The sequence below is a fragment of the Marmota flaviventris genome, chromosome 11 (assembly GCF_047511675.1).
Source record: "Marmota flaviventris isolate mMarFla1 chromosome 11, mMarFla1.hap1, whole genome shotgun sequence".
In the NCBI taxonomy this organism is placed as follows: domain Eukaryota; kingdom Metazoa; phylum Chordata; class Mammalia; order Rodentia; family Sciuridae; genus Marmota; species Marmota flaviventris.
This window is the reverse complement of record NC_092508.1, coordinates 5,728,422-5,789,369: the sequence shown is the minus strand read 5'-3', so window position 1 is coordinate 5,789,369 and position 60,948 is coordinate 5,728,422. Positions and strand designations below refer to the sequence as shown.

At 48.0% G+C, this 60,948-nt stretch overlaps 1 protein-coding gene across 1 annotated transcript; it reads left to right on the top strand.

The window, feature by feature from the left end:
* Positions 1–455: 455 nt before the first annotated feature.
* Spp2 (secreted phosphoprotein 2) lies at positions 456–19,860 on the top strand. The gene is made up of 10 exons (XM_071619420.1): positions 456–519; positions 601–725; positions 7,127–7,249; positions 9,478–9,585; positions 14,993–15,047; positions 16,321–16,371; positions 16,759–16,773; positions 16,875–16,926; positions 18,311–18,403; positions 19,749–19,860. Exons 1-10 carry the CDS (start codon positions 456–458, stop codon positions 19,858–19,860), a joined length of 798 nt encoding a protein of 265 aa, XP_071475521.1.
* Positions 19,861–60,948: the final 41,088 nt, after the last annotated feature.

Here is a 60,948-nt window from a genome sequence, read left to right as displayed (position 1 = left end):
GCACGCCTATAATCCTGGTGGCACGGGAGGCTGAGACAGGAGGATTGCAGGTTCAAAGCCAGCTCAGCAACACAGTGCCCCTGGGTCCAATCCCTAATACATCCCCCCAAATTAACCCAGAGAATGAAATTTTATTAATGATTTAAATTAATTAATTGATTGACTTTTAATGCACACATCGAGTCCTGAGCTGCTCCACGTCTTTGACTGTGGGCTAAAGTCCCCTGGTGAGGTCTCAACTTCAAAAGTGACCCCAAACTGGATCCTTTCCATAGGAAAAGTCAGCAGTAAACATTGACCCCAGGATCAATTGTTTCTGTTTAAGTTCCAGACGGTCCTGTGGGAGGGAGCAGTCGGGTCACATGTGACAAAGACAACAGCTCTCAGGAAGGGTTGTCACCCTGGAGCTGCAGAGGGAGAGTCTCCGGGCTCTGAATTAAAACCTTCTGCTCACGATGGCGCTGGCCATGAAGGTGCTGGTGATGCTGGCTCTGGGGATGGACCTCGGGCCTTGCTCAGGTAGGGAGCTCGACAGGCCACCTGCTCTTGGGGACACGCAGCCTTCCCCTCTCACGGTGGCCCGTGTGTTTGTGCGTCCAGGTTTCCCCGTGTACGACTATGATCCCTCCTCCCTGCGGGAAGCCCTCAGCGCCGCGGTGGCCAAAGTGAACGCTCAGTCCCTGAGCCCGTACCTGTTCCGCGCCTTCCGAAGCTCCGTAAAAAGAGTAAGTGCCCCTCGCCCGCCTCCTCGCTGTCCGTCCTGCCTTTGGCCAGTTGGCTGGTTGGACTCTGGTTTGTTTTCCTGGTTTAGGAAGGTCACCCCCTTCACACTGATTACTTGGGACAGGGAAAGGATCTCATTACAATTTGTCACAAGGCCCTGGAGTGGCTCTGGGGGCAGACCCTGCTGCGTCCTTCCCTCCGACCCTGCCCGGTCCTCGCTGCTCCTGGGTCCCCAGCGCTGCTCACTTATTAGCAGTGAGCCTCGTTTCCCCTTCAGCAGCTCTGCTCTGAATGCTTGCAGGAAAAAAAACCCAGCTTTGGAGCTGAAGAAATCCACCTTCCTTTGTCAATTGACAATGTCCTGTTTCTAACAGCCCGAGAACTTTAGTGAGAGAGGAGTTCTCACGGGTTTCCAATGACTGAGTCTGGAAAGGCAAGGAAAAACCCTAGATGCTCCTTCAGAGGAGACGAGAAGCCAGGCCTCGGGGGCCTCCCTCCTTCCTGTCCCCGGGCAGCTTCCCTGTCTGGCTGTCATCTTAATGGGGCTCTGGGGAGGCAGGGACAGAAAGGCCCTCAAGCTAATTTAGGGGGTTCTTTAAGGTTTCCTGTCACAGGTGACGTCTGCGCAGCCGGACTCGCATCAGCAAGAAGGGAGACGGGCGGCCTCCAGGCCTCAGCTGAGGCCTGAAGCCCTCGCTCTCCCGCTGCCTCTCGGTCCCCTGCTCTCCATTCTGGGGCCCTCCTCAGCTCACAGGAGGCCGTTCCCCCCACTCCACAGGGCACGCGGTTCGTGGATTCCTGGCCCCATCTTCAAATATAACAGCCATCTGGACCTCCTCCTTGGAAACTGCCTCAGTTTCTTTTTTTTTTCCAAATTAATCGATCTTCCCAGTTGGCTTTTCTAACTGGGTCGTAGGTCATGAAGAGTAGGGCTACGCTTTAGGTGGGTGCCTATCCCAGGCCTGGCTTTCATGGTCAGGCGGGGCTATGTACACCTGGAGGCTGTGCTGAGGCGGCCCTGCAAGGTAGGCGTGGTCAGCCTCTGAGACTAAGGCCCAGCTGCAGGAGGAGAGCTGGGTCAGACCCAGCCTCTTCCTAGTCCACTGCTGCTACGTTGGCCCCAAATGCCACATGGAATCCTCGTGTAGTGTTGTGGAATCCATGTCCCCTTCCAAGCTTGAAGATCAACATTTACATTTACTTGTGATTTAACTATTGCTCTCTACGGGACAAAGTTAGTGGTTAATTAAATGAGTCCGAGCACGAGGACACATACCAGGGGGACTGATGAGGAATATCTTGGAGATCTGGCCTGCGGAGATGAGCTAGTATGAAGTGCAGTCACCCAGGCACATTCCAACACATGCGCCATCTTGATGTGGCTACACAGACCTGAGCCCAGATACGTGCACCTGAAGATGCATTGTTAGATGACGTGTGTGGTCCCTGCAGGTACATAAGTAAGAGACACCTGTCTGCCACAGTACGCTGCTCTTCCACTGGGAAGTCTGCCTGTTCTTGCCTGCTCTCAGTCTTTAAGGATCACTCATAGTCATGGGTCAAGCTACATACACCACGTTCTATCTTGGAAAACTTATTTTTTCTCTCCCATTTTAAGAAAGAACCCTCTTCTTTGATCTCTCCTGGTGAGACTTGTCTCCTCTTGGAAGTGCCTCTCGTTTTGCTCTATGTTGTGTGTGTCAACCATGTCTTTCACAAACACCCTATAGATGACCCCAAATAGACCAATTCTCTGTCCCCATTGGGGGAGGGGCATGACTTTAGCAGTGACGTCTTCCTCGCTCCAACTCTGACATCAGATTCACCCAGACTATTCCCTAAGTGGACACAAGTGCAGAAGGGAAAGGTGGACACAGGCCCTGGGTTGGGGACATGGAATGAAGAGGACAGATTCTCCTGGGGAGGGAGGAGAGGCAGGTCCAGGGGCAGGGAGGGGCGGGTGCTGTGGAGAAGTCCAACAGGCAGCGCCCTCACGAATGCACGGGGCGTTTTGTTATAGCAACAGGCAATGGACTGAGCACAGACTGAGACCACTGCCTACCCGGGCCCACCCCAGCACCTCTCCAGTCTTGACTTCTTCCCTGCAGCCCGCTGTACACAGCAGCCGGACTGATGGGTGTGGCCAGGCTGGGGCAGCAGTCAGCGGCGAGGGTCTCCATGGAGACTGTCATGCCTGAGACTCACCTGAGTGATGAGAAGTTGAGGCCACAGGAAGACCTTTAGCGGGAGGTTTGGAGGGTGCTGGGCAGAGCCAGGGGGACAAAAGGCCCTGGAGAGACGGGAGCCCTGTGAGCCAGGGAGGGAAAGATGAGAAGGAAGCGAGGTCAGAGAGTGAACATGAGTTGGGAAATGAGGTCTGGGTTTTGAGGCGTTAGGGCCACAGGTGGCCACAGGGAGCTTTTAAGTGGAGAAGACATTTGCATTTGTAGATCTCACTCTTAGGCAGCAGGGGCTACTATACCAAAGTACCACGGACGGGGGGAAATATGAACAAAAGAAATTGGCCTCTCACGGTCCTGGAGCCCGGAAGTGCTAGATCAGAGCAGTGCCGGTTCTGGGAGGTCCATCTTGCAGGTTGCAGAAGGCCGGCTTCTCCTGGTGCAGAAAGAGAGCCAAGCTGCCTCTCTGGCCTCTTCTCGTAGAACACTCGCCGTTCCTGAGGGCTCCCCCCCAAGACCTTCTTACCTCAAACGCTCCCCCTCCAAAGGCCATCACAAGGGGCCAGGGTCTCCACATATAAATTGGGTGGGAGTGAAACATTGAGTCCACTGCCGTCTTGCTGGCTGCCATATGGGGTGGGGTGCAGGGGAAGAAGTGAAGACTGGGGAGACGTTAGGGTGGAACCTAGGTAGACGGGTGCCTTAGTCTGTGTCTCAGTTCATTTTCTGTTATTATAGCAAAATGTCTGAGTCTTAGTAATTTGTAAAGAAAATGGGTGTATTCAGCTCAAAATTCTGGAGGCTGAGAAGTCCGAAAATCTCCCCAGTGTTTGGTAAGGGCCTTCCTGCTGCGTTGTCACATTGGAGGCATCACATGGCCAGAGAGCAAACACGGAGATGGCACGTTTAAAACAAAGCCACTCCCAAAACACTACGTCAATTCGAAGGGACGAATCCACGCAGGAGGGTAGACCGCTGAGCACCCAGTCATCTCCCCAAGGGTCCCTGCTGCCAACACTGCTATATGGGGCACCAAGTTTCCAAACCATGAATTTTGGAGGACACATTCAAATTATAGCGGTCAGCTTCCTGTTTGACTGCAGCAGAATCCCTGAGACTGGGCAATTTACAAGAGAAGAAATGCATTTGGAGTCACATTTGGAGGTCACACTCAGGCAACAGCAGCGGTGATGGCAGCTCATCCGGGGATGGCATGGAGGAGGGGACAGGTGGGAGCGTCCGGGATACACTTAGACGCAAAGCCACAGGAAGCCCGTGAAGACCCTTAAAGTGTCTAGGCTCATTTTGGTCCATTTTTGCCTTTTATTTGCATTTTTTGTTTTCTAAATTATTCTCAGCCAGTTATTTCTGTTCATTACTCTTTGTCCATTAATAAGGGATTCACTTAATTCAGGATTCTCCAGAGAAACAGAACCAGGAAGGTTCAATGCTCTTGCTAGGGTTTAAACATGATCCCCAAAATTCATGTGTTACAAAAACGTCCTCAGGGGGCTGGAGGGTGTAGCTCAGTGGCAGAGCGTTTGCCTTGTGTGTGTGAGGCACTGGGTTTGATCCTCAGCACCACATTAAAAATAAAATAAAATAAAAGTATTGTGACTGTCTACAACTAAAATAAATAAATAATTAAAAGGGTGGATTTAAAAAAAAAGAGACCTCAGTGCTGCTGTTGGGACAGGGACCTTCACAAGGTGACAGGGTGGAGGGCTCTGTCCTCACGGAGGGATGGATGCCGTCATTATGGGACTGGCCAGCTGATGCAGGACTGGGCTCCTGATGAAAGGGTGACTTTGTCCCTTCCACCTCTCCTGTGGGTGCTCTTTTGCTGCGATGCCTCTGGCCACGTTATGATGCAGCAAGAAGGTCCTCACCAAGGGACACCCTTGATCTCGGACTTGGAAGCCTCCAAATCTGTGAGAAAGAAACCTCTATTCTTTGTAAATGACTCAGTTGTGGAGATTCTGTGATAATGGTATGAAATGAACTGGTGCTGAGATGGGGGCTGTTGCTGTATTAAATGCCTGACATTTTGGAAGCTGCTTTGGAGGTGGGGAACGGGCGGAGAATTTGGAGATGCAGTTAGAAAAGGCCGAGGTCTCCATGAGTGGAGGATTCGGGGCAATTCATGGGTGGCTGTCCTGCATGGAGAGCCTGGATCTCAGGTCACCCCAGGGGTTGTAACCAGAATGTTGGTAGACAGATGGACAGAGAAGGCCATTCTCACGAAGCCTCAGACAAATGACGATACTGAAGGTACTGGAAGTCAGAGGGAGGCCAAGCTGGTGATTTAGCTGCGAAGTGCTGGGCTGAATCATGACCCTTTCCTAGGACTGAGAGGGATGCAGAACGTAAGAGTGATGAGTGGGAATCTAAGAAGAAATGTCTCAGCAGCAAGGCATCCAAAACCCGGCACGGCTTCTTTTGTCCACTTGCGGTAGGAAGAAAAGACAGAGGTGACTTAGAGATGGAAATCTAGCTGGAAGCTGAACAGCTTGGTCCTGGAAAGAATAAAGAGGCTGCTCAGGAGAGAATCCCGAGGGGTGGCCAAGTAACCGTTGGATGAAGAGACCAACGTGGCAGCAAGCAGCCTGCGTCGGCTCTTCTACCTGAGCACCTTCCCAGGGGCTGCGGGACCTAAGCTGAGGGATCCCGGGGTCTCTCCAGCTCATGTGAATGCTTCTCCCCACGTTCGAGTTGCTCCAGCCTCGGGGTTGGCCCTGCCCTGCCCCAGGGAACTGGCTTTTCCTCCCATGATGGGCTCCTTCCCATCCCTCAAGTCCCGGCTTACCTTTTCCTTATTCTGGACTTTTCTTGCACTCTCTCTCTCACGTCGCTCTTCCTCCCCCAGCTCCGTTGCTGTGCGGCTGATCTCAGAGCGCTGCACCTCTCTGGAATGACCTGCTGGTTTCGTCCCAGGCATTCACTGGATGGCGCTCACTCTGGAAGCTAAGCTGCAGGGGGGGGGGGGCATTCTTGCTGGGCTGCCTCTGGTGCTGAGCACCCGGGCACATTCCGAGCCGCAGTGCTTCTGTGTCATGAGAACTTCTCAGATTTACCAGGAAGCTTGGAAGATTGCCTCAGGATCCTGTCAATGGTAGAAAGAAGTAGAAAATCGTGTGTGTGTTTTTTCATAATTGGGACCTCTCAAGCAGGAGCCAGGGTTGGACCACATTGTATACAGCAGAGATGCACTTGTTGCTTAATTACTTATTTTAGTAATTATTAAGAAATAATGGAGTGTCTCTTAGGAAAATGACACTTAAAAATCCATACGGTTGATTCACATCATTTGTGGTATTTTTGATAGCTCCACAGATCGCCATAAACACTGAATTTGCAGATCCTGAATCGTTGCCCCTGGGGGAGCACAGGGGTGAGTTCCTGCAAGACTCAGGTAGCATTTTAATCCCCCCATTAACAGGTTACCTTGATTTTGTGAGCTCCTGTTTGGAGCGGCTAGTTTAACATCCACTGCAGAAGCACTGACATTGAACCCACTGCCAAGAGAGCCAGGATGCCCACCAATGCGGAGCTCATCAAATGCATGTATCTTCCCCACGGGGCACATCCCTGTCTCTTACCCTTAGGAATCCTGAACGGCTTTCAGAACTAGGTTTGAGGGGCCAACATGATCCACAAAAATCACAAACAATGCAACAACAAAATGAAAAACCTGTGACACTGAAGAGACCACACAAAGCGCGTTTGCTTGCGGTATTAGCACTGGGAGAAGAGAGCAGAGCATCCCGGTCTGGGAACATGCACACTGGGACCCTTGGTTTTTGCTGCTCTGCATGGGTCCAGGAAGACTGCAAAAGCACAGCAAGAGTGAGTTTTGGAGTTATAAATAAAGTGCAGCTGGTGGGTGAATCCCAGCAGTGTGGTCCAGGAATATTGGGGATCATCTATCAGTGCAAATTTTCAGAAGCCACACTGTCTTGGAGAGGACACACCGTTTTTTGTTTTCTTAGTGGCAATAACATTTTATTGGTTTCGTGTTTGTCGGGAGTATCCTATGACTTTGGTGAATCACTTTTTCTCTCTGGTCATCAGGATGTGGGCGGGGCCTAGCTGATGCTAAGATCGTTCATAACTTTCATGGTGGGTGACTATAAGTGTTTTCTCACTGGGCAGAGAGCATCGTGTCTAGACCTGTGGTCTTCACAAACACATCTGTTGCAAACTGACACCTTGTTTTCATGAAGGTCAATGTTCTGGATGAGGACAACGTGATCATGGATTTAGAGTTCAACATTCGAGAAACTACGTGCCTGAGAGATTCCGGAGCAGATCCCTCTAGCTGTGCCTTCCAGAGGGGCCACTACATGGTAAGTGCCACCTGGCCCAGAAACCAGTGTAAAGAAGAGCCTCCTCCTTCTGTGATCTGGGGCTGATTTGTAGTCACAGAATGAGCCTGGCCACCCCTGCCTGGCACCTGGCTGTCCTGCTGTGTGGTCACAGAGTTGCCTGGAACAAGCGGTGTGTTCAGTGTTTGAGGATGTGAGCCCCTGAGCTGGGGAGTTAGTGGTCCTGAGTGATTTTGGAAAATTCTTTGGGCCTTGGTGCCTTCGTTTCCTTCTCTTTAAAATGGGGATGAGTTTTTATCATGTAAAGTGAACACAAAGAGGCCATCCCAGAAGTATGACCCAAGACGTGTTTCAAATTCTGCTACAAAACATGCAAACTGTGGCGTGTGCTCCTGGCACGTATTATGTCACCTCGTGTTAACCCTGGTGCACAGCGTCTCCCTACAAGGTCAAGCTTGTGAATCCAGGGACACGGTATGTGTCCCCTGTGATCAGAGCAGGTACGACAGGAATCCCCTCCAAACAGCGACACGTCAATTTAGAGGCTGCTTCCTGCACAGTTTGGGTTTAGACGCCCGACTCCTCCAGGTTGTGGTACTCACAGGGGACTGACTGTTTTATGGTTTATTTCATGAAACTTTCACTGTGACTGTGTGTTAGAAAGGACCCAAGCAAATTCTCCCAAGTATTCCTTTCTAACAAAATCTGTCTTCACCACGTGTGTGTGTGAGCGTGTGTGTATGTGTATGTGTGTGTGGGTGTGAGAGAGTGAGTGTATGTGAGTGTGTGTGAATGTGTGTGGGAGTGTATGTGAGAGTGTGTGTGAATGTGTGTGTGTGAGGGTGGGTGTATGTGAGTGTGTGTGTGTGAATGTGTGTTTGTGAATGTGTGGGGGGTGGGTGTATGTGAGTGTGTGTGAATGTGGGAATGTATGTGAGAGTGTGTGTGAATGTGTGTGTGTGTAAGGGTGGGTGTATGTGAGTGTGTGTGTGTGAATGTGTGTTTGTGGATGTGTGGGGGGGTGGGTGTATGTGAGTGTGTGTGAATGTGTGTTTGTGAGTGTGTGTGTGTGTGTGTGTGTGTGAGCGTGTGTGAATGTGTGTGGGAATGTATGTGAGAGTGTGTGTGAATGTGTGTGTGTGTGTGAGGGTGGGTGTATGTGAGTGTGTGTGTGTGAATGTGTGTTTGTGAATGTGTGGGGGGTGGGTGTATGTGAGTGTGTGTGAATGTGTGTGGGAGTGTATGTGAGAGTGTGTGTGAATGTGTGTGTGTGTGAGGGTGGGTGTATGTGAGTGTGTGTGTGTGAATGTGTGTTTGTGAATGTGTGGGGGGTGGGTGTATGTGAGTGTGTGTGAATGTGTGTGGGAGTGTATGTGAGAGTGTGTGTGAATGTGTGTGTGTGAGGGTGGGTGTATGTGAGTGTGTGTGTGTGAATGTGTGTTTGTGGATGTGTGGGGGGTGGGTGTATGTGAGTGTGTGTGAATGTGTGTTTGTGAGTGTGTGTGTGTGTGTGTGTGTGTGAGCGTGTGTGAATGTGTGTGGGAATGTATGTGAGAGTGTGTGTGAATGTGTGTGTGTGTGAGGGTGGGTGTATGTGAGTGTGTGTGTGTGAATGTGTGTTTGTGAATGTGTGGGGGGTGGGTGTATGTGAGTGTGTGTGAATGTGTGTGGGAGTGTATGTGAGAGTGTGTGTGAATGTGTGTGTGAGGGTGGGTGTATGTGAGTGTGTGTGTGTGAATGTGTGTTTGTGAATGTGTGGGGGGTGGGTGTATGTGAGTGTGTGTGAATGTGTGTGGGAGTGTATGTGAGAGTGTGTGTGAATGTGTGTGTGTGTGAGGGTGGGTGTATGTGAGTGTGTGTGTGTGAATGTGTGTTTGTGGATGTGTGGGGGGGTGGGTGTATGTGAGTGTGTGTGAATGTGTGTGGGAGTGTATGGTGTTTGTGTGTGTGTGCAGGTGAATGTGTGTGCGTGTATGATTGTTCAAATGGGGACGATGCCAGGCAGCCGCTCAGCGCTAGAGCCCAGAAGGCCTGAGTTCCCCTGAAATGTGCCACCTGTCAAACGCCGAGTCAGTGCAGTCTTTCATTGTTTCTCTTGGGCCTTGAGGAATTTTCGTTCTGGAGAATTGAAATGCCTCAGTGCCTCTCCTTCCTGCTCCCTTTGGGAAGGCCCCAGGTGTGCTGGGCGGGCAGCACCGAGGCCAGCCCTGGCAGGAGCCGCTGGTGTGACTCCTCGTCCTCTCTTCCAGCCGGTGGCTGCCTGCAGGAGCACAGTGCGGATGTCGGGCCTGCAGGCGCAGGAGGTGTGGGCTCACTGCCGCTGGCCCTCCACGTCCGAGTCTGACAGCAGTGAAGAGGTAGGCCCCTCCCCTGGTCTCCTTCCAGACAGGCCTCCGAGGGTCTGTGTGGCCTGTGACAGGCAGAGTGGCTTGACAGGGTGGCTGCGGTGTCACCAGGCCTGGGAGGGAGGAGCTCACCTGTGCAGCTAGATTGTTTCCGTGTCTCCTGCGTCTCCCAGACTCTGTCTTTATTCTCTCTCACTGTCCCTCCCTCTTGCTTTCCCCCCTCCTCCAGGGACTCCTCCACCTTGACATGTGGGGCCTGGTTTTAAAGTAAAGATCGGCAGCTCGTCAGTTTTAGACCTGGGAATGTAGTCGGGTGGGCTGTAGAGGGCCATTTTCTGCCCAGTGTTCACAGCTAGCTCCGCGGTCCAGGTCGGGACTCCTGACCTTCACGTCACCCTGGTCACCTGCAGCTTCTTGACCTGGTGAATCCCAGTGATCAAGTCCACTCTGTGGGCTGCTAAGAGGCACCGAAGAGCTGATGCCACACAATCTCAGCTCAGGGTCTGGAGTAGGGTAGATGGTCAGGGAGTGGCATTGGAAGTGACTTAAAATAACACTATAAAATTAATAACATAAAATTCTGTCTTGAAATTATATTACATGTTTATGTGTCTATTTATTTGTCAATAAATAAATACTAGACTGTACCTCTCCTGTGGGCAGGGAATGTTCGTTTTTATCAGCCTAGGACACTGTCTGATACCCAGTAGGTGCTCAGTAAATATTTGTTGAGTTAATGCAACTGGGGAGGAAGTGACCCAGAATCCAGTATGAAGAGGAGGCCACTTGACTCCAAACCAGGGTAAAGACATCACGTCTTTATAATATATAAATAATGTAACATCACGGTTACATTATTTGTTCATTCAAAATAGGGTAATATTCTTGATAGGTATTCAAAAATTCTTCCACTATTATACAACTGTATCCATCTAACATATTTCTCAGCACTTTCTATTTTTATTCAACTTTTGAAAATTTAATTCTGCAGTGCAAATTACATTAGAAGAGTGTAAAATCTCTCTAGTTCAGGAACTACACATAAAAGTTTATGTCCTCATGTTATTAACCTAGCCACACTGACTATTTTGCCTGGAAGTCCATTTTAGAATTAGGAAGCAATGAACCTCATATTGCATGGGAAGCTCTTCTTGGTGCAAAGGGGAAATAAAATTCAATTCATAAAATTGAGCATCACCTTATGGGCTGACTCCTGCATGCTGGCAGCCTCCAAGGGCCAATTCCCAGGTCATTTCTGAGCTGGCTTGTCCTGTCCCTTAAGGATCTTTTCTTGGTGTGGGGACAAGTGCCAAGTGGCTCCTGGTGTACACTGTTAAACTCATGTCAGTCTTCACAGTGTCACACACATGGCTCTGCTCACCCAGAAGCAACTAGGACCAAGCATGTCTCCCACAGTAGCTTACGTGGGGGAGGAGGCGGGGAGTGAAGCAGGCAGGTGCTGGTCCTGGTGGAGGTTTTACAGTGACCTGGGGAAGGCGTCCACCATATGGGGATTACTGACTACAGGCAAGCGTCTGGGACCATGTGGTGACAGGAAGGAAGACCATGCATGGTGGGCAGACAGGGCTACCGGAGGAACCATGTCCAAACCAAGAGCTAGTCTGTGGGTGGAAGCCAGAACAAAGGGGCAGGGTGAGCGGGGGGCTTCCCGGCACAAGAAATCATTGGGGGTACCCCAAAGTGCCCGGGAAGCTGATGAGTTAAAATGGACAGAAATCCATGAGGAATGGAATTAGCAAAATGTAGGGGGATGGGCACAGGTGGGGATGAAGAGGAACAGCCGCCAGTGGAGGGGACCTCAGGGTCCAGCCAGGTGGAGGAGGGGCTAGTGGTCATGTCCACCATTCCTGGCCTCCTCCTAATGAACAGGGGATGCCAAAGGATCAGATCAAGAATGGATTGGCACCAGGTGAGAGTAACTATGGAGTCCTGGGGGTGGGCACAGAGGGGAGAGGGAATGCTGGCAGAGGTTGGGCTCAGCAGTCAATGCAGGGAGAAATGGATTCTAGTTCATTCCATGGCCTTTAACACAAGTGAAGTTCCTTTAATAAGTGTCCACCTAGCTTAACCCCTCTTCCATCTTTGGTTGGGAAAGTCCATTCTGATTGTGCAATTCTCCACTCCATTCCAACTTTCTAGCCGTGCTGTGAGATCATTCTCTTCTCTTCCAATTCCAGGCTTTAAATTCTGATGTTAAACTATGTCAGCCTCTGAAACAAGATGAATTTGAAAATAAACTCTCGGTTTCTTGCTCTTAATATTAGAGGATCATAAAGAATCATAAGCAAATTAAAAAGAAAAGAATTTCCACACATTCAAGGAAGTAGTATAAAGGGAAACGAAGGAAATTGAGATTTAAAATAATACCTGAAAACCCTGAAATGGAGTTCTTTTAAAATTTTTATTTTAATTGACAAATAATAATCGCACATATTTATGGGGTGCAATGTGATGTTTTGATCTATGTATGTATTAAAGAAAGATTTCTTACACAAAACAGAGAAAAAAGTTAGGAAATAGCCGTCAGCCACTTTCAGTGAAAGTACCTGGTGATATTACAAACATGAAAGACCACCCACCAGGATGAATTCAGTCACAGAACAGCAAAAAAAATCACTGTTAAAGGTAAAAAATGGAAGAAATAAAACTCAATAAGAAGCCCCAGAATACGGAAAGTAAAGATCATTTGACAAACATGTGTAGAATACAGAAGAATTTCCAGAGTGGGGACTATAAAATCAGGAAAAAGGAAAGCCATGAAAAAGAGTCCCCAAGCCCCAAATGATGACTGATAAAGACTGAAACCAAGGGGAAACTGTCTGGTGAGAATACAATAAGAGAAACGGTCCTGAAAAGGAAAAGTCTGACCTTTCCCCTGGTTTTAAAAAGAATGGTAACCGGAAAGGAATTGAGAAAAGAAGCTTCTAAATTTGTAGACACTCTCCTCCTCTCCTTAACAAACAGGCTGTGAAATGAGGGTAGTTTCTGTCTTTTTTTTTTTTTTTTTTAGTGGAGTCTGTAGCGCAGGTGGGAGAGGAGCACCCACTCAGCCACACCCTGGTGGCTGCGCTGTGGGCCCTGCCAGGTGGGCGCTCCTTCTCCTCTCTGGCCTCCTGGAAGCCAGCCTGACCGTAGACACGCCTCTGACTTGGAAGGGGGGCGGGTGAGTTTGGCAGAGCTTCAGCCAAGAGACCCCCAACCATCCAGAAGAGAGGGGCCCCGAGGCAGAGTCACAGCAGCAGCCCTTGGCTCAGGGAAGGAGTGATTGATTTGCTGTTTTTCCATTTCAAAAGATAGAAATTCGAACACTAGTGCAAATCCAAGAAGACAGAAATAGGCTAAGCCAGGAAGGGATGATTCCCTGGATCCCATTCCCAGAAAGGGAGGGAGGAGTTGGCCTCACAACTGACTCACCTAGGTGCCGGCCCTCCTTCCCCTTTCCTTCCCCATCCCTCCTCCTCCTCCTCACAGAAGAGCTTTCTCCTTGAGTCCGGAGGCAAGCACACGGTGCCTCCAGGTTCCCCACCTGAGCATCTGTTATCTCAGGTTGGAGGACTCTCCTGGCCTCCCTCACACTGGCCTGGCGTGGGTCACGTGTCCCCTACTTTGTACACATAAATTTACTGTTTATTTATTGATTGAGTTTATTTCTGATGTGCAACGTGATGGTTCTTTTTTGGAAGGTGAGAATTGAACCCAGGGCCTTGCACAACCCGGGCAGGTGCTCCACGCCTGAGCCACATCTCCAGACCCTAATGTAGCCCTCAAATAACACCTTTCTCAAGAGGTGATTCCCATGCCACACTATTCATGTCTTTAATGTGCATAGTTTGGTGGTTTTCAGGAGATTCACAGGCTGTCGCACTGCCAGCACGGTCTAAATTCAGAACACTTCCATTTCTCTGAAAAGAGACTTCTGGACTGAGTCATTCTCTATTCCTCACTATCCCCCAGCCCTATCATCAGTCACTGATCTGATTTTTGTGGGTGAATCTTTCCATTCTGGCTGTTTTCTGTAGGTGGAAACATACATGACCCTTTGTGACTGACTGGTTTAACTTACCATGTTTTGAGGGTTCATACATGTTGTAGAATGTATGAACATGTTCATATGTAACCTTTACAAAGGGATAAAAGGTACTTTATTTCTTTTTATTGTTGAATAATTTCCCATTGTATGGATATGCTACACTTGATTTATTTGTTCATTGATTGATCAACATGTGGGTTGTTTCTACTTTTTAATTATTGTGTATAATGTTCTGAATAGTCAAGTCACATCTTTATGAGGGTATGTGACTTTAGCTCTACTGAGAATTGAACTGCTGGATCACATAGTAGCTCTTTAATTAACTTTTGAGGAACTGCCAAACTATTTCTGGTAGCAACTGCACCATTTTACATCCCTAAAAGTGGTCCATGAGGGTTCTAATTTCTACATATTCTTGCCAACACTTGTTATGGACTGTCTCTTACTTTAGCCATTCTGGTGGGTGTTAAGTAGAATCTCAATATGGTTTAATTTTCATTTTCCTAGTGACTAATGATCAGCCATTTGTATATCTTCTTTGGAGAAATGTCTATTCAAATCTTCTCCCCATGTTTTAATTGGGCTGTTTATCATTTTATTGTTAAGTTATTCACAAATATTTTATCTTACTTTGTGTGTCTTTTCACCTTCTTGATGATACTGTTTGTTAAGTCCATTGTTTCTCTTTTGTTGTCTGTGTGAGTCTTACATTTAAGTCTGATCTATTTTGACCTGTTTTTTGTATGTCATGTGAGGAGAGGGGTCCAATGACGTTGACTTTTTCTCGTTGTTTCCAGTTGTACCAGCATTAATGTTGAAAAGACCATTCTTCCTCCACCGAATTGTCCTGGCATGTGCCCCTGCCCAGGGCCACCCACCATGTGGGGCCAGGGCACTCCCCATGCTATGCAGGAAGGAGCAGGCAGCAGGCGGGCAGGAAGGTGGCTTCTTGACACCTGTGTGGACTTTCAGTGGTTTCATGAGAGCTACTTGTAGATGTTAACACCTTGTTCTACTGAAGAAATTGTGGGACTGTCACAGAGAGAAAACTCCAGAATCTGACTCATATTTAGTCTGTTTGCAAGTTGATAAAACGAAATTCCGTTTTTAGTCTGCAACGTTTGGAAGTATGTTCCAAGTCACTGACGGCTTTAGAGTCAGTGTAGACTTCACCCCGTTGCTCTTCCTTGCGTGCTTTCTGGAACAGGGGTTGGGCGTTGCATGGAATCACTTCATACAATATGCATTCTCATTGCATTAAAAAACATTATAGCTCAGAGTCCTCTGGATAATATTTAGGATTTTTTTTAACCATATATTTTCTTTTTCATGTGCCGACACCTACTGATATTGCTTACATTTCTTCAGATGATTTTTGGGGACCTGATGAGGTCTTATAGGTGGAGAAACAATGATCTACTTGGTAAGTTGAGAACTGTTCTTTTTTCCCCCTGAAACAATCGCATATCACCTTTCTTTGTGAGTCATTTGAAAGTAGAAACACCTAGGTACAGCCTTTGATCAATTGCACTAGCTGCAGAAAATAAGCATTTCTTTTCACTTTGCTCCTTTCTTGTCACTAAGTAGTAGTAGTAATAATAATAATAATAATAATAATAATAATAATAATAATAAAAAACAAATGCCAAATGTCTTCTTTGATATAAGGAGAGTAACTAAGAACAGAGTAGGGTCGAAGAGCATGAGAAGAAGATTAACATTAAACAGGGATGAGAGGTGGGAGGGAAAGGGAGAGAGAAGGGAAATTGCATGGAAATGGAAGGAGACCCTCAGAGTTATACAAAAGTACATACAAGAGGAAGTGAGGGGAAAGGGAAAAATAATACAAGGGGGACAAATGAATGTCAGTAGAGGGGGCAGAGAGAGAAGAGGGGAGGGGAGGGGAGGGGAGGGGGGATAGTAGAGGATAGGAAAGGCAGCAGAACACAACAGACACTAGTATGGCAATATGTAAATCAATGGATGTGTAACTGATGTGATTCTGCAATCTGTATATGGGGTAAAAATGGGAGCTCATAACCCACTTGAATCAAATTGTGAAATATGATATATCAAGAACTATGTAATGTTTTGAACAGCCAACAATAAAAAATTAAAAAAAAATATATAGAAGAATCACACACACACAAAAAAATAATAATACAATTATTCCTGTAGGTATTTCTCTATATTTTTTCATAGCTTTTCCATATCCAAGTCTATGTGGTGACCCCACATCTCTGCAAACAGATGAGGCCAAAGCTGATCGCCCCTCGTGAGGGTGCCGTCATTTGAACACCCTTGTTCCCCCTGGTGCACTCTCTGGGTTGCAGGGCCCCTGTGGGCACTGATGTGTAGCTGGGGGGATCAGGACTCACCCACATCTGACAGATGGGGGTTGACCTCTGTAGTCCCCACTGTGCAACTTGAGCTGACATCTCTGAGTCTCCTGGTTGGGGGAAGAAGGGTCTTCTCTTCTGGCCTCTAATTTGAAATGGGGTTGGCTAGTGTTCTGTGACTTAGGAGCCATCTTTATGTCTCTGATGCTTTTTCCTGTTGGTGCTAATGGTGCAAAATTCTTTGGTGACTGAAGCTTCTTTGTTTAAGAGGCATTTTTGTGATATCATTTACACAATACTAGAACATTCTGGAAGTGGGCAGAGGAGCCTCATCTTATGGCTCTTACTGTGTTACAGGTCTCATTCCTGAGGAACCCAGAAATGAGCAATATTATGATCCGTCGCCTGGTAAGTGGTTTATTTCCTTCTGTTCGACACCATCAGACTCTTTTCTGATCAACCCAGCCTGTGCTAAAGCCATTCCATAGGCGTCAGACACCAACATACAAAATATTTTAACTGAAAATGAAAAGAGTAGTGACGCAGGAGGCTGCTTGGCAAATCAGTGGAAAGGTAACATCGAGGCACCAGCTCATTTGAAAGTTATCAAGAATTGAAATGTTCCTGTGCCACCCCAGAGCAGTCTCTGAGCAGTCCACACTGATAATCTGTTCGCCAGACACAACCCACCTCCTCAAAAGTGGTGAAGCTAACTGGTCCCTTCCCATAGCACCTGCTTTCCCACTGAATCTTTGCAATAGCTCTGCAAACCAGCTATGCCCCCTGTTTGCACAGGTGAAGGCATGAGAGGTAACTCAGGGCATGGACTGGCAAATGCAGAAGCTTACCCTACAAATGGCTCACCCGCTTCCCCACCCCACGCGTGGCAGCTCTGTTAACACTTTTTGTAGGTGAACAGACTAAGGCGGTGCATCCTAACTTGCTCAAGGACACACCGCCAGAGTAGGACTTCCATCCAGGCTGCTCATGGCAAACAAGGCTTTGAACAGGTCTGTCTAAACCTGTGTCCTATTTATTTTCCAGAAGCCTGATGAAGTTCAGAGTCTCCTAAGTTCAGAGTCTCCCACTAAAGTGCTTAACACATGCTAATATTCTGATGAGCTCAGTGTCTGAAGATTAGGCTTATGATGATTTATTTGAGTGCTAGGACTTAAACCTGAAGCTTATTTTTGAAAAATGCCTGTCACTTTGGGAAAAGATGAAGTTACTTTAACTGTGACCACTGCTGAAAATGTTCTTTTAGCAGTCATTCGGGAATTATCTTCAGACTGTCTATTGCTGTGTGTCAAAATTTCCCCAAATTTAGCAGCTTAAAATAACAAACTCAATCTCCCAGCTTCTGGGGATCAAGAGCCCAGGGGCAACCTAGCTGGGGGGTTATGGCTTGGGGGTTACAACAAGGTTGAGACACGCTATCAACGGGGACTGTGATCTCAGCCGAAGCTTGACTGGGGGTGGGAGATCCACCTGCCAGTCATGCTCGAGCTTGTAGGAAGGTCTCAGTTCTCCACGGGCTTTGGCCTGAGAGCTACAGTTTCTCACCATACGGGCATTTCAGTGAGGCTGTGTGAATGTCCTGCAAAGATGGCGGCATTTCCCCAGGGACGATGGAGATAAGTATATAGAGAGGCCGGGGGTGGGGGGGGGGAACACGAGTATAAGCAAGGGAGGGAATGCTGAGAGGCGCGGTCTTCCATAACCTCACCTTGCCAGTGGCCAGTGATAGATCTTCACTACTCACGAAGACAACCCTGGCCCGGGGGAGGGTGCTGACAAGAAGCAAGACACCAGGAGGTGTTGGAGGAGGGACCCCTGTAGATGCCATTTGAAGATGAAAAATATTTTATGGATTAGATTAATGTGACCAATCCTGTTATATATCTCAGATGGGACCTCTACGCCAAATTCTAACCACTCTTGGGCCTTGGGAGCATCACGGATGCAGACTTTGAGCCATCTCAGAGGCAACTGTGAGCTGGACAATTCAATTCAGTTCAGTTCAACACATGTGTCTGACAGGACAGGGCAGATCCCACAGAGGACTGAAAGAGAAAGGTGACAGTCCCTGCCCTCGGGTGCTCACAGGGATGACTGAGACAGATCCCAGGAGGTGATGCAGGTCAAGGAGAATCACTCTGGGCTCCGCTCTATCCCCAGGCCACAGGGAGCCGGGGAACTTGATGAGGAAGACAGGTGACGGGGCCTCCGGGTCCTCTTGGCAGTGAGGTGGGGATGCTGGGCACGATCCTTGTCATTAATTTACAGTCACCTACTCTGTGTCATCATCACGTGACTGATGGGCCTGTGCTTTCTTTTCTATCTTTAGACCTGAGAAGGAGCTTTCCTCCTGGAAATGGAAGGAGCCCACGCTACCAGCACAGACCAAGAGCAAACACTGGCTTCGAGTAACGGCCCTGAGGTGAGGGGGACAGTGAAGTTTGCCTGTAGAAGCAGAGGGGACTCGGAGTGAACGCCTGAAGCTGGCCGCCTCCCGGCCCCTGCGGTGTGCGGCGCTCGCCACCTGCCCTTCCTCCTCCTTTTACCTCCTCTGGTTACTGCAGAGCAATGGTGTCCTGAGTCCCATGCACCCTCCCTCGCCTTCCAAGCTCCCCCACTCCAAGAGCAAACAGACAAGGAACAGAGAAGACAGCCCCCTCCTCTGACCTGTCTCACCCCCCACCTGCTGCCCTCCTCCCTGACCGCCCCAGGCTCCTCAGCACCATGTGGCCTGTGGCTGCCACCGCCCCAGTCTCCTCCCTTCTCTGCTTCTTTGCAACCCAGATTTTAATCCTTCAAATCTGAAATCTGATCAGGTTTCCCTTTCTCGATCTGTAATCAATACTGGCGACATTTGAATGAGCTCCTTACCCAGTGCTTCCCTGTTCTTTGGATTGTCATCTCTTCCTCTTGCTTGACTTTAACCGACACTGATGTGTTTTCAGACGTGTGTCTCTTACCTCACTCTGTACAGAAACCCAGGCCCGATGTCACCGAGGCCGATAGGTGCAGGTGCAGGGAATCTCCGTGGCCTCCTGAGACTCAGCTTCCTGCCAAGCTTCCTTTCTTGACTGATGGCCTCAGCAGCCACCTAAATTGGCTGAGAGCCTCACTGAGCTTCTTCATCCTGCGTCTCCTCCTCCCAGCATCCACAGGGTCCAGCACTGTCCATGTCACCCTGCGTTTTCTCTGCTGCTGGCCCTCACTTCTGCACACCACCCCTGAACCCCTGATTGCTTCTCGCCTGGGGTCCTGATCCCACGCCTTGTGTGCTGCCCCTGTCTTGAACACAGAGGAGACCCGGGCCCTTCTCCACCTACACTCTGATGCTAGCTTCTCTTGTGGAAGAAAGCAGAGGTGTGAGGAAGCCAGACGGGAGCCCAGCAGAGGACGGCCTCCACATTCCCCCGGAGCTGTGGGGAGCTGCAGACAGGGCCCTGCTGTGTCACACCAGAGTCTCACCGGGACCTAAGTTCCCAGTGTCTAGGGATCAGAGCCAACAGAGCTAGGTGCTTTTTAAAGATTTCCAAGTATTAAAGGGGCATCACGAATGGCACATTTGAAAGGAACCTCAAGATGCAATTACAGATGTTGATTCAGTGTGTAGTTATGCTTCCCAGCACTCTCTCTCTCTCTCTCTGAACACGTACTGGACAGTTTATATAACACTGCGTGCTTTCAGGCATGAGGTCCAGATGCCCTGGCATGGCCCTCAGTGGCCTGTAAACTCCAGCATTACTGAATCCCCGCACCTCCTGCTGCTGCAGTCCCCAGATCACCAGCTCTGCCCCTGTGTTCGGGCCTCGGCTCAGCTCCCACTTCATGATGCCACAAACCACCAAAGCCAAGAGGATGATGTCCTTCCTGGGGTTTCCATAGCCCTCATTGCAGGACATTGCAGTAGCTTGTCTCCTCTGCCCTTCAGGCTCTACCAGACTCCCCGAGAGCAGGGCTCGGGACCTTCCCCTGCCCTCATCCCTCAGGGCCCTGCACCCAGCCTGGGACACTCAGTACATCAGCGTCAGCAAATATTTTATAAGTGGATGTTGGCAAGCTTCACTTCGGGTTCTTGAGAGTTTTTTGAAAAAAAAAAAAAAAGTCTATGTCTTTGAGTCAAGCACAGCATAATTAATTTTTAACCACCAGAATTTAAAAGAAGTCAACTGACATTTTACAAAAATAGCAGGAATACTCACCAGCAAGGCCGTCTTAGATAAGGATGCAAGTGGTAGATTTTCTTTTTCATCTATGGCACATGCTAAAAATAAAAACCAGCTTCATACTGAGATCAAGAAACTATTCACTATGAAGAAAAAGTTTCATCATATTTCTTTTTTATAGATGCAAATTGCTGGGTTTTTTTTTTTTGCCTTGTGGAGCAAGGGGGGGGTAGGATTCTCAATGGACTGGCTGCGTGGTATATTAGTAACATGATTATGAGTTAGTAATGAAGGATATAATTATGCTGGTGGATATACACATACATGTATAGCAACATAAATGCACCATCCGATTTTGGCAAAGAAACATGTCTTTAGAGGTAACACAGACTGAAGACCAAATGTGGCAGTCCTGGCCTGGCCCTTGACCTTGGCTGGAGTCCCAGTTATGTCCCTGTACAGGAGGTCACGACTTTCTGCAGGGCAGGTGTCTACACTGCTCTGGGTCCCCTAGAATCCTAAAATGAGGCTAGTAAGGCCAGCACAGGGGATCCAGTGACGAGGCCAATCCAGAGGCAGGTGGAACCTGGGCCTGGTTCTGAGTCTCTCCTCCCACAGCCACCACCCAGCCGCTGACCCGTGACCTCTCAGGTTTCTTCAAATGTTTGTTACCATGCTTTGTTCATTTTTGTTTCCACTAGACCTTGAAACCCTTGAGGATGCATTACCTTGTTACCTTCATTAGTTATTTTAGTTTCAGAGCAAGTAGAAATACTACATGTCCACATAAAATTATTGACAGTAGCTGTGTCAGTGTCACGATGCTAAGAACAGAGTATCATAATTGGTCAGGGTGAGCGGAAGGAATGAAGGAACGCCTGACCGAAAACAAGATTGCTATTTTCAAATTGCCAGTAAAGTTTTTCCTCTGGGGAACTCTCTGGGGCCTGAGAAATGGCTCATTTATCATGAAATCCCCAGAGCCTGACCCAGTCCCTGGATTAAAACAGGAGCTGAGTGTTTCTGTAATTTAATAAACTATTCTAGTATTCTTTCAGGTAGCTAAAAATGATTTAATACATAAATAGATGGTGAAATGCAGTATTTAATAAAATAGTTCAGAAATTTTAAAATTTGAACTCAACAGTAGGAAATATGGAAAACCAGGCCCCAGCTCTCCTGTTGAAGGGATCTATTTGAGAGTGCTGCACTTTCTTGGGGTCTGTAGCTGGAACTGTTCTGATTTATCAGTAACGCTGTGGCCAGAGACCCTCAGTACCAGGTGGTGACATGTGGCTGGCACACCTTCCCCACCGGCTGTGGTGGGGACCAGCACAATGCCCAGGTGCTGCAAAGCAGCAGCTCTGTGAGGCCATGGTCAGAGTGCGTGGGGCACAGAATCAGCCCCGTTCATCCATTTACACAGTGAGTGCTCATCACATGCACGCCTGCGCCCAGTGCTGCGCCCTTGGGTGTACCAGGTCTGTGTGGGGTCCTCACACGCTGCCTGCTGTACACGCCGGGCAGCACTGCAGAGGAGGCTTATTTTGCCACCCCACGTTACAGATGAGGAAGCAGAGCACTTAGGCACCCTGCTCAGGTGCTGGGATGGGGATCCGGCTTCCCAGGCTGGTCTCCAAATCCGTTCTTCCTTCCTGTAATTATCTGCCTCCATGTTTAGAATGGCATACAAGGGCAGAACGTCAAGGACTGCTTGTTTAAGGGACATCTGTTTTGTGTTGGGTGGAACCAGATGTGTCTTTGCCAACTAGAAGGCAGAGCTGTGACGGGCAGAGTTGGCAACTTGCCTGCCCACCATCAGCCACATAGGGGGGCTGGCCCCTAAAGGCTGGGCCACCCGTGGCTTGATGAGTGATTTCAATATTCAGGGATCAGACTCATCAGTGAGCACGTCCTCCCATGATCTCACCTGGGAGCCCACCCACTGAAGGGAGCCAGGTGCCTCAAGAAGATGGGGAAGATCCAGCCCAGGATCCAGAGGCGGAAGCTGGACATGGGCCACTCCTCCTATGCTCTGCTCTGATAGTCGATGGCTGCACACTCCCACCAACCACTTCACCAGGTGCAGGCGATTCTCACCATCCACTGGAGTTACTGTCTACAGCTGTTGTGAACACTGAATTAGCAAACGCTGAGTTATTGCTCCTATGGGCAACATGGGTTTAGGTGCTGTTGAGCCTCTGGTCACCTGTTCCTCAGCAGTTGAGTATGTGACCTTGTATGTGTGTTTCTGCCTAGATGCCTCAGGTAGCGTATTTTCTTGACTCATTAACATTGAACTCATGGGCTGAAAGGAGGTTATCAACACGTGCGTTTCTCCATAAGGCACATTCTCCATAAGGCAACCTCCCTGCCTGGCAGCACTAGGCAGAACTACACTTGGGCCGTTTTAAACAGTAACAGCATCCACAAGGCCACAGACATGCCTAAACCAGCACTAAATAGACCAGGAAGAGGGCTCTGTTTATAGCATGAGGACTGGAACAAGAAAGCCCACTGCTGCCTTGGGTGACCTTAGCTGGGAACAGGTGGGTGGGACCACACTGTGTCCAAGGACGAAGGGAAAGCGGCATGAGCAGCTTCGGGAGACACAGTGAAGGCCAGTGAGTAGGAGCATTCCAAGGACAGAGTCCGGGAACTGTGGGCACTGCCCGGACAATGTCCCCCCCTGCATGAGCTTGTCCCTAGCGTTCCCTTAGTCTCTGTGTTCCCTTCTCATCCTGTCTTTTAAGAAAAGCTGTCCCCATTTGCTGCACCAGGCCCTCGTCACTCCTCTGCTACACACCAACCTCTCCCCGCGTGGTGACCTCCTCCTGGACGCCTCCCCCGCCTGCATCCCCCTTCCTCTGCTGAGCCTCCTGGCCCTGTGGGATGCTGGTGACCACTCCTTTCCTGACATCCTCTGGCCTCTGGGATTTTGTCCCCTCCACTAGCTCTCCTCTCTGGCCAAGCCTTCTTCCTGCTCTTCTCAGGTCCCTCACCTTCCTACTGTCCCCCAGTGGTGACAATCACCAAGGTCTGACCTTGCTCTTCTGCTCATTGACTTCTTATCCTGCCCCAGACACCCCCAGGTGACGCCCCTCACCTGGTGGCCTGGTTGCTCCACTGGAATCCCAGGCTACAGTGAACCACTGCTTGCTAGACACCCCCACCAGAATGTTCCTTATAAAGCTCAGAACGGGGTTTTCCCTTGGGAACACACCCCTCCTGTGTCCACTCATCCTCCAGGCACCCGGCCTGAAGCAGATCCATCTAGACCTCCTCCCTTCCTCCCGTGACCCAGTTCTTCTCGTCCTTCCTCTGACACGTTCCTGGCTCTGCCCTGTCTCTGCGTGGTCTGCTCAGCTCAGCCTGCTGGGCTTGGTGTCTCCCCACAGAGTCATCTTGTTCCCTCAAAGGCTCTGTCACGAGTTCTGACACAAGTCCTCGCCAGCTCGAGGGCCCTGCTCACCTGCAGGATGAAGTCTCAGCTCCTGGACGCTGTGGTGCCTGAGCACCTCCCTGAAGCCGCGTGGTCCCTGTCTGGGTCCCTGGCTCTGCCTCCGGTTTGCATGAAGAGTCTCGTCCAGCTCCTGGCCCAGCTGCTGGCCCTCAGTACTCCCGCCCCAGCTCACCCTAAGGGCAGCTTTCTTGTCTTTCCCTGTCCTTGGGATGACCTGCACGCGGGCCTCTCTGGAATTGCATCCACCACCCTGTGCTCTGACTGGGTCTTCTTCTCCACTAGCTCATGATGTATTTTTAGGTGTAGCTATGCCTTTTTGATCCTAGTAATGCCCAATAAACGCTTCGTGCTTGGGCGTTTACAGAATGGGTGAGAGGACGGACCAGCATTCCCTTCTGCAGCCCTGGGTCTGCAGATGCCCACAGCGCCAGCCAGCCGCTCCTTTATGGTTGGACCAGGGCCTTCCTTCCCAGACTCATGCCACAAGCACCTCCTTGAGACACGGGCCAGCAACTCGCTCCAGGTGTCTCTCTTTAGGAGAAGAGCTTCCTTTCTGGAGGGAAGTCTCTGTCCCCTGACTCCATTACCTCTTCTTCCCACAGTGTCTCTTGCTCCCTGTTGGTGGTCGGTCAAGGAGCTGGCTGCTTTGCACAGTGGCTCCCATCTCTCGGATCTGCTCCTGGGCGGTCCTGGGAGTCCTGGGTCCTGGGCACCCCGCACAGGAATGTGGCTGCTCACCATTTCTGTCTAACGCTCCCTTCCTCCTCTCTTCACAGCAAAACATGCACAGAGGGAAGAGAGGTTGCAGACAAGAAAGACGCTACAAATAGCATGACTTTCCTCCTGATCAGTGTGGTCTGTAATAAACACTTTCCTTTCCCCATGAGACTCTTTCTTTTATTGCTAGATATAAAAAATAATATTATAAACTATTAGACTTTTAGATGAACAACTAAATACATGAGAATATTATTATTAGCTAAGGATTTGAGGAGTTGAAGACTCACGAGGAGACTGTGTAAGCAGTCCCAGGTGGCTCTGTGTCAGAAGAGATGGTGCCTCCCTCCATGTCTAGCTTTAATATTGAAAAGATCATCCACATACCCCAATAATTCAAGATGTTAGTAATGGAGGAATTCAGGTGGGGCAGGGCATGGGGTGGGAGAGAGGGGAGATGCCAACTCTGCATCCTTTCTGCTCAATTTTCTTGTAAAACTAAAACTGTTCTAAAAATAAAGTTTAGTAATAAAAAATTCATTGGGAGGCTAAGGAGTAAGAAGTGTTACAGTCGATCACTGTCCCCACGAAATACTGTCATTACTCTTCCCTTCAATTTTCTTGGTCTAGGAAATCAATAGGGAAGTGATTTTTTCATCAATGTAGGTATTGCTAGGAGGGTCCCACGGGAATGAGGTCTGTGTGCTGCAAGTCACCTGTTTAGAAATGCACCCCGAAGTAGGTACATTCGTGAGGGGCCGAAGGGTAATGCGAGAGTCTGAGAGTGTGAGAATCCCAGGCTCATTGGGGTCCCTACTGGGACTGACACCACATCCGTTCCCAGGGCTTGGACTGAAGATGGCACTTTCTGGACCATGACGAGCCATGTCGCCACCAGGACCCTGTGCCTGGACACAAAGGGCACTCTTCATTGCTGCCCAGTGGGAAGGGCTTCACACTTTACAGTGGCTGACGAGGCTTATCCCTCCAACTCTTCTATTTTCCACCCCAGGGTTTTCCTGAGTATTCTCATGCACTTATTTTATTTCAACTTTAAGATCAGATTGTCAACTTATGAAAAGTTATCTTGACATTTTAAATCTAGTTAATTACATCAAATTTATAGTTGATTTTTATGACATTGATATTGTTAGATTTTTGAGTTTTGTTTTGCAAGACTAAGACATAACATTTCCAATTATTGGACTCTTACATCTCCTAATAAAGTTTAAGAATTTTCTTAGATGTGTTCTGCATATTTCTTTTTAAAATTGTTTCTTGGGATTATTGTTTTGGTTGTTATTATTGATGGAATCTTTCATTATTATGCTTTATGATAGAGACTGACTAACCCATTTTAGGTTTTGGGCCTGGTTTCCTGCTGAAAGTTCATAATGTTGCCACTAGTTTTTCAGAAAATACTCTTGAATGATCCATTCACTTAATCATAACTTTTGAAATAATATTGGTTCAGACTTTCCATTTTTGAAATGTCACCTTTTTCTTTTTCCCATTATTTTTTGGTGAACACATTCCAACAGGCCCAACTAATACTGGGATGAAAAACATCCTTTTCTCATCCCTTGCTTCAACAGCATTCTAAGCAGCATTTGAGAGCTTCATTGTTAAGTACAATGCTGCCTTCTGGTTTAGTGTGCAAGTAGCTATATTTCTAATCAGAAGACTGTATTCTTCTACTGTTAAGTGTTTATGATATAAACATGGATTAAACTTTGTCAGATGTATTATTATTTCTTATTATTTCTTCTTTGGTAACAAGATAGAATGAATTATGCAGAGAATCATTGGGATTGAACCGTCTTTGGATTCTTGCAACAGCCCTACCTAGTTATGGTTCGCTGTTCTTTAAAAGTTCCATTGTTTCATTCAGAATGTTTGCATCAACTTTCATTAATGAGATAAATGGGTAATTTATTTTTTGTGCTACTTTGCCTGGATTTTGTATCAGTATTGTAGAATCTCTTCTGCCTGTCTGTGCAGTTTCTCTTCAACACCTTCTCCTGCCCCACTGGTCCCCAACACTCGTCTAATGAAAGACCTTACCCTTAGATATCCTTGGAGGCAGGTGTGATTGCTTTTATTAACTGTATATAAAGTAATTCATATATATTAATTTACATATTTTTGTAATTTTCTAACCTTTTAATTTGCCAGTCTTTCCCAATTTTGCTAGCACATTTCCTGCATTTTCTTCTGAAAACAATAGTAGCAAATGCACCCAAGGCATGAGACAGTCACTTCTTGCTTAGCAGTGATTGTTGACCTAAGAGAATGCTGGGCTGTGTCAGGAATGCCTGGTGACAGGATTGTTGGAAGTGTTCTGAAACGTGTGTGTTGGGATTGTGAGAGCCAACACCACCACTGAGTACAGCTCAGGGCACAGCAGACACCCCCGGCCTCCTTATGGAACTGGGTGGGGACATGGCCACATGAAGCTGTTGCCAGCAACAGAGACCTCATGAAGATGCATTGAGGCCATGGGACCCAGGTGCTCTGTACCCTCCAGTGACGCTGTCTCCAAGAACAAACATGACCTAATTCCTTCAGGTCAGAATTTAGGTGAGTAATTTTTTTGTAAAACAAAGTGAACTTGTGGAATTTATTTTTTTCTTTCTTTCTTTTTCTTTTTTTTTTTTTTTTTGGAGTGGTACACACCTGCTCTCAATTGTGGGCTCGAGGAATGCTAGGATTCCCTTTTGGCTCTCATCTTGATAGAAGTCACAGTATAAGATAAACACAGTGACAGACATCTCCATAAAAGTGTCATTGTGTGACTGCGAGGCTTACAGCAGAAAAATGTTGGCCTCTTTATGGCCCCTCTCCAGAGGCAGGTGTGACTGGAGCCACCTGTGGGAGAGGCTTCCGCTGCGAATCAGCAGCAACCAGAAGAACTGTGTGGCATTCTTGGGGCCCCCAGGAATGTGCCCTTGGTTCTATAGACAGTGTTTGCTCTCCTGTCCCTTCACAGCTGGGGATTAAAAATTGCCCAGAATTCAAATATTTAATGTTCTTCTTTGGTTTCCATCCCTGGAGTGTCTCAGTAGGTCTGTTGCCAACGTGTCACATGTCACGTTGTTCCTCCCCGACCCAGGTCACCGTATGTGGGAAGGGCTGGACGGTCAGTTCTCACAGGGGCTGACTCCACTCTGTTACTTTCCTCTCCAGATTGCAACAAGACGTTTAATTTTGATCACAAGAATGATTTCAGAGAGTGTTTTCTCATATCTTAGCAGCCACGGGGTGTTAGTGGTGTGCAGAAGGTGTGTAAGGGAAGTGGACAAGGCAAGCTAGACTGACCCTATAGAATATTTCCTCTGCAGAGTCGCCAAGTTCTAGACTTTTAAAACCAAGCTAGATTCAAAATCTGTTCATTTGCAAATGAACAGATGGGTCAACTCTGAGTTTTCCAGACTTCTGCTTCCTTTCCTACTCTATTTCCTCAACACCCTGCCATATCCGACTGCTTGCAGAGAAGGAGAATCGGAGTGAGGAAGCCGTGCTCCTAGGCATCTGGTGGAGGAGGCCGAGGTTGAGTCGAAACACAGTCTGTAGGTGGCGTTGCGTGGTCAGAGGCCCAGACACAGTTGCTATGGTAGCAGCTGCAGCCACCCATCCAAGCAGCTCACAGAGTCGAAGACTCATATTGACATGAACTCCAGGGGGCTCCCAAAGACAGAACAAAACTGATGTTTAGTCCGCTTGTTACAGCTTCTGCTGCTGTAACAAAATACCATAGATGTGCAGCCTGAACCACAGACAAGTGTTTCTCACAGTTCTGGAGTTTGGGAAGTCTAGGATCCCTGGTGAGAGCTCTCTTCCTGGTGGCAGGTGGCTGCCTTTTTACTGTGTGAAGACACAATGGAGAGAGCAAGTCCTGGTTCCTCTTCTTATAAAGTCACTAATCCCATCATGGGGGCCCCACCCTCATAACTTTACTGAGCCCATTTACCTCCCCAAAGTCCCACCTGCAAATTAGTAATTAGAACTTCAACATGTGAATTTTGTGACACAAACATTCAGCTCAAAACAGGTGCTCATGAGACACTGGAGACAGAGAAGTTGTACCCTCCACCCAGGAACCTCATGAGACAGGGTCACAGACATACTGTAAACAACCTCCACCCCACAGTCCCTGTCCTGTGCTGTTTCCTCCCTAGAAGAGCAGGAGTGTCCTGTCCACCGTGGGTCCCCCAGTGGCTGCCGTCCTCACTTCTCTCCTCAGCTCACCCTGCAAAAGAATGGGTTCCCCAGGGTAAGGTCCAGTCTTTTGGGAGATGTCAACAGGCCAAAGGAGAGAAGTCACCGGAACCTGCTTGCTGTGGCTGATTTGCCAACCGTATTGATTTGTACAGAACAGTGATAGGTCATGGGAGAAGCCTCAGGTCCTTGACCCCCAAACTTCTCAAATGCTTGGGTTTGCATGTTTACCCCCAGCCCACACCTTCCCCTCATTTGACTCCACCTTCAGGTCCACTTTGCAGGGCCTCCTGGCACCTCACGATCTGGAAAGTGGTTTGGGTGCTAATGTTTGTGTTTGGTTTCCTTCCTTTACATCCTGGCAGCAGATTGCTTCAGTTATTATCCTTCGGTGAACCAAATTCACAAAACATCCAACACTTATTTTTTACTGTCTCTTTTGCCAGTATTAAAATGAGCTGAATCTTCCCTCTGCTCTCCTTTGGTGCTGTTTGTTATGCAAGTCTAGTTTATTTCAAATGATCTCTACTCACTTCTGAAGTACTGTTTGAATGTGGCTATGCTAATAGAGTTAATGGTCAGGTTTTCAGTCGATACTTGACTTGCCAATAGGCTCACCCCGGCTGAACCCTGGACTGCTGACCAGGAGGAATTCCTTTTTAAAATAAGAGCTCAGATTTTCTGGTCCAACATGTAAGCAGCTTAGAAATTGCCACTCTTCTTAGCAAAACGTAAAAAAAAAAAAGTGGAAGGACTAAAAATCAACTCTTAAATCCATTAGAAAAATTAGGTCACAGGCAGACTTATGTTCCTCAAAGGAGAGAGAGACCAGTGGGTACAAAGAGTCCTGACTCAACATAGCAGGAATCCACATGCTTAGGAAAAACTGAACTGTAATTGACAAGTTGCTGGAGGCTTAGGATGGTGAAGTTTGAGGATCAAAAACTCCAGGGACCCCTCATAGGCACAGGTGTACCCCCACACTACTTATGAGCTTTATCTCCAAACCTCTAACCTCTACCAGGCCTGCACAGTGAACACCCCTCCCTACAACATCATGTCTATCATTTAATGTCAAAGTACACCAAGCGGAAAAAGAGGCACACACACACACACACACACACACACACTTTGAATAGAGTGAAAAAAACTTCAGAATCAGAGTCAGATATTGCAGGGATATTAGAATTATCAGATTTAAGTTTTAGTGGTTTAGTTTTTTTTTCTGCCACTGTAACAGAATGCACAGACTGGACAAATTATAAGAAAAAAAAATTTTTGGCTTATGGTTCTGAAGCCAGTAAGTCCAAGATTGAGAGATGGCATCTAGTGAGGACCTTTCTGATGTATCATAACATGATAGAAGGCAACACATGGCAAGAGATCAGGCCAAATGCCTCTTTTATAACTAACTCAACTTCTGTGATAACAGCTTTGTCTCATTTATTAGGTTGATATTTTCATGACCTAACAACCGTTTAGATGTCTCATCTCCTCATCACAATGACAATTAAATTTCAGTATGAATTTTGGAGGGACTTTCAAGTGATAGCAAATAATATTTCAAGATTATTATTAATATGCTAAAGGCTTAAATGGAAAAAAATAACATGCAAGAACAGATGGGTAATGCAATCAGAAAGATGGAAAAATCAAAAAGAAGTGTTAGAGATAAAAATGTTGTAAAAGAAAGAAAAATGCCCTCGATGGGGGGCACTAATAGACTGAAAACTACGGAGGAAAATCTCTGAACTTAAGGTATATTAATGTAAATTTCCCAAATGGAGAACCAAAGAGAAGCATGCTGTAGGATAACTATGAAGGTGTCACATGTGCAGCGAGAACTCTAGAGGGAAAAGAGAGTCAGGAGCAAAAGCAATATTTGAAGCAACAATGAATCCCAAAGTTAATGTCACCAAATCACAGTTCCAGGAAGCTCAGAGAACACCATGTGGGAGAAATACCCCAAACAAATCCACCGAGGCATGTCATAGTCACACTTCAGAAAACCAAAGGTCGCTCTGGTTTCAACGTGGAACGTCCACCAAAAGCCAGGTGTCACAGACTCCGTGTCCAGCAGGTAGTGCTATTGCAAGGTGGTGGGACCTTGAGGAGTGGACCTTCAGGGAGGTCTTGGGTCACTGGGCGTGTGTTCTTGAAGGGGAGAGTGGAACCTTAGGCCCTTCCCTTCCCTATCTTTTGCTTTCTGGCCTTAAGGTAAGTAGCAAATAGAATTACACAAAATGCCCAATCAAAATCCCCAAAGGGAAGAAAAAGTGTGAAGACAAAATAGGGACAAAGAACAAGGATAAGAAATAAAAAACAATAGCAAATATGATAGATATTAGTCCAGCTTTATCAGTGATCACTTTAAACATCAGCTGTCTGGATACACCAAATAAAGACCAAGATTACCAGAGTGATGGGAAAACCAGAGCTAGTTCTATCTTATCTAAAAAAAAAAAAGCCTCTTTAAATGTAAAGGCATAGAGATTAAAAGTAAAGATGTGGAGAAAGATGCACCATGCTAACACTATCAAAAGAAGACAAGAGAAATGTCTTAATTTCAGTCGAAGCAGATTTTGGAGCAAGGGAAGTTGTCAGAGATGAAGAAGGAAGTTACAAAATGATAAAGAGGTCAATTCTCCAGAGGATGCAACGACCTTTAGTGGGTATGCACCGAACAATTAGCAAAAGACGATGAGAGGAAGAAGGGGTAGAACCAGAATTATATGGATCCACTATTATAGTTTGAAACTTTAACCCATGGCAGGTAGAAGATCAGTCTAAGTGCAGGGTTAAACTCAACAGCACCTTCAATCAACAGGATGTGATTGACGTCTACAGCCAGCTCCATCCAACACAGCACAGTCCACATTCTTCTCAGTCCACATGGAGATTTTGCCAAGATGGACCACATTCTGGGCTATAACACACACCTTAGCAAATTCAAAAGAGTAGAAGTCATAGAGTACCGCTCTCAGAACAGAGAGGAATTAAACTGTAAATTATAACAGGAGGAAGATGACTGAAAATCCCCCAAATACTTGGAGTTTAAACAACATACTTCTAAACAGCACCTGGGCTAAAGAAAAAAAATCTCAAGAGTAATTTTTTAAAAAATATATTTTTAGTTAAATAAAGATGAAAATACAACTTATCACAGTTTTGGGATACAGTGAAAGAGGGCTTATAGGGAACTATATGAATATGGCATTGAACATATTTACACAGGAGAAGAAGAAAGACCTAGAATCAATAATCTAAGCTTAGACCTTCCCAAACTAGAAAGAGTTTGGGCCTGGGGTTGTGGCTCAATTCTTCTCTGGAGAATTGACCACTTTATCATTTTGTAACTTCCCTCTTCATCCCTGACAACTTCCCTTGCTCCAAAATCTGCTTCGACTGAAATCAATACATTTTTCTTGTTTTCTTTTGAAACTAAATCCAAAGTAAGCAGAAGAGAAATAATAAAGGTTAGAGCTAAAATCAATAAAATTGAAGGCAGGAAATTAACAGAGAAAAATCAATAAAAACCAAAAGGTGATTCTTAGAAAAGATCAATAAAATTGATGATCTTATGGGCTAATGAAGAACAACAGTTAGATGACCCAAACTACTAATATCAGAAATGAAAGAAGGGACCATCACTGCAGAACCCTGGACATTAGAGCGATAATAAAGGAAGACTGTGAACAAATCTATGGGTCAGTTCCTTAAATAACACAATCCGCCCTAACTCTCCACACTAATACAGAGAGAACAGGCAGGGAAGCTCTTCTGAATAACACTACAATTGTGGTTACTTAGTGCCATATATATTTTTCCAAACCCATAGCATACAACATTAAGAGTGAGCCCCAATGTGAACTATCCTGCTTAAAAGATGAGGAGGTTGGGCCTGGGGTTGTTGCTAGGCAAGTGGTAGAGCACTTGCCTAGCATGTGTAAGGCACTGGATTCAATTCTCAGCACCACATAAAAAAATAAAATAAAGGTATTGTGTCTATCTATAGCTAAAAAGTATTAAAAAAAAAAAAAAGACAAGGAGATCAGGACCCAGAAACACAGAGGAGAGCCCTCATGCAGATGCAGGGAGAAGACACCATCTATAAGCTGAGGAGGTTGGTCCCAGAAGAATCCTCACCTGCTGACACCTTGATCTTGGACCCCAGCCTCCACAACTGTACGAGAATAGATTTCTGTTGTGAAGCCACTCAGTCTGTGGTATTTTGTTACAGCAGCTGTAGGAAACTAATACAGTAAATACTCACACATCATAGGTGGGGAGGTGGTCATCCTGGGGCTTGGGAGAGCATTATTCAGCCTACCCCAACCACCACAGTCAAGTCATCCAAATAGCTGCCAGTTACTGATGCCGTGGGCCACGCGGGCACTTTACCTGTATCATACCATCTGACTTGTTGGGTAGTGGCTGACCAATGAGCATGGCTCCCAGATAACCTTGTCTTATCACTAGTGAGAGATAAATCAGGGCTCCCCGCCCTCAGCTCTCCAATCCTGTCCTCCCTAAAGAAGAAAAGAAATAATCCATGGAGCCGCAGAGAGGAAGCCAAGGGGGTGAAGCCGCACTGTGGGCCTGAGGGTCCTCAGGGTCTGCTTCTCACAGAGCAGCTGCCAGCCCACGCCACGCTCCTCCTGCCCCACAGAACATGCCTTAGGTGGCTCCCTAAGCCAGTCCAGCAACCTGGGTCTCTGAGTGCACACGGGACTCTGCAGGGGGATGGATCCTGTCCAACACCCAGTCTTGCCCGTCTGCTTTGACTTCTCTAAATGGAGGAAGGACCTGGGGTTTTCAGCTCTGGCACAGACTGGCGCTGGGGTACTTTAAGTTCTCCTTTGCCCATGGCCCTGGCATTCTTTATTTGATATCCAAATAGACACTCCCTTGGCTCCCATTCAACAGAAAATTGGCCTCCCTAAAAGCCAAATAAAACCTCCCTCAGAAGGAAAAACAAACCTCATGAACAACAGGACATCTGAGCCTTAGGTGCTGCAGAGGGGAGGCTTTGTGGGTGCCCTGGGGAGGAGGGAGGAAAACAGAGCTGCTTTGCGAGAGTAGCTCCCGAGTGGCCAGCGGGCCCCTGGCCGGGCCAGGGTCGCTAGGTGGCAGCGTTCGCTAAGCACAGCTCAGGTTGCTACCAGGGCCTGGGCTTGTGGAGAGAAGAGCAGGCTGGGCATTTGTGCCAGATCCCGCTAACTAGGTCACGGTTCAGTTGGAAAGTGGGTGCTGTTCTGTGGGCAGGAGCAGGGCTCTGCGTGGTGGCTGCGGTGCAGAGACCACCTGCCCGCCCTGCCGGCTCTGGCTGCCCTCCTTTCTTTCCTTGGCCACCCCATTCCTCCTCCCGTTTCCTGGGGGCATCCTGCAGTTCGACACCATCGGGCTTCAGAGGACACTGGAGGTCATACCTCACATTCTCGCCCATGCGTCTGTCAGAAGCCTTCCACTCTCAACTCTGTAGATGGTGGCTTCCAGGAGGGCGGGACTGAGTTTCAGGAAAACACACTGTTAGAGAAAGCGTTAAATTAAAACCAATAAGTAAACAAGATGAACCGAGATCTCACCACATGTATCTGTCTCTTGTGTTTCCTTTAAAATCTCATGTGGAAATCTTCCTCTGACCCAGAGTGACAATGTTGGCTGGCCATGGTCACTCTCAGAAAATAACAAGCTCTCTGGCCAGGGTCACCCCATAGACTCAGGACTTTAATTAGGATGATGCTGTGCTTGGACACATGTGTCGTGCACACCAACATATGCATACTAGCACAAGTCCCCCACGCAGGCGGCACCCCAAGCCCTGGGTCGCGGCCCTCTCCTCTCCTGTCTCAGGCACATGGGGGTTGAGCCTGCCTGCAGGGGGCAAGGGTCTGAGCTTCTGCTCTGCATGTGCACAGCACGGAGAGGGCTGTGATGCTGGAGGCAGAGGTCACAGTTACAGGTCCCCAAGTCAAGGAAGGCCCAGGGCTGCTGGAGTCACCAGGGACCAGGAGGGACGCAACCCTGTCCACACCGGACTCCACACTTTTGGCCTCAAGAACTGTGAAAGAAAATCCACCTGTCCTATCAGGGGCTGTTTGTGGTCCCTCCCCATGGTGGCCCTAGCAGGTGAATACACTGGCTTGCTCCCTGCGGACCTTGTGGAGTCCCAGAAAACACCCATGTGTCTTTTGTCCCCAGAAGTTCTGAGCAGGCCCGTCCCCCAGAGCAGCCCTCTCCTGTCCCTGCCCCAAGGCCCTTGGACAGCTCTGCTCTGTCTTCTCCATCTCCTGGAGGCAGTTGGCCCCGGGCTCTGTGCTTTTCCTCCTCAGAGCAGACACGAGTCCTCAGTATCAGGTGTCCCCCGGACCTTTCTACCGGGCACCAGCCCCTCCTGCCCTTTCCCAGGGGTGGGATCCTCCCTCCAAGGAGCTCTCTTCGCCCCCTCCTCCCCGAAGCCTTCCTCCCTCTGACACTTGGCAAGTTCACTGTCATGCCAAGAAGTCCGTGCCTCGGCCACAGGCTGTGCTTCGTTTCCTCCGAGAATTCTGCAGAGAAGGCAGCGGCAGGGTCTTCACGCTCTATCTTGTTCGGCAGTCCCATTCTGTTTGACACCATTGAGATAGGACTGTCCCCCAGGCACTAGGAGACTAATACCTCAATGATATTAGGGCATTCTCCTCATGGCAGCACACCCCGTGCCCTAGGAGGAAGCCTCACACTCCTCTCTTGTAAACGTTTTCAAATTGAGCTATGATAAATAATAAGGAGTCGAGTGCACTTGAACATACATCTCGAGTGTCTGTCTAATAATTTGCTTAGGAAGGTTTCCTAGAGGCAGAATGACTGGGACAAAGGACACACCCTTCATTTTGGCGCAGGACATGACAAAGGTACGTGTGCAGGAAACGTATCGCTCGAAACCTGTAATTTCTGTAACTATTATTTTATACTAGTTGGTACAAGACATAATAACTCTGTGACTCACTTACACAACGGTGATTACAGGTATTCTACCTGGTTCCGAGAACCAGGTGCAAACAGGTACTTAGGCCGTCTGGGTCACACTTCGATATATTTTAATGGTAACTAGGTCACATCCCTCAATTTGGGTGCCAGCCATGTATTCAAATGTGTTTCTCTCTGATTTTTCTTTTATTGGTCTCAACTTTGAAAGTAAATTCTGAGATAGAGCAAATCATCCTGAAGCACTTGGACCAGAAGTGGTTTGGGTCACTTTGCTCCTTTTTTGATGCTTAGTAAGTCAAGGCTGTGGCTGCTGGCCCTCCTGGGGCCCCGGGAAGTCTGAGTACCTTGGAGAAGGCAGCAGAGAAAGGTCAGTGAACTCTGTTCCTCAGAGTTAGAGCGTCTGGGCCTCAACTGGTGCTCCATAACGTCTAATTATTTGCTCCTTGGGAATGTTTGAGTGTCACTTAAAGTTGATGACATATTCTGGGCAACAAGGATAGTGGGATAAAGCCCAACATTTCTGAGATCCTATCCTCCTGTCACTGTTCAAATGGCCCATTTGGAGGCCATCTGCCCTCCCATGTCTAAGTACTGAAGCAAGTGCATCTGAACCACATCATCTGGACAAGTCCTGCAAAGTACTTTGCTCCAAAATGGTATCTTAATTGACGACCTTGCCAAAATAATCACCACGAAGATAATAATTACATACAGCAGATACAAGTACGGCTGGGGCCTGCCCATCTTTTTCCATTTGCATAAAACACTTGATCATTATACAAACTTCTATTTTGATACACAAGGTTATAATTAAAAACAATGAAAGAAATCATACAATTATGACTTAACCAGCCATTGTGCTGAGGCACAAATGTGATCACGGCCTGTCATGAACTTAAATTAAGAATCTGTGCAATACTGACACAGTCTAGAAATGACTTACAGAGTTTCATCTAGAAAGAAGTTGATTAGCACCGTCGCTAAAGATTCATTGTTACTTTGGCCAGGGACTATTGACTGGTAATCTTGGATTCTGAGTTAAATGCACACACACATATGTATGTACACAAGCACCCGTGCAACACACTAAAGAACACAAGACAGATGCAGAGCAGCTCTCCACTTGCCTGTCTTTGCACCTCTATCCTGGGGTCTCCCTGTACCACGTGGAGGGGAGGCCTGTCCTAGGGAGATTCCCTGGGAAAGGTGAGAGTTCTCATAGAACATTCCTTTGAAGTTTGGGAAGAGGCAATAGACACTGGTCTTGGAGTTTTACCTGGGATCTAGAAGATCCAGAAACAATTAGCTTAATTATCTGAAATTGTTTGTCTTTAAAAAGTGCTTCAATCTTGGTTTCCTTAATATGCCCAAGATTTAATTTGTTTTTCACTTCATAAAGCCTGTGGAGTCTCGCAGTTGGATGAGCCTCTCGAGCTTTCTGCAGCCGAGGACGATGTCTCTCCACACCCCTTTCTCGTGCTCTCGGGCATTGGTGGGAAGACCATGACTGGTTCAGAAATGGCCCGACTCCTTCAGGCCAGGGCAAGCAAGGAAGAGCTGCCGGAGGCGGCTGCGTAATCGTCCTGCTCTCAGGCCTCTCCTTCCTCTACAAGGCTGGAAATAAAGTTGACCATGGCAGAGGGCAGGGCTGGGAGGACCAGAGTCGTGGAACCAGAGGCACTGGACACCCTTAGCCTCAGGCCTCGCCTGCGTTTCTGGGCTGCTGCAGTCTTTATTGCTTAAGTCCCGTGGAGCTGCCGGGTAGTGCAGGGGTGTCAGTGTGGGACTGTCACCTTCAACACGTCTCGCCTTGCTCAAGAAACCAGAGTCCATCCCACAGGGCTGAAGGGCTGTCCCAGGTCATGGGCTCCTTTGTGCAAGGTCAAAAACAGGACCCAGTGTCTGATGGCCAAAGCGCTGTCCACCTCACAGCCTCAGGAGCCTGGCAGGTCTTCCCAGGCCTCTCCAAATGTGCTGCCAGAGTCTCTGCGGGTCTTCGGCGCTCAGAAAAGTAGATGAAATCGGGAAGCAGTGTTTGTTTGGGGACCGCCTCTTCACAACCCAAGGGGCTGAGGTCCTTCTTGAGCTTCCTCAAGCCGCAGGTGCGTGTCTGCCAACAACACCTTAGGGTTTGAGTACTTGCTGCTCCTGACGTCCACCCGCCTCTTGCTGTTGTGGGCTCACCAGGGGCTTCACGTTCCTGAGCCACTTGACACACTCACTCACTCCTGCCCTGGCCTGAGCCTCCCAGGAAAGGGCGGACCCCTCCTGTGCCCTGGCCTTTGTCAGATAGTGTGAATCTGCTGTCCTGTTCCCCACTTGGTGGCTTGTACTACCCTTCCTCTGACCCCTCCCTCACAAATGCACTTTTGTTCTCATGATTTCTCTGGGCAGTAGGAGAAAGGGAAAGTGGGCTAGGCACCAACTGGACAGATGACCTGTCTTTGCAACTGGGAACGCCCTTGCTCATCATTGTGGGGGCAGTGATTCCACCAAGCGCCATTCCCGCCCCCGATGCTCGGCAGCCCCAGCCACCTCTCTGTGACCTTTTCAGAGTGACTGGGGCTCTGTCCACACATAGATCTTGGGCTTTTGGCCTTCATGTCTGTGAGTCAAGAAATTTCTAGGACAGCCAGTTGGGGTCCTTTGTTATGGAAGCCCTCGGAAGCAAACACAGTGAAAGTCTGGTTTTCCAAAGGTGAAGTTATCCCCTGGTGCACAACTTGGTTACCGCAAACTCGGCAGCTTAAAACGACATCTTGATTATTTCACGATTCCTGTGGCTCAGAAACCTGAGCAAGTTTTCGCAGGAGCTTCTGCTTTGGGTCTCTCACCGGCGCAGTCCAGTTGGCCAGGGCTGCTGTCTCACCTGAAGGCTTGACTGGGAAGGACCCAGGGGAACGGATGCGGCTGTGCCCCAGCAGTGGGGCCTGCAGGTGACCGTGGAAGCCCAGCAGGCTGCAAGGTAGCAGTGCAGGCTCGTCCACTTGGGCAGCAAGGGGAGAGCTCATCTTGGGCTGAAGAGTTAACTCCTTTAGAGACAAACAACAAGCATGTATTTAATAAAGGTCAATCGTCACTTATTACTGCTTCTCTGGCAGAGTTTTTATATTTAGGGAGATGTGACATCTAAAAGGGATAGATAGGTGGGGTTAAGCTATATCATCATTCTCTTTTCCTGATATTTTAGGGAAATCTGAGATGAGACTTGGGTCCTCTCAGATGTTGGGACTGAAGGGGAAAAAGCAGGACAAGAGCAGTGTGGCTGAGAGCTGGCCCCGGCATGTGACGGGCAGCACTGCGGTGCTCTGGTGTGTACAGACCCGGCTCCTCTGCAGGGAGGCCTATCAGGACGTACAGGCACTATTTAATTACACAGAACGGCTACTGTACGCCAGATGGTGTGCTTGGCCTGGAGGCATGGTAGATAACGAGACAAGTTATTTGGTTGAGGTTTAAAGGGGATAAATAATCAAAGCCACTGTCCTCAGACCTCTGAAGGGCGTGACTTAGAAATCCGAGCATCAGTTACCAATAAATCTCCTGCTTTGCAGCTGATAGACTAGAAGCCGTAGTCTGATCCTGAGTCCAGAACTGTTTTCCTACTTGTGCACCAAATTACAGTGCAGTCCCTGGACCTGGAGAGTGTTTCTGCCTGGGCGGCAAGGGTCAGCCCTGTGGTCTGGGGGTGGGCGGGGGTAATAAGGGATGACAAGACAGAGACACAGAGAGGTGCACAGAAGGAGAGACGGACAGACACAGAGACAGGCACAGGAAGGGGTGGACTCTTCCCTTTTGCTCTCCAAGGAGCAGGAGGACACAGCTCACAAGGTGCCTGTCCTAGATTCGGCTTCTGGTCAGCACCTCATCAGAAATGGGAGGCATTTTTGAGGCGTGGGTCTTTCCCTTGGTCACTGCGGGACGATTCTTAGCCTCCCAGAGGCAAACATATCGCCCGGGGAGACCCAGAGCTGAATGGGATTTAACCACTGAAGGCCTCTGACTGCAGGCAGGCTCTTCTTCCCCACTGACCCTCCGCTGGCCGGCCTTTAGGTTGAGCCGTTAGTACTCCCTGCAGAGGGTTGGGAGGGCTGAGAATGAGCCCTCTGTGGCACGTGGTGTGCAGAGGGTACGCAGCCATGTGGCTCCGCCCCCCCCCCCCCCCAGTTTTCCATTCATTCTGAGCAGAGGTGAGCTCAAATCTTTTGAAGTTTTGCAAGGGTTGGCAGAGGAGGGGAGGGGAGGAGGGTCTTTGGGCTCTCGCTTCCTTGCACTGTGGAATCTTCCACAACTGTTCAGGGGTGGCGTGGGAAGGGAGGGGGCCAGGGTGTCCCTGAGTCCACAGACAACCCGGAGCTGGAAGATCACAGGCGGGAATGCCCAGATACCCCCAGTGGTTCTTCATGACCCTCAGGTCCTCAAGGCAACAGGCCTTGGTAGTGAGAGGAAGGCGGTGAGCCTTGTGCAGGCTGAGCTGCTGTGCGGGGGAGAGGACATTTCAGGTGGTTTCTTTCTGTCAGTGGCTGCTGACCAGGAATGGCTGGCTGAGTTACAAGCAGAGACCTGGAGTCAGACAGATGTTCACTTGAATTCCAATCTACTTTAGATACGTTTCAGCTGAATTTTTCTGAGCAAATGATTTGACTTTTCTAAACCTTAGTTTCTTCACAGGGTCTTTGAGAGGGTCCCAGGGAAGAATTTCTGAAAAGGTGCTCAAAAAGGTGACATTTTTTTTATTTTGGTAATAAGCGATACAGGCACCAGCTCTCTCTCTCGCTGGCGTCCAGGGACCCTCTCCCTACCTTGAGTTGACCACACCTGCAAAGCTCCTGTGCCACTTATGGGAATGTGTTCACAGCACGGGTGATCAGGGCCTGGGCATCTCAGGGAGAGAGTGGAGGGACTTCCTCTACCCAAACAATGATCTTCCCATTCCTTTCTTGGGGCATGGGCAGTGGTACATATTTCACAAGTGCCTCGCCAGTGGCTCTCACCTGGGGCTGGGACCGTGGCTCCCTTTATTGCTGGCTCCCTCCTGGGGCTCTGTATAGAGAGGGCCACTCTTCTCTTTCCTCCCTCTTCCCCGTATTTTCCCAGTGAATTGGCTGTAGGGTTTGGAGAAGCGTTCTGAACGGCCAGGAGGAATCACAGTGGAGAGAGGGGGAAGAAACATAAAGACAGGGAGAGACGGAGAGGGAGAAATGAAGTCCAGGGTAGCTGCTCTAATAGTCCAAGGGAAAAGAACAATAACTGAACTGACCAACCCATCCGTGAGAAAACCTGTGGCTCCTGCCTTTAGCCCTGGTTTTAAGGATGGCCTCCTCCCTTTCCCCCTCTGTCCCCATTACTGAAACCACTTAAGAGGTCAAATCCCAAACTTCTGCCCACCTCTGCTGACTGTGGAGATGGGGAACCTGAAGCTAAAACAGAACGCACACACCTAAGCCATGGCGTGAGTAACTGTCCCCGTCACCAAGACAAACTCCTCCAGCCTGGGACAACACCCCATCCCCAGGTCTCACAAGCCTCTTGCATAAGTTTTCCTGGGGGCTTCATTCGTTGACAGATAAGTGTTAAAAAAGAAGCGAACAAAACAGAATCTCCACAAAGGCTATACATAAAACCGGTAAGAGAGTGGGAAGTGAATACAGCAGAGAAGCAGACCTCACACTAGCATCTGCTGGAGGCCACAGGAGTGTTATGAGCAAATTTACTCCAAGAATTAAAAAGACATCTTAATGAAGGAATGGAGATCTTTATTTAAAAATTGAGTCTTCATAAAGCCAGAGCTCCCGATAAGAGTCCAGGGATGACATGGTCAGATAAAGCAAGGAGGCAGAACACCGTCCGAGGGAGTTCTTGAGAGGAGTGGGCAAGAAATAAAGAATCACCCGAGAGACACCCAACCAGAAGCCGTGCAGAGGGTGGGGGGCTGATGTGGAAAGTCCCCCAGGTCAGGGGTGGCAGGACCGAGACAGACGGGAAGAGTGCAGTCCACGGGAGCCTCGAGTGGGAAGCGAGACGAAGGAGACCCAACACATGTGTAATGGAAGCCTCCAAAGAAGGTAGCAAACCCGTAGAAGAAACAGTATTTGGAGATGGCTGGAGAGGTTGGGGGGATGGTGGCCAAGGACGCAAAATTTCATACCTGGAAGAATGAGTTCAAGAGATCTATTGTGCCCCAGGGCAGCTGTAGCTATCAACAGATTATATTCGTGGAAAATGCTAAGAGTGAATGCAAAACGCCCCTGCTATAAAAAATAGTAGCTACGAGAGGTCCTGCAGCCTGAAGAGCTGGTGTTCGTCTTCCCACGATGCGTCCACCTAAAATAATAGGTGGTGCACAGTAAATGTACACAGTCCTACCTGCCAACTAGAAGAACAATTCCTACTAAAAATAAATAGAAAATAAACATGTAATTTAACTATAATTCCCAGAAATAAAAAAAAGAAGACTTGACTGTTTATTGTGAAAAATCACAACATATGCCCTAGAGGAAAATATTTAAACAGAACCATCAGTGTGGGGACTCATCTGAGAGACTGAACGGCAGAGGGAGTGAAAGCATCCCTTGGACAGCTAGGGCAAGAGATGGGATCACCTCTCCAGGGGACTTGCCGATCTGACTCCAGAGTCACGGTAAACCTGAAGTCAGTAGCTGAGGTCTGCAGCGAGTCCAGATGGAGAAGGTGTGTCGGAGCCTCTGGACCAGGTGTGGCCAATACGGAAGCAGAAAAGCACCTTTGGACTCACGAGCGCTTAGGCAACACGGTTCCATGAGCAGCTTTTGAATAAACTTCCAGAAGATGAAAGTCAGCCGATTGAAAGGTTAGTGGAAACACACGTGCACGGGTGCGCGCGCGTGCACACACACACACACACACACACACACACACCATCAGTGAGCCCTGGATCCATTACAGCATAGGGCTAGGACTGAGGCGCCCTGGTTATAGGAGTGTGGAAAGTCTGTCACTAACGAAGACCAGAAGACTGACCAGGGAACCGTGTCCCTGGAGCAAGTAAAGCGGCAGGTGTGCTTCACGATACAGCACTTGCCATTATCTGAATCTCGTCCTACATACGTTTATTATCTATTCCCCCCAAAACTGCATTTTAAAATAACATGAGAGTCACGGGCCGACATTTTAAGCATTACTATTGTATCAATGAGAGACCCGAAGATGAAGGACAGTTCTGCATTCTCTCCACCACACGCAGTGGAGGTAGAGAGAAGTATTCACTCATAGAATCAGCAAAGGATAAAGAACAAAAGAGAAACTTGAGAGAAGAGAGTGAAGGCAAGGCAGCGTCCTGTGTTGGGTTGGCTGAGCGCCTGGGCGTTTCCTTGGCCGTGACCTCACCGATCCTCGCACCAGCACGCCTTGTCCTTGCTGTGCCTGGGGGAGGGCGAGGTGCTGGAGGCGGGTCTGCACCTCCCGGGGGCTGTCGTCAGCGGCTCTTGCCATCCCGTCAGCCACCCCAGAGCCCGTGCCAACTCCCCTCCCTTCTCCTAGGTGGTTCCAGTGTGGTTCAGACAGCACCAGCCTCAGCAGCTGATGCGTGACAGCCCAGGGCGGAGACCTCTCCATCCTCAGAGCTCGTCGCCGCACATGGGTCTCCACGGGCCTCAGTTTCCTGGCCTGGGCTTCTGCCTTGCTTTGTTTTCCTGCCTGGCTCCTTCCAAGTCCTCCCTCAAGGGATGGTAGCCGTTCCTCGAGTCCCAGCTGGCAGCCAAGACCCTACAATACCCACGAAAGTCTGGCCTCTCCCTCCACTGAGTCAAAGCCTCTTCAGTGGGACCCCTTCACCGTCTTTGCATTGTCAAATGCTATTTTGGCAGGAGGTTTGTTATCCCAGACTCTCGACGCCAAGAGGTCTCTGAAATGAAGGGCTCACTGAACTAGTGCAGATGCTAACCAAAAATGAAAGGCCAGCCCTGAGACAGTCCCTGAGCCAGCAGCATGGCCAGCCAGCAGCTGGGGCAATGTGCAGGCGACCTCAGGAGCAAACGTGGGTGAAACGCAAATTGCCCACGTGAAACCTGCGTAGGTCAGTGGACAGGACCTGAAGCAGGCAGAGTCTTGCAATCCGAGGTCCATCCAGAAGAGAAGCTCCTGGTGCTTCTTGGTTGGTTGGGTCTAAAAGCAGGACGGGATGTGGCCTGAGTGACTAATTTCAGCACTTGGGAAAGGAACATGGAGCTGTTTTTTCTTTATCTTGCTGATTTTACTTCTAATTAAACTTCTCTCTTTTCTCCCTCCTTGCTCTGGCCTGTAGCTTAGTTCAGGACATCTCAGAGTTCTTCTCCTGTCAGTCTTGGGTGATTCTTAGTGATGACCAAGGTCAAGTTGTGAAGACCGTTGCTGTAGCTGGGATCTGGAATGTCCCTCAAAGGGGGACGAGGCTACTTGCTCCACAGTAGCCGTGTTGGGAAGTGGGAGGACCTTTGAGAGGTGGGGTGTACTTAGGTTACTGGGGGCATGCCCTTGAAAGGGGATTACGGGTCCTCGATCTCCTCTCCTTCCTCCATTTTGCTCCCTGGGGAGTTGTTAGAGTCTGTAAACAAGTCAAAATAACACCTGGCATTTTGCCAGGGGAATGTTAGAGTTCATAAACAAGTCTGGATGGTGCCTGGCAAAATGCCAGAGGGAGTGGTTTGAGAAGTAACAAAAGTGAGCCATTAAGGGTGGAGATTCCTGATTGGTTGACTGCTGTATCTAGTTTATGTTAATTAGATAAGCTGTGTGGAATGTATAAATACCTCTGTTGTCCTACAATAAACGGCTCCTACTCCTGCTGTATCAACGTACACAAGTTATTCGTCACCCCCCGGTTATTTTGCAGCCAGCCGGCCTGCGACAGGGAGTGGTCTTGTTCCACCATGAACTCCCTGCATGACAGGATGCTTCCCACAGCAATGGGCCCATCCATCATGGGCAGAAACCTCCATGTGGCTCTCACATTTTTGAGCCAAAATGAATCTTTTTCTTTTTATAAGCTGATTATCTCCTGCATTTCATTACAGGGATGGAAAGCTGACCGACACGTCTACCAGAAACTCCGCTGGGAATCAAGTTCACTTGGCAACCTGCGACTAGGAGGGGCAGGTTTCCTGCAAGCTCTGAAACCTCTCCCCTCTTTCCCTGGCCTCCACTGGAACAAAGCATCCCTGAGTCTTATGCCTGGTCATTTAAATAAGTGACTCGTGGGACTGCATCTTGAATTTTAATGTGCATACGAATTACCTAAGGTTCTTACTAAAATGTAAATTCTAGTTCATTGGATGTGGGGTTGGACCCAAGATGCTGACCATCTAGCCAGCTCTGGAAAGATGACATCGGGTGCTCCTCCAACCTAATCCAGGCTTTGAGTGGCAGGGAATCCATACCATGTCACTGTCATTGATGGGAGCAAGAATGAAGAGTTTAAACGGAACACACTATGGCCCCTGCCCCTCAGTATTTAAAACAACAATTCTTCCTGCTCCAGAGAACCTGCCTCTCTTTGGGGTAAGCGACGAGTCAACAACTTAGATGGCGAGTGGCTTTGAGTCTGTGGACTCGAACTCAATGAGGAGTACTAGGAGTCAGCTCTCTGCCACAGCCGACTAGCACCGGCTTTCCTGAGCGCTTGGTCCCTAAACCTTCAGTGAGGTCACACCCTGAGCTGGCTCTCCATTGCATGGGAGGTACAGGGCACAGGGCACTTTGAGAGGACCAGGACAATAATTAAAAAAAACTAAGAATAAAAGAACTTTAATAGTTGAAAAATGCTTCGCTTTTTAATTGGCCTGGGTTATCTTTGTCTTTATCCCCATGTAAACTAGAATTTTTCCTATTTTCTGTGGAGGTGGGCGCAACAAAGGCAAAAGATACCCAGAGCCTGTGAAAGCCGCGATGCAGTCCTGCTCACCTCATAATGGCCGTGGATCGGTGAGGGCGCCACGGGACACAAAGCCGCGACCCTTTTCTGGAATTTTTTTCTCTTTGATAATTAAAGAGTTGATTTTGCATGTGATAATCTGCAGTGCGTTGCCCCTGCTCAGCTTATGCACTGGCGGGACAGACCTAGGGCCAGCCCGGCTCTGAGTCAGCTTCCCTGGACCAGAGGAACATAGGGCCACTCCCACCTCACCTCTGTCCCCAGGCGGCCCAGGGCCGCAGCCCCCAGCGTCAGAGTCCTGCTGCCCAGGACAGCCACACCCAGGAAACCAACCTGAGGGCCAGGAGCTGGGTGTTAAAGCATCTCAAACAGTGTCCAGAGAGGTCTGAGAACCAACGATGTCACGCACTCCAGGCAGGGACCGTAATGGGGCAGCATTTCACACGGGGCACTCCACGGAACACCAGCCCCTTACAACCTGACCGAGGCCAGGTGCTAAATCAAAACAGATACTTAGATAAAAGGTTCCATAGTCAGATATCCTTGGGAAACACTGGGTTGATTAAAAGAAAGTCCAGCAGCTGCCTTTGCTGTGGGACTTGAGGGGAGCTGACCCATGTCACCTGAACAATTCTCAGGCAGAGAGTGTGTGCTGTGCATCCTGAGGTAATGGGATCAGAGACTCCCCAGACCTTTTTGAAACGCTCCCTGAGGGATGCTTTGGTGAAGGCTCACCCAGAGTGACACTTTGGTAAGTAAAATTAAATCCCACTGCAGTTACCTCTTCTGGCTCCGGGCTTCAGGGATGATGTGCATGGCAGACCCGTGCAGCTAGATGCCCCCGAAATAGTATCATTAGAGCTGACATTTGAGTGCATGCGGATTAGACAAGTTTTTGAGGACTAGCCTGGAAATCAAACCACCAGGGATGAAGTTGCCCTTGAGGGAGGGTCCACTCATGGTTGCTGCCTGCATCCCCGCAGAATTCCACCTGGGCTTAATTAGAGAGGGCTGCCTGTCGGACCTGTGGAAGCCAAGGTCTTTCTCAAAGTCTGCTCCCACTTTTTGAATGACTGAATCTCACCCGAGTGATTCTTACTTATTGTCAGTGTATGTGCCTTGAAACGCTGAGACATGTTCTTTCATGTTGATTTTCTGAGGGATTTTTTTTTTTAAATCCTGAGTAAATGTCGTACAATTATAATCAACTTTAATGACTTGTTGCCATGGAGCCTAGCTTGGCTACCAATTCCTCATCTGTTGTTCCTAATTCTGCTCAAGTTTCAGCAGCTACAGGGAGATTCTGACTCTAAGGAAAGATAATACATTAATTTTTAAATAGCCTTCGTCTTTCCTTCGGCGGTAGCTCTTCAAGGAGTGCCAGGAAAAGACAACAAGACGGAGGCAGCAGCACTTCACAAACGCTCTGCTGCAACCTTCGAGAAGGAAGATCTGGGGTGTTTTTGTTTTTTCCATGATGGAAATATTATCGTAACAGCTTGAGAACGAGAGAGGAAAAAATTGTCACAAGACCCTGGTAAAGCTCAAGCTGTTCACTGGGAAGCAGGCTCCCCGCCACAGACCTGATGCTCGCTGGTTTTTTTCCCAAAGAAAAGAAAGAGTTTAATATCTGCCAAAATGATCTAGATGACTTTACTCTTCAGTTGATGGAGGAAAATGAAAATCAAGCCAGACCAGGTCAGATGAGTTTAGCAAAACCCTTTAGAAGAAAAGGTATTATATGAAGTGAGAGAAAGATCAGAGTCCAGCAGTGCGTGTCTTTGCCCACGTATTCCCACCCACGCTGCCCATGGGAGCTGAGCGTTTGCCACCGCAAGGTCCCCTTGACTGTTCTCTTCTGCCCTTGAAGAGTGGACCTTGGCAGTGAAGGTCGAAGCGTTTAGAAGGGCAGTGGCTGTTTCTGGAATTTACTTTGAAACATCTTCCTGTGGTCAGCGTGGTGGAGCTGTGCCTCCCAGCTCAGTTCCTGGTCAGGGAAGGCACAGAGACACGCATGGGCTATTCTGAGGGTGGAAGGTGCAGCAACCATCTGGTGGCTCTTGCCCATCATCACAGAGGAGCCGACCTGCTTCCCCGGCAGGCTGCAGCCACGGTACCTTCCCCAGCCGCCCCCTCATGTCTCCCTGCTGCTGTCCAGGAGTGTGTCCATAGAAAATAGCCCTAAGGACATGCACTTCATCACAGCTTGGAGGTGACGAGAATGACAGCAGGCTGCCAATCATGAGCTTCCCCTGCCCTCTGAAGACCAGCCCTCAGTCTGTCCACACGAGTGGGCTCCAGCCTCCATTCACCTCCATTTTACATGGATATCTTCCTGATCTTGTCCTGTGGACTCCGAGCTCCAGCACCAGACCCTGAGATACACAGACGTGCAGAAGTTCTGCTTCTATCACTGAGCCATAAGGACACTCCTGCCTACCCAGGAGATAGAGGTGCACATATTTACATACACACCTTACATCTACACATGTGATATATAGATGGATGCTTATGCACACATGTGAATGGAAATTTACCTAAGCATATATGTAATATTGAAAGAAATAGATACAACAAAGTTTTGATAATTATTGAACCTAAATAATGAGTATGTGAATGTTTATTTTATTATGTTTTTCAACTTTTCTGTATGTTTTAACTTTTCCATTTAAGTAATTTGGGGAAGGGAAGAATGGGTATTAGTAATGAGTAAAGCTTCCAGATTCCTAGTCCAAAGAACTAGGGAGTAATGTCTCAGCTAAAGGATTTTAAAGTGAAATTAAATAATATATTCACTCAGTGAAAACTTCATTACTCACTAAGTACCAGGTGCTGTCCTAGGTGCTGAGGAGTCAGTGGTGAGCAAGCCTGTAACAGCTTCTGCCCTTGTGGAGTTTACATTCTAGTATATTCTTAAATATCTACAATTATTTCTTGGTTCTGGGGATTGAAGACAGGGGCACTTACCCACTGAGCCACATTTCAACCCTTTTTTATTTTCTTATTTTGAGACAGGATCTTGCTAAGTTGATGAGGGTCTTGCTAATTTGCTGAGGCTGACTTTGAACTCATGATCCTCCTGCCTCAGCCTTCTGAGTTGCTGGGATTACAGGCTTGTGCCCAGTACCTGGCAAACACCTATGATTCTCTAGAAGTCTTACAATCTGTCTCCTCATGGCCACTTCCAGCATCAATGAATAATGCAAATGGGAGTCACAATTGTGGGTATCCCTGCTCCCTGAAGGCTAGCTATTAATGGACCACCCTGTGTGTTTCCACTTGAATCTCATCACCTGCTTGTCCTGAGCAATGGATAAATTGCCAGGGACCACTTTGGATATGATCTTTAGTTGTGCCTGGATGGTAAAACTGACCTATGCAAAGGAACTGTGGCCATTCCAGCATACCTTTCTCTGTGCTCTGTCCTGGGGGAACCCACCCTGAATTGCATATCTGGACAGTGCTTCAGAGGGGGCTGTGGTTGGGAATGGTGGAAGACATTGCTGGGCCCCACATACCTCTCTATTCATCATCTTCTTACCTCAGAGTCCAGGCAAGTGGGACCCACCTCTCCCAAAAGGACCAGTGTTCTTGGTAACCTTTAATCATTTTGATTAAAGCTTTTAAAAGTCTTAGATGATAATGTTTGGGATTGTGCCTTTTGCTTTTTTTTGGCAAAGCCAACATAGAAAAAGCCTTTCTAGTTTTGGAAGGGAAAGAGTAAGTAAGGTTTGAAATTTTGGTATGGTAAAAGCAATTCAATTTCTACAAGCTCAAAACCAGGGGCGATATTGCCAGTTGTATAATTAGGGTGTGCAGGTGAATTGCCTCCAGGTAGGCATTGCCTCTCTCTCTAGGGACAACATCAATGTCCAGTTACTGCTAACCTCTGGGTTGCCTCCCTAGCTCCTGTTGGGCTTCTCAGCACAAAAACCTGAAATAATATGCATGGAAAAATAACGATAGTGATGAAACATACATAGTGATTTGCATATTCTCCACAAGTTCTCCAGCTCCCACCCCAGGCGCGTGGCTCGCTTCCTGTCCATAGCAGCACTTACAGGCAATGCTGCCATTTTGTCAAAGACAATATGTATTTGTTGTAGGAATATTTTTACAACCCATGCACATTGATTCTAGCTATTTATTTCTGAAGGAAATAAAAATAAAGACAAGAAAAACATTGTTTAAGATGTCTATGGTAAATGTCAGCTATTAGATTAGCACTTTTACCTTCATTGCACTAAAAAGTAGATTACCATGCAGTACTATATAAACAGAGAAAATATGTCCCACCCACGACCTTGCAGCTTCTGTTATCCTGCAATATCCAGCCTCTGAGATGTCCTCCTGTGATTCTCATCTTCTGGTATTAACACCCTTGACTAGGACTCTCAACCTGAATCTGTGTGCCCCTAGAATATGACAGTAGTGATATGCATGTCTCCTGAGGCTAGGTCATAAAAGGTACTTTAAAAGGTCTCTCATGGTCCCTTGTTCAAGTTTTCTATGTCTTTACTATTTTGGCCTGTTTACTATTTGGGTCTATTTGCTCTATATTTTATTGAAAAAAAAAATAGAATTGAAATCTCAGAGTGTAATTGTGGATTTTCCAATTTCTTTTAATTTCTGTAAATTTTACTTTATGTATTTTGATTCCACTATTGGATACATACATATGTGGACTGCTTTATCTTCTTGAGGAATTGTCTCATTTATCATTTAAAAATGCATATGCTATATCCCTTTAATTTGCTTAATCTAAAATTACTTTGACATCAATATAACCACTGGCCTTTCAGCCCACTGAATAAGGCCCACCGGGTCACCCAGGGTATCTCACTTGCTTGAAGCTGCCCAATTTAATCACAGCTACAAAATAACTTATCAGCAGCATCAATTCGTGTTGGATTGAAATATGAAACTGTAGCCCAGACAAGTGGACACACCAGAAGCCCATCACAGGGAGGCTGATCATGAGGGACCCTTTACATGTAGAGTAATTATTGATAGAGTTGAGGCTAAAGTCATCTTCATATTTGTTTCCTATTTTCTTGGTAATATTTTTCTCTGAATTCTTTTGAATTGATGTAGTTTTTATGATGGTTGCTCCTCTTCATTTTTCCCTTCTAGTGGTTCCTCAGGATTTCCAATTAAAATATTTTACTGAATGAGGGATTTTCAGTTAGTAAGATCTTTTTTCTTCCAGCTCTTTAAATAATGTTGCTTCTTTATCTCCCAGTAGTCATAACTCCTGAGGAGTCTCTGTTATTCTTATCTTTGTTTCCCTGCTAAACATGTGTCCTTTTGGGACAGGTTTTAAAATTATTTTCTTTGTGACCAGTTTTCAATATTTTTGCTATGAGCTAGGGAAGTAGCTCCTTGGTTCATCTCTTGACCAGCTTGCCTGAGACCCTGGGTTCAATTCACAGCATTGAAAAAAAATATATATAGGTGAGACTACATGGCACTCCTCATCACCCTCTGGTCTCCCCCCTATAATTTTTCTACTTTTTCTGAGTAAGTCCTATCGCACTGTGCTCACGTCCACTGATCTTCTCTTCCGCAGTGTCTAATTTACCCACTACATTTTTCATTTCAGATATTTTACTTTCCACCTCTAGAAGTTCTGTTTGAATCTTTGCAATTGTTACATTTCTCACATCATGTTCATGTTTTCCTACACCTTCTTGAACATATGTGGGCTATTTATAGCAATCATTTATTCTCTTCAGCTATTTAATCACCTCTCACATTTTTAGATATTTCTACTGTGTAGTTTTTGTCATGTTTCTTTGCAAGGTGACTTTTGTTGGATCCAGTACTGTGTAAGCTTTTCTTCTTGCTGAGTGCTAGGTTTTTTTCTATTCTTTACTAATGTTGAATTTTCTTCTATCACTTAAATTTCTTGAAATCAGTTACATATTTTTGAGGCTTGCTTTTAAGCTTTGCTAGAGTTTTAGTCTAGGGCAATGTTTGGAGTGGTAGCTCCCATCAAAGCAAGTGTCTTCTGAGGATGGCCCCAGGTATCACAAAGTCTTTCTGTTCTGGATGGTGGGACCACACACTATTTCCAGTTCTGTGTGAGCTCGGGGAACTGCTCTGTGTTCTGCTTTCCGGTAGTTCTTTTCCTGGACATAGAGAGTTGCCTCTCATATAGTCACAGATCAACTCTTAGCCAAAGAGCTCCTCTCTGGAAATCTCTAGAACCCTCATTCTCTCTTTGTAGTTATTTTCTCTCTAGTATTTTTGCCTTGAAAGTTCTTGCCACCTTGACCTTCCCAGATTTCAATCTCTTTTTCCTCAGCTCAGGGAGACCACGGAGCTCTTTGGATTCTTCTTCCTATGCTGTAGCTTACAAAATGCTTTCAGCCATTAAGCAGAGGCGACTCTTTATTTCTCTTATCTCAGGGATTTTGTCCTTTGAGTTGCCCACTTTCTAGAACACATTAACTCACACATTCAACACTGATTAATTGTTTAAGGCAGGAGGGCTGCTGCTACTCCATCGTGGCCAGAAGCAGGAGTGTGCCATTATTTGATTTGGAAAGAATAGAACATTGTCATAAAATAATCTTTTAATATTGAAAACTTAATGTCACGGAAAGAAGGAAAGAGACACAATTATTACCCCAGGAACAACCTTGGGATTGTGTCTCACATTTCTAACTTTGACACGTAACTGAAGTGTAAAATCCTCGCAGGATAATTAAGTTAATAAGCCATTACCCATTCACAGGGTTAGCCGCCAAGCTTTGTGTACCAGCGGTGAGTCCTGTGGGCTCTGTGAGTTTGGTTACCATTTCTGCCTGACTGGAGCTGAGTCAGGCGCTGGGCCTTGGCAACGCTCTGCCCCCTGGACTTGCTGAAGTATGCTTTTAGGCAAATCAGAATTGAAAATAAGCCACCTGCCCTCAGTGCATTGCTAGGCTAGGTCAACCCCAACACCAGAGTTCTGGCAGCCCAGGGCCTTCCTTTTGAAGACCACGTAACAACCAATGTTACCCAGCTGATGGCAACACACAGTGATTTGGGAGCTTCAAGTACACTGAATTTCTGGGACTGAGTCTTGAAACAAATCTGTAAATTGTCACACATATTTGATGTTTTTAATTCTACATAGAATGACTCCTTTCACTTAAATGCAATTTTAATTTTTTTTTTCATTTTTTGGTGTTACCTAAAAATGTTGAAGTTTTGTTTTGTAGTGTCCAGATGTGGTACGATTTCATCCTGCGCTCGTTCTGCGTTAACCATGTTGCCACAGCCACCTTCTGTCACCCCACCCTGGATATTTCATTTCTTCTGAAGGGAAGCCTCTTTTTCCTCTAAAACCTTCAGATGTGGATTCTGGCCTTCTTTACTAACTCCTTCCAAGTTCCTTTGGAAATTCACCATTTCTTTCAATCATACAGATGATGACTTTTTTTCTTTTGAAAAAAAAATCCTCCATTTTACTTTGAAGTCTATTTTTAAAAGTCTTTAACAACCAACTTTTGGTAAAGACATGATAACTTTAATTTTCACCAGTATCTATAAACTACTGGATTCACAGGCCAATTTTATCACTGAAGAATTGTTTAATTAATTTATTTCATAAACTTCCAATAACTCAAATATTTAAAAATCGACTCAGTTCCTACTGTGATGACAATCTACCCAACATGTTTGGGAATGTTAGGTAGCTTTATTTTGCTTAGTCAATGCTATTCAATTATCCAACTTTGGACGGGGAGATAAATATCTAATAAAAACTGACAGTCGTGGTCGAGATCACCATTTCCTTTACAATGTTGATTCTCTTGTCTTTCTGTAGAGAATCAGAGCAATAACGGTAACGTTAGCCTCTCTGAGCACAGAGGGCCTTTCCAGTCTCCTAAAAGGTACAGGTGGATCAGGTCCTGATGGAACGGCCGAAGCCAAAATATTATGTGGGGGCCTTCGAGCTCCTTAGGTCACCTGGCTCCAGCAGAGGCACATCCTCTTCTGCTTCTCTCCCTTCTCCTCCTTTCTTTCCATCTGCAGTTCAGGGAAATGGGGTTCTAGTGCCCATCCTGACGGTAATGCACGGGTTGGAAGGGTAGAAAGAGAGGAGGGGTCTTCCCCCCCGAGGGCCACGGAGCTGCTCTACCAGCCTTGGTCTCCCACTGGCCTGGTCTTAAAAGGAAAGGGAGGGTGGGGAGGGGGAGAGAGAGGGGAGGGGAGAGAGAGAGGGAGGGAGAGAGAGAGGGGGGGGAGAGAGGGAGAGAGAGGGGGAGAGAGAGGGGGAGGGGGGAGAGAGGGAGAGAGAGGGAGAGAGAGGGAGAGTGAGGGGGAGAGAGGGAGAGGGAGAGAGGGAGAGAGGGGGGAGAGAGAGCTCTGTTTTATATAGCCACTGCATTATTTTACATTTTCTGATACATGCAACAGAAGCAAGTCTTAACTGATTCTTTAATAATAGTGTTATTATTTTGAAAATAATTCAATTTCTCAAAAATCTCAAGTCATGTGCATAAAATATAGGTTTATGGTAGACACAAATATCTACACTACATAATGCCTACCTATATAGCAATGACACATATAGAGCAGGTGGGGTACACTTCAGGAGGTTTCTGAGGTTTCTATGGCGCTTTTGTGACCCGGCCCCTCTTTGCTAGTGCCATCACAGGCCTCCATTGTGATCTCAGGCTGTGCCACCTCTTTATCAAGTTAGTTCTTATTTTCTGTAGACATACTTTTATAACATGTGTGTTTGTTCCTGTTCTCTCTTAATGAATAATGAAATAGCAACACTGCTTTTATTAAAATGTCCATAAAAAATATCAACCACTGGATTGGCTCCCATTCTTTTGTGGTGCTGAAAGGTATATTATTGCGTGTCATCTCATGTGAGATAATGACGGTCTTATTGTGACACCTGAGTCCTTGTTCTTCTGTAATAACCGACCTCCGAATGGCCCTTGGGGACACTCATCCCCTGTGTTCATATCCTTTTGGGTCTCCATCCACAATGAATCAGTGCTGGCCTTTGGTGCCCAGTGGCAAAGGGACAGGCTGTGACTTCTGAGGCTAGGCCACAGGAGGTATTTGGGCTTGCTCCTGTGTCTCCTGGATAGCACCACACTGAGAGGACACTCCAACTGTCCCATGGTGAGGAGAGAGCTTTCCAGAACCAAGCCACCAGAGCATCACCTCAGCCGTGGGTCCTCCAGCCTCCGCCAAGCCCGGGGTGACTGCAGCCCCGGCCACCATCTGGCTCAGAGCCACAACCCCTAATCCAGCTGCCCTTGAACCCACCGGAGGCTAAGAGATGACCACGGGTATTCTGAGCCCCTGTGTTTGTTTTGTGGTGATTTTTCATGTGTGACAGTAAATAATAGCTACACAAATGGTTTGCCTAGAATTTTGGATATTTTTTCAGGAATCAAGATGAGCGCATCCCCAGAGCACCTGTCTCCTTCATCCTTCGGTCAAGATGTAATAACTCATCAGAGCTTTTGTATTTTATTTCCCAGGAAAGTAGAAACAGTACTGCCAATCACAGGTTTCAAAGAAATGACTATTTTCAATTCTAAGTTTCAAGTATATTTTATTCTAATTTTTCAGCTTGTTTTGAGTGAGTAGAGGAGCTACTCCAAAATTATTATTATTTCATTTCATTTCAAGCACTTCATTTCAAATTTACTAAAAATTTCTAGAGTCATTTCTCCACTCATGACTCTGGGAGTCATAAATGGATGTTTTTTACAGAATTGATTTTCTTATGGGCATTGCAGTTGGTGTGGGTAAAGCGGTGAGACGGTGCCTTCTTGGTAACTGTATTCCAACTCTGAAAATCTGAAATTGAAGGTTATTTAACATCTTCCAGTTGGTATGGCATTGATTGCTATGTTCTGAAGAACATTCCACTGTCACCCATGGCCCAGCTACCTTGGTCCTTGGGTCCTGATGTCTAGGTTCACTAAACAAATCTAGAATGACAGACCTCTATCCCAGTGTCCAGGTGAACTCCCAGACTTTCTAATTTACTCTGAGCCTACCTGAAGGCCCCTGACAGGTCCTATGGAAGCCACCACAGATACCATAAATAGAAAATTTCATATAGACAGCAAATAAAAATTAAGTAGTGGAGAGGTAGTGACCTCTCCGAGGTAGATGGACGGAGGGAGGTTGGTGGTGTGGACTCTCAATAGCTAGAGGTTCTAAGGTCTGAGATCCTCTGACTACACAGGGCAAGGCATTTAGAATGTTGAGAGGCTTTTGCAAGGTGAAGTTCATCACGCGGGTGGATGAAAGCCAAGCAGAGCCTTTGTCCATTGGCCACTGGCCATTGGCCATTATGGACAAGGAAGAAGAGAGGGAAGCACAGGGCCTGTCTGATTTTTCTCACTATGGAAAAAGGACCTTCCTGTTGACGAGGCTCTGGGGAAACAAGGGACAGAGTTGAGCCTACCCTGCCAGCCTTGTGCAGATGTGCTCTGTGACGCGGGAGGGCGCCACCACTTCGTGGAAGGTGAGGGTTCCTGCACAGGTAATCGTGGCCATTCCTGTGGACGGACACCAACTGGCTGGGAAGTGAGGCAGATAGAGGGTTGGACAGAGTCACCAACTAGGGCCCTCTGGAAAGATCTGCCCAAACTCACTGCATCTCAGTCCCAGAAGACACGGACATCCCTCCGAGAGTTGTTGTCAGGACTGGGTGGGAGGGAGGCCATTCCTTTGTCCCATGCCTGGTGAGTGCACAGAAGATGACAGCAACCATTCGTAGAGATGTGCATTCAGGTGGTGGCAGGGTGACAGCTGGCTTGGTAAACCGCTGCCCTGCTCTCTGCTGGGTCCCCCAACCCACTCCATCAAGAAGCCGAGACAAAGACACAAAGAAACCTTTGAAAAACAAAACACCAAAATTTTCTCCAAGAAGGGAGTGAGCCGGGGAAGGGAAACATTACCCGAAGGGGGAACGGGGCAAGACCCTCCCTGGGCAAGAGGATGACAGATCTTCAGTGTGTCCCCAGAGCAGAGTGGAAGGGACGTAACAGCCACACAGCCCTCACCTTCCTAGAGTATGGACCCCACTGTCACATCAGGGGACACCTGCTGTCAAAAAATGTGGCCACTTGTAATCCACCTGGGTGGAGGATGGGATCAGTAATGGGAGAAAGGCCAGCTGAGAACTGCCCTGTGGCCTGCGCAGGGCTGGACATCTCCCCTGTGCCTTGTCCCGGGTCCCTATCACCTCCTCTGCTGACACAACATGCATGCTAGAAGGGTCAGTCAAGACCTTGGATAAGGTGGCTCACAAGAATTTATAGATGTGTATTTTGGAAACCATATTACTGACAGATTTTTATTTATAAAAATGATGTTAACAATAACAGAAAACACAACCTTCTCTTAGCAAAGGAATTTCATTCTGATATACACGGGAATCTAGCAAGGGTCACATGACAGTCGGCTTGCTTCATAAGTGTCACAGCCCTGTTTCTCTCTTCCCTCCAGGTGGTGGGGCCTGCAGGTGTCCAGTGCATCCTCCATGTTGGGCGCCACATCCCTCAGGGGCACTGGGCGAAGGTTCCCATTCCTTGGGTTGGCGTCCCTGCTGGTCCAGTGGCGTTGGTCTCAGGAAGCTTCCCTGGGTCACGGTTGCCTCTCGAGTAGTAGACTACAAAAGCACACCAGATATTCAGCTGTTTGGACCATAAGTTAATATCAGCAGAGCACTTAGCTCCTTGTCCAGAACTCGGAACGTGGTGGGGAATGGGGGCTGCGTTATTTCTCGTTATTTTAGCTGTAGACCATCCGGCCACTGCTGTCATTTATCCAGGAAGTACTGTTTCCTACTGACTCGGTGACGCGGCTTCAGGAGCATCCCTCGCCTTCTCACACATGACCGGGGGAGGGAGAGGGCATCTCCAACGCATTTCTGGGCGACCTCGAACGTGCTTCACCGTGGCCTTTGCTGAGTCAGGAGCAGGGTCTGAGCCCCACCAGCTTCATCACTCCAGGCGCTGGGCCCAGGGCTCTGGGAGGAGTGAGTGCTGATCACACAGCCTACTGGGAGGAGAGCCTCCCCGTCCTCTACCTGGAGAGGTAATGGAGGATGCTCCAGCCTTGGGTCCTCAGGAGCCCACTGGATTTTATCTGAAGGGTGACTTGGGGACATCCTTAATTTCTTCCTCTCTCTTCCTCCTCTCACACCCCACCCCTCTTTTCAGATAACAGGGAGATGACTCTTTGAGAGCAGCGTGACCTGCAAGTGGCATGTTTGGACAGAGTCATTGGTGAGAGGGACACGAGGTTGGACGACAGTGTGACCAACGGTTGCTCTTGCCCTTCTGCTTCCATTGTAACATTGTGGCTTAAGTGCAGATGTTGAAAAGTGCACATGCTAAGCTTGTGTGGGGTGTTATAAAGGTGGGGAACGACTTTCTGTACCATCTCTGTCAAACATCGAAGGCATTGCCCTCTGAAATGAACTACGTGAGCTGGATACTGAGCAGTGGGATGAGTGGAAAGCTACCTTCCATCAGCCTGTGGGAGTGAACACACCCCTGACCTCTCTAAAAGATCAAAGTAGCCCTGAGTCAGGCGTCCCCAGGCCCCAGCCCCTGTCGCGTTTGGTCATGAGAACACCGCGATGCAGATGCAGCATAATGAGAAGGTAGCACAGATCCACAGAAATGGTCAGAGTCCCTGGAGAAAAGCAGCAATAATAAAGCAGGCAGTGGGAAAGGAAGGGGTCAGCAGCCTGTGACGGGCAGCGGGCAGATGGCGGGTGCCCTGCCTCACCACGCAGAGTCTCTTTGGCTGGTCCTGTTGGACCACTGAGAACTCAGTGAGCAGGAGCCACCGGGGAAATGCCCCAGCCAGAAGACAGAGAAAGGAAGCATTACTAACCCCCTCCCAGCCCACGCCGATGTCACCTCCTTAGCTTCCTGATGGGCAGAGGCAGATTTCTACAGCAGAACTAACCAACTCCAAGGCCTCCAAAGAAGCAATTAGAACTCCATGAATTTTAGAGTTTTATTCGTTAATTCTAGACTTTTATTGAGGAATTCATTTATCATAGACTTAACTTGTTAACCAAATACTGACTGAGGCCCCATAGCCCTGAGGGCGAGGAAGGGAATGGAGACAGCCTCTCCAGCTCAGTTGGGAGAAGGAGGGAAATCAAGAGCCCGTTTTTAAAGGCTGAGAGTAGTAGGAGTGGACCATTATGCAAAGCAATGGTCATCAGGTGTCCAGCTGACCCTCCACTCTGGAAGGGCTCCCTGTGAAAAACAAGATGGAGTGGTAGTAACAGGGCTGGGGTGGGGTCCTCTGGCCCCTCAGCTGCACCTCAGTGAGCGCAAACAGGCGCTCCACAGAAACACCTGTGCCTGAATCCAGGCAGGAATTCTAACAGCCAGGGCTGTGGGTAGGCTGCTCGGGAATGGAGCGGCACGGTGGCTGCAGGGCCAGGGTCAAGGGCACTGTGGAAGTGGGCATTCTGCTGTGGTAGCAGAGGTCTCCTGGCCTGAGATGCCACACAGCAAAGGTTAAATATGCAGATCAAGGCGTGAGAAGGCAGCTGTGGGAAGCTCCCAAGGCCCCACAGGAGCATGTGGGAATCCTGCTAATGAGGCGGGGCAGGGGCAGAGCGGCAGGCAAACGTCGGGGTCCTCTAGTGCCAGTCCTCTCCAGGTAACAATCAATGGATTCCTGGACACCGTGTGTGGCATAAATAAATAAATAAATGGGCCGGAAATGAAATGCTAATGGTGGTGGGAAGTAATTCACCAACAAATCCCTCTGTCACTCGGGATGCAAACAGCGTCTCTGGGAGAGGCTGCAGCATCTCCACACGTTTTCTAATTACTGATGCTAATGACTTGCGTTGGCATTTGCAGATGATCCCGAGGCAGAAGCAGCAGAGAGCCGGGGCTGTAGGGGTTTTATCTTCTTGCTTTTGGGGGTTTGCTCCTGTTCATTTGGAAATGGAGAGAGCTCCACTTATGCTGAGCATGTGCCAACAGACAGGAGGACATCTGGGCAGATTCTGCCCATTTCTGTGTCCTCCTGGGGGCTGGCGGCAACAGGTCAGATTGAGACATGAAGACAGAAGGTAGGTGCGCAGGTAGACGGATAAATAGTGGCTCGCTAGATGCAGACAGAGCTCTCTAGGCCCCCTTGGCAAGGCTTTCTGGGGACTCCCAGTGCTGGGAAGCCACATGGGCAGTTGAGAAGCCCAGGTCCTGTGTTAGACTCTGACTGGCCGATTGCAGCCTGAGATCTGCAGAGGGGAGGGGCCCTGGGACGCCCCTGCCAGGGCTGCCCCGCGGATCTGCAGGGCGCAGGGAGGGTGAGTGCCAGTGCAGGTGATTGTCATTCCTGAGGGCGAGCGTGCACCCTGTCCTGGTGCAGTGGTCATTTGATTTTCTTCCTAAATACACTGGCCGTGGGGGCGTGGGGGTTAGCCTAATGCAGAGCCTCCTCCACCCACGGGCTCCTGGCGCTCAGCTACCTCTGCTCGTGGGAGGGGGCCTCCCAGGAAGCAGCCGCCTCCAGTTCCCCCAGATCCTCCCACCCTGCAGCCTGCAGAGTGACAGTGGGCCTGGACACGTGCCGGACAGCCGGAGGCTCTCAGGGGACCTGCTGGCCCCAGACCCACCTCGTTCAGGTAACTGTCTGCAGAGCTGCAGATGAACACCTGCCTTTTTGGCTTCTTGTGTGTTTTTCCAGGAAAAAAAAAAAAGGCAGCAGGAAACTCTCAAGAACCAGGGTTTTGTCTAAAGCCTACACGTCTCGATGCCTTGCATAGAGTATACTGTGCCACAGATTTCACCTTGAAATTGACCTCTGGCTTTTCCTTCCCACATTTGACTATCTTTATTGTTTTTTTAAAATGAGAAACGAGACAAAAACATTTAAAATAGATCTCATCCACCTTTATTATTCTAATTCTGAACACTAAGTGTCATTTCTTTGGTATAGTAAACATTTCAAGTTTTTCTGTATATTAAGATGTTTTGACATCTTAGAGAAGCTTTTCTGCTGGGAAGAGGCCTCGCACCTCCAGCAAACCAATTCCTATGGATCACAAGGAGCCCAGGCTGCTCCTGATGGATCCAGAGCCGACCAACCTGCCCATACACCTGGAGGCAAGTGCCTCTGTCTTCCCATGGTAGGTCCGGGAGCCAGCCAGCCCAAAGCTGTGTGAAAGACTCAAGCTAGCCTCCTGCATGGGTCACCCCGCCCTGCTTTGCTCTTCCCATGGAAGCACCAGTAAGGGCCGTGGCATCCACCTTCCCCTCATCCCCGTCTTCTGCCTCTGACACCTGGAGTCTTCCCATCAGGCCCTGCGTAGTGAGAGCTACCTCCCTTCTCTAGGACCTGTGAATAAAGTAAACTTTGTTTCCTGCTGGGAGCCATTAGCCAAGTAGGTATGACAATTTCCTTGCCAGCGTACCCCATGTTGCTGACATGTTGCAGCGACATTGAATGTAGGTGACCTTGCTCAAGGACCAAGGCAGATTAGGGTGTTCCCGGTTTTAAGATAATCCTGTTTAGGGCGTTCCCAGTTTAGGTTCCAG

Coding starts and splice junctions, on each gene's coding strand:
- Spp2 (XM_071619420.1), top strand. CDS start 456: ATGGCGCTGGCCATGAAGGTGCTGGTGATGCTGGCTCTGGGGATGGAC. Junction 15,048..16,320: donor GAGAAACAATGATCTACTTG/GTAAGTTGAGAA, acceptor ACTGTGTTACAG/GTCTCATTCCTGAGGAACCC. Junction 18,404..19,748: donor CTTCGAGTAACGGCCCTGAG/GTGAGGGGGACA, acceptor CTGCTGCTGCAG/TCCCCAGATCACCAGCTCTG.